Raw genomic sequence first — 72,089 nt, 5'->3', positions numbered from 1 at the left:
AAAATTCGACAAATAATTACCGTGGCTATCCGTACTTTCGCTAAGTAAACAATAAAATGGATTTAATTACAAACAGAAATTACAAAAAGGAATCTCGGCTATCATTCAGTAATACTTACTTAAAGTACGATATATCCTTGGTTTTATTACTCCGATTAGTACAACCATACGCTGAGCTTACGGCTGGCATTCTTGAAAGCGAGAATCTATCTTTTCACTTCTTAAAACTTAGGGAATTAAATTGGCAACCACGATCTCCCTGTCACCTCAACATATGCTCTCGCGCCAATTCGCTTTGTTTTGACAACCGTTAACATGGCTGCCCCTTATCAACTTGCTTCAAGCAGGGAGCGCTGATGTCAGGTATACAGCCCCTCTATGTTATTCTAGCTCGTTGGGTCTGATCAACGAGCTAGAAAGAGGACTATTTCTAGCTCGTTGGGTCTGATATATTGTAGTCGGTCTTGGTCTGATATATTGTAGTCGGTCTTGATCAGACCTTAATGCTACTATCGATTGGGAGGAATATGGCGCCTTCGTGGGCAAGCGTTTGAGACATGTGGTTGGTACATATCTGTGTTTACATTCTGTTAAAGAGTGTTATCTTGATCCAGTTATTGAAGTATAAATTAATCTATAAGGGTTTATTAGTACGTTGTATTGTTAGGAGTGTATATGATGGTATTTTTAGTGTACAGTAAAAGACCAAACTGTCGTATGTGTGTAATCATAATTTGTGGTTAGGGAAATCTCTTTCCAACCGAAAATGGTGAGCCTATCCGTTTTTGTTTTCTTATTCAGTCTGTGTAATTTCATGAAATTTGACGATAAATATTAGTTTTGTTTGTAGAATATAAGTGTGTGCGTTTATTCATATGGGTCAGTGGTCACTTAGAATCTGTAATTATGCGCAGTCATGTGAGAATGTGTTTGGTTTGATCGTGTTGTGAACCGTATTTAAATCGAACTATGGCAATGCCTCTCATACAACCATTCTTTATTTTTCTAAGGAATAAAGCATTCAGAGAGAAGTGGACTAAGAACGTACATCGTGAATATTTTTACAAAGCAGTAGTGTGCATATGCCATCTGAGCGTATGTACGAGGTTAAGGAAGACTTTATTTATAATTCTAAATGATGGACCTATTCGTATTCCTCGAAAAGAATTCATTTAGATGATAACTGATACGGTGATGTTCCATCAGTGTCTTACGTGCTTCAAAGTGTTCCGTGATTTAGATGGAATTGTATTTTGCAAGAATCTTTGCTTCCCTGCAGAAACATTTGGCTGGATATTGGAGTATAAAAAACTTATAGTGTGACAGATGGAGCAATCTGTACACTTACACAGAAGAAATAGTGACTGTAGGGATTAGCTTCGTTCGTAACGCAGGGGTTTTATTGTACCAATACTTTCCGATTCATGCTGTGGATATTCGTTATCAAGTAGTCTACACCAAATTGATGCTCGTCCATGTAAGTTAGACATCATTGTTTAGAGTCAATATCTTTTATATTCATGTTCTTCAATGGGGAAAATCCTATTATATCTTTAGTGTCTGAACGTTTCATTACTAAGTTTACCATCATTGTTGGAAGCTGTGCTATACCATATGTCAAAATATGTTTTAAGATTTTCCAGTAAGGAAGGCTTAACATCACCAGGGGCCGTTCATTGTGCTGGCGTAATCATTTCGGTTGTACTTCCCTTTCAGTGAGTGCTGAACATTAGAAATTGTCCACCACTTCGAAATTAAGGCAACACGTTATGTTTCATAGTTCTCATGAAAGTGAAAAAATTGAGGATTATCGCTCCTTAAATCATTTTTAAACATTCAAAATGATGTTATAAATGTCACTGTAACAGTTTTATAGTGTATTTCCATCTATCCACCGAAGTGAAATCTAAGAGAAAACGTTATTTGACTAAGTGAGATTTCTAAGTAATCAGCGTGTTGTTCTCTTTTGTTGTGGGGTTGTTAATCTATTCTAGCAGAATATATGTGATTCTCCTTAATTATATGTGGTGAGTAGTTATTGACGAAGCGTTTGCATAAGTGCAACAGTGATTTTCCCTACGATGTTACATTTATCATGTTAAAATACCACCACTGGCAAAATATGTACGTGATCTTTTCGTAATTTCTGGCGGATTGAACCAGATATTGTGTAGCTCTTTCAGTGGTATCAACACAAGTAACTTAATGTGACGCCGGGCTGAGTGGCTCAGACGGTTGAAGCTCTGGCCTTCTGACCCCAAGTTGGCGGGATTGATTCCGGCTCGGTCCGGTAGTATTTGAAGGTGCTCAAATACGTCAGCCTCGTGTCGGTAGATTTACTGGCAGGTAAAAGAACTCCTGCGGGACTAAATTTCGGCATCTCCAAAAACCGTGAGTTGGTTTATCGTCGAAATAAAGTTATTGCATGCTACCCTAACCTTCATCAGTCGGCAGCTACTGCGCCCACGACGTCCACCATCTTGGTTTTGATATTACGGTCTGATATATTGTAGTCGGTCTTGTATTATGTAACGTTTTAATGTTTAAAGAAAGTACAGTTGAAGTACCGTGGTTCGACCATTGCGGGGGTGGTATACCGGCCCCCGTGTGGCTGCATAATCGCTTCTCCAGGATATCAAAATAACTCCTGAATTATGACATTGAACACATACGCGACACTTCCGCATTTAGCCTTGTTAAAATGGGAGACCAAGGTCTGTCTAGGGAGGTCAAGTCACGAATGCTTCTTATGGAGCCGCCATATTGGGTCTTTAAGCGAGCGTAACCAAAGGCAAGTGTATCCGAATTTAGAGGATTTCGGTGCCGTACATTGAAATAAAAACAAAATACCAACTATTTTTCATAAAGAATCTAACTGGGCATCTACTGTTCATGTATATATAACTGTATAACACTTAAATTATATTAATACATTCACAGCTATTTGAACAGGAAGATAATTAACAGATCCTGATTATTTTTTTATTTTATTTTCATGAGAAACAAGAATGAACAGAAAAGCTTATGTCCTACTCTTTTACTTCCTTACAACTTTGTCTTACTGTGTTTCTTATTAATATCAACTGTCAAATATGCAATCTTATTGACAGAAACATAGATAGCTGTACAGTACCTGTGTCATATTATGATTACCGATACATGAAATACTGAACTTGAAGTACTGTACTTAAAGTACTAAAAGACAGTTGTAATAAACTACCTTCAGCGTTTTCTTTATTAAGAAAGTAATTACCGATACTGCGTTTCTCAAAGGTTACCCCAGTATGTTGACAAAAACTGAATGCCTTTTGAGTTGAGGCGTTAAATTAGGTATGGTAACTGTTGTTATCCATTATTGTGGTATTTTTTGGGGTTCTAAGGCAAAAATACTCTGCACATGTGCAACAAGAGTGATGTTCTTAGCTATTCTTAACTAGTTTATTGATAACCCATGCAGCTATACAGTACCAAGTGGTGGTGGTGATTATTGTTTTAAGAGGAAGTACAACTGGGCAACCATCCTCTATAAACACTAATCAGAAGAAACAAATGGAAGGGGTCCAACACTTCGAAAAATGAAGCTATCGGCAAAAGAAAGATGAAGGCCACAAAGTGCGTGGAAATGAAAAACTTCCTAGGCCTCGAATGCGCTAATGCCGTCGCGGTCGGAAAAGAACAAGTATTAACCAAGGGAGGTCGGATGGGCTAGAATGGGTGAGAGCCTAACACAAGTAAGTGAAAGCAATGTAAAGACTCAGCCAAGGGCCTGGTACACACAACCCAAATTGATTTCCCCCTGTGGGTGGGGGCAATAGAACAACACCCACGGTATCCCCTGTCTGTCATAAGAGGTGACTGAAAGGGGCGTAGGTTGGCGATCACGGGGCTCTTAACTGAGTCCTAACATTCATGCATATAATAATAATAATAATAATAATAATAATAATAATAATAATAATAATAATAATAATAATAATAATAATAATAATAGAAATTCAGTCACTATTAAGTTGAGTTAACCTAGGTTAGGCTATTTTAGGGATTACATTAGGATATTATGTTAGGCTACGGTACGTTAAATTACAGTACTTGGTTAGAGGGAGTGTTGTGATCTTTAAGTATTTGTCCAGCCATATAATGTATTCTATAGAGCATTTAAGATGAATGAAGTATAGCTGTAAATAATAACTACAGTGCCATTTAAGACTGCTATTAACAATTATTTTTGTAATGATAGCAAGCTGGACACAAATTGTAGGTTTGAAGAGATAGGCCAGCGAAATTAACCAATTACGATTAAAATTCCTGACCACCGAGCTCGATAGCTGCAGTCGCTTAAGTGCGACCAGTATCCAGAAATCGGGAGATAGTGGGTTCGAGCCCCACTGTCAGTAACTCTGAAGATGGTTTTCCGTGGTTTCCCATTTTCACACTAGGCAAATGCCGGGGCTGTACCTTAATTAAGGCCACGGCCGCTTCCTTCCAATTCCTAGGCCTTTCCTATCCGATCGTCGCCGTAAGACATATCTGTGTCGGTGCGACGTAAAGAAAAAATTCCCGGCCTTGCCGGGAATCGAACCCGGGATCCCTCTGACCAAAGGCCAGCACGCTAACCATTTAGCCATGGGTCCGGACACATGAAAAGGAAATTTTTATAAACATCAATAGTACTATTACACATTTCCTGTTACTTTTCTTGTTTGTTTTGAAAGAAAATTCCCTTTCTTTAGGGAGGTTTCCTATCATATGTCAAAGAATTGGGTGGATTAGGGACGTTGAAAATTGTTGGGATGGAATTCCACTTGAGTAGTTTCCGTCCATCTGCCCTCTTTATTTCAAATTGCGATTCTTCAAAAGTATGCTAGAAGAAAATACATAATAAGACCTATAAATATAAAACATCGTTCATTTAAACATATTATTATTCAGGAATAATATGAGTGTCTAACTTCACTAATCGCGCACAAGACGGAATTATCTGTAGATTGCCATTTGTCACGCCTACAGTTTTGTACCCACTGAGCTCTCTTTTGCTTATCGCTTGGGAAGCGAAACACTCTAATTCCGTCAGTTGTTTTATTTTGACAATTTGGTGCGCACAGTATTCCATTTTCCTTCAAAATACAAGTAATAACTCACATCATTACATCGGCCACGCCACATAACGATATTTAAGACCCAATATGGCCGCCACCGCAAAGGATTGTGGTAGCGTGACCAGACCTCCCTAGACAGACCTTGTGGGAGACAAGTCACAAGTGGCGCTCCTAGTGGCTTGACATGAAAATTCGCGCTAAATTCAAATATCAATGGAAATGTATATGCTGAAATGGATAAAGAAATTACGTCCTGAAAGAAAGTGTTACTAAGATATTAACTTCAAAGTTGCTAAAGCAATTCTGCATAAATGAATGAAGAATTATTTAACAGGTTATTATTTAAAGACTGAAATTAGACCTACTGTATGATCAAGATGTGAAATGGACTGCTGTGAAAGGGCTTGATCTTTCATTTATGCATTATTTATTTAGCTTTAGAATTCCTGCCTGATCGTTCACGGCTAGATTTTACTTTTTTCTCATTTAAAAGCATTGTATCATCATATTAAAACACTTGTTAACAAAAATATCGGCACATTCCTTACACACATGGTTCAATTAATTTACATGTAAGAGCTGGACAATTTTCCTTTTAACTTGAAGCCTATTAACAGAAAGACAATCTATAAATTTAGCCTAAAAATATTCAAACTTTCCCAATAAGCAATACTTGCCATAATGCCATTACATTAGGTTAAAGCAAATTTACATCATCATATTGTTTCAACAAAATATGTACTTTTCTTAAATTACCCATGTTTTCTTCAGTGTTGACAACGCATTACGGCATTCCAAATGGGGTAACTTGGAACACAACCAGCCACACTCATATGCATATGTATTTTCCTGAATTAAATCAAACCCACAGATCACACCTACAACAGCACATCGGTATTTTAAGCCAATTAAAATGTGGGTCGCGCAGATCAGAAGTTTAGGAAGTAGGCCTACTATAAAAATCTCTTTGTAACTGGAAGAATATATATGCAAGCACAATATTTACTTACATTTTCTTGTTACGAGGGAACGGAAGAAAGACCGCGAATCCTTCTGCACTTCATAGTTATTGCAGCCAAACACAGCACATATCTTTCCACGCATATTGAGAGGAGATATAAAGGAATGACACACGCTAATATTTACTTACCGGTATATGTCAACTTAATGCAAACGCATAAATAAATAACGCCAAAAACTTCACACACAAATACACGTGTTCTTATGACAGAATCAGCAGTTCTCAGCTCAATCCGCTGGGGAGAGCTCTAATAGCTATCTCTCGATATCTCGCAGAGTGTCGCGTATTGTCTCTACTGTATTTGCTAGCATAAGAGCTGTCCGATCAGCTGATGTCCGGCCTACTTCACTTCCTCACATGGATTTTAAAAAACAAACCCATTCTAGTCCGAGTAGTGTACTCATGCCATCTAGCGGCAAAAGTTGGCATAGTATAATCCTATTCCACGGCCGACTTGATCCCTCGCTGCGCTCCTTATACCGGCCTTGACAATCGCTTGTGAAGCCCAGCATAAAGCTCTAATTGGAAAGTTCACCGTAATGCCGCTGGAGCGCTGGCCTACTACCCACTGACAGGAAGCTGTATACCGCAAATTGCCGCATTTCCAGTTTTATTTATATGGTTTTGCTGTCGTAAATGTTGGCAATGTGTTCGCAGTGAGGTGCTTGTGGGCTTGATATTGAGATCTGATAGATATACGCTAGTGAGTTTATTTTTTTATTGTATAGTGTGGTAATTAAATTTTTAAAATTGTGTTTACAAATCTTGGAATTTCTGACCTTCTTGTGCACCTTTTCGTATGGTACTTCAGGCAGAAATGTTATGGAAACAATAACAAAGTGACTTCTCGCTGTAACTTCGTCCTGAACAAGGATTTTGATTTATGCGCTAATTCACTTTTTAATGGTGTGGTGATTTGCTTTTCTTTAACTGTGTTAGGAAATATTCGAACAGGAAGAAAAGAGCAAAGGGACACCATCATTTCACGAATTCTCTGTAGACCAGGACAAAACTACGGAATGGCTAAAAGCAGACAGCACTCTCATCTTATTTTTCCGTTTCTATTTCGGGTATTTACCTTCGTTCGTTCTTTCTTTCTTTCTTTATTACTCTGTTTACTCTTCGGATTGGCTTTTATCTCGGACTCATTGAGGGATCCCACCTCTGCCACCTCAAGGGTAGTGTCCTGGAGAGTGAGACTGCGGATCGGTGTATAAAACTGGGAAGGATGACCAGTACCTCTCCCAGGCGGCCGCAACTTCTATACTGAACAGGGGCCTTGTGTTGGGGACGGGAAGATTGGAAGGCATAGACAAGGAAGAGTGAACGAAGCTGCCGTGGCCTTAAGTTTTTTTACCATCCCGGCATTTGCTTGGAGAAGTGGGAAACTATAGAAACTGAGGTGGGAATCGATACCCCCCCTCTAAACAGTTGACCTCCCAAGGCTGAGTGGACCCCGTTCCAGCCTTCGTACCACTTTTGAAATTTCGCGGCAGGGCCAGTAATCGAAACGGGCCTCCGTGAGTGGCAGCTAATCCCGCTAATCAGGTATATTTACCGATGAATTTTCTTTCATAAAATAATCCTTTAGGCGGTGTCGTATTTGCCATATGACAGCAACACAACATATTTTTATCCAAGATAATCTGAACTTTAACATTGACAAGTAAGAATCACTACTGCTATGACGGTAAGGCCAACGTATGAAGTGTTGTTACCTGAGCAATGGGGCCGATGACCTAGATGTTAGGTCCCTTTAGACAACACGCATCACCATCGAGCAGAGAACAGTTTACAATTTATTTACACAAAATACTTTTCTCTCAGTGAATTTTTATTTAAATTCTTCTTCTTCTTTTTTCGCAATTTTTTTCGTCGCACCGACAACGACTTATGGCGCCGGTGGAATAGGAAAGGGCTAGCAGTGGGAAGGAACCGGCCGTGGCCTTAATTAAGGTACAGTCTGATGTGAAAATGGGAAACCACGGAAAACCATCTCCAGGGCTGCCGACAGTGGGGTTCGAACCCACTATCTCCCGGATGCAAGCTCACAGCTGCACGCCGCGTGTCCAACTTTTTCCACCCTACTGCATTTCAAGTAAAAATTATTGTCTGAATTTAACACGGTCAACTTGCCCGGTATTTAATATTCTAGTGAAAGGTATGAATGAAATGTAATCTGAAACTATACAGGGTGTTAGGTGTATACGTGCAGATATTAAGCTAGTCGGCTAAGAAAAGTACATCTCATAATATATGCTATGTACTTTTTACCTTGTCCTATTAGTTTGCCCATAACTGAGCCAAATATTTCAGGACCTAATGTGTTTTGAACGGCCGTAGCAGGATACGCCGGTGATGTCATTCTGTCCACGCGTAGCGGAAGTACAGTAGCCGAGTATAGGGCTTGTTGAACCTGTTTCTTATCGCAGGCCAACACATGTTGTTGTGCACTTCCCCTGAAGGCTTGGCAAGTAGAAGAGGATGACTCACGTGCCAGGTCACTTGCTGTACTCGAAAACCGGTGTAGGGTACTCTGTGTGAAAAGTACACAGAATCCTTACAGTGACGTCGAAGATCCGTACAAGCACATACGTGCGAATCAAGTGTTGTGTATTTGTGTGCGATTTTTAAGACGTCAATGGCATTACTCAGTGATCCAAGCGGACAAAATGAAAGGAAATGGTTAATAAGTAAATGAAATATGGGCGCAACATTTCTGTGCTGTTATTGCGACAGTCTACGATCAATTTCTGGCAATAGATAATGCGGGTTGTCTATGATTATTCATAAACTTTTTAGGTCATTGAAAGGACGGTGGACACTGAAAGAAAAGGCTATAAGTATTCAGTGAAATTTTTATTAATGAGACAAATTTCAAAAACCGTAGTTGCATCATCGTGAACATTGCTCGAAGGAAAAAGACCTACTGTGGAATTGCCGCCGGGCATTTCTAATAGAAGGCTTATTCTTCTTTTTCCTAATCTGTTTACCTTCCAGGGTTGGTTTTTCATGGGACTCAGCAAGGGATCCTACCTCTACCGCCTCAAGGGTAGTGTCCTGGAGCGTGAGACATTGGATTGGGGATACAACTGGGGAGAATGACCAGTACCTCACCCAGGCGGCCTCACCTGCTATGCTGAACAGGGGCCTTGCGGGGGTATGGGAAGATTAGAAAGGATAGACAAGGAAGAGGGAAGGAAGCGGCCGTGGCCTTAAGTTAGATACCATCCCGGCATTTGCCTGGAGAAGGGGGGAACTACGGGAAACAACTTTCAAGATGGCTGAGGTGGGAATCGGACCACCTCTACTCATTTGACCTCCCGAGGCTAAGTGGACCCCGTTCCAGTCCTCGTACCACTTTTCAAATTTCTTGTCAGAGCTGGAAATCGAACCCGAGCTTCGGGGGTGGCAGCTAATCACACTAACCACTGCACCACAGAGGCGGACGGAAGGCTTATTACTGAACAGTAAGTACCGATAGGTAAAATGATGACTGTAATGGACCCGTTTAATTAGAACTTCGGTAAAAATAATATTACTACTACTACTACTACTACTACTACTACTACTACTACTAATAATAATAATAATATCTTTACGTTACGTTTCACGGTTTTTGGAGACGCTGAAATGCCAGAATTTTTTGATCGCAGTATTTTTTAATGCAAATAAATCTACAGACACGAGACTGACGTATTTGAGCACCTTCAAATACCACCGGACTGAGCCAAGACCAAGCCTCCCAAGTTGGGTTCAGAAGGCCAGCACTTTACGCAGTGCTGCACCAATCATCTTGCCGGGCTGAGTGGCTCAGACGGTTGAGGCACTGGCCTTCTGAGTCCAGTCTTGACAAGGTGCTCAAATACGTCAGCCTTGTGTCAGTAGATTTACTGGTACGTGAAGAACTCCTATGGTACTAAATTCCTGCAAATCCGTGTCTCCGAAAACCGTGAAAAGTAGTTAGTGGGACGTAAAGCCAATGACATTATTATTATCATCTTACCTGCACAGTTCATAGGGGTATCTTACCTGGAGTTCCTCATAGGTACGTTATTAGAGCTTTCAGAGGACGCTCCGTTTCGACTACGCCGAAACATGTGGTTTTTACACGATGGTCCACCACCTGATATAAGCCGCTTACTGCGTGATCATTTGGATCAGTCCTTTGGTCTATGGCGAATAGGACGACATGGACCCATCAATTGGCCCGCCAGATCTCCAATGGATATTACGGAAGACTGGATTCGGAGAAGTGATTTTCTTTTGTTAGTTGCTTTACGTCGCACCAACACAGAGAGGTCTTATGGCGACAATCGGACAAGGAAGGCCTAGGAATGGTAAGAAAGTGGTCGTGGCCTTAATTAAGGTTCAACCCCCGCAATGCCTGGTGTGAACTTGTGAAACCACGGAAAACCATCTTCAGGGCTGCCGACATTGGGGTTCGAAGCCCCAATCTCCCGGATGCGAGCTCACAGCTGTGCGCTCCTAACCGCATGGCCAACTCGCCGGGTACGGAGAAGTGAAGCCTGCAGAGTAGTCCAGGGAGGTCACTTGAACAATTGCTACGTGTTTCACATTGGTATGTCAGATGTTACACCATTTCTGCAGCGTATTGAGTTGGGAGTTCAGTTCTCAATCGATGTAGTATTTTGAGTCTCGATAGTTCGATATTCTCATAAATCCGAGCAGAAAAATTGAAGTACCGGTAACAAAATTTATAAATCTAGAGTTTCAGTTCGCGATTGCCTTGTACGTGGCGCAAGCTGAACACAACACACGGAAGACGTGCTTGTTAAAACGCTAGATATTGACCTTGAACACAGCATGGCAGTCCTTCATTCTACACTGTACTGGTTTGGGTACATTGCGTGTGTATGTTTGATGTTTATACACAAAACCTGTTTGTCACACTTTGTCCTCTAGTGCTAACCACAATAAGAAGATACACCTGACTCATCGCAAAGAGACCTGGTTCTGGACTTACGCATACTATCCTGTAGTAAACTACTGCGAGCGATGTAGGCACGGGTGAAGTACATTTCATCTTGTTTCCTCCTACACCACGCATATTTTACTATTTTCTTCCCTGCCTTTCAGCTCCTAATGACTTGTTGATAATAATACCGGTAATGTTATTTGCTTTACGTCCCACTAACTACTCTTACTGTTTTTGGAGGCGCTGAGGTGCTGTAATTTAGTCTCGCAGGAGTTCTTTTTACGCGCCAGTAAATCTACCGACACGAGGCTGACTTATTTGAGCATCTTCCAATACCATCGGACTGAGCCAAGATCGAGCCTGCCAAGTTGGGGTCAGAAGGCCAGCGCCTCAACCGTCTGAGCCACTCTGCCCGGCAGCAAAAATTATTATTATTATTATTATTATTATTATTATTATTATTACCGGGCGAGTTGGCCGTGCGGTTAGAGACGCATGGCTGAGAGCTTGCATACCGGAGATAATGGGTTCGAATCCCACTGTCGGCAGCCCAGAAGATGGTTTTCCGTGGTTTCCCATTTTCACACCAGGCAAATGCTAGGGCTGTACCTTAATTAAGGCCACGGCCGCCTCCTTCCAACTCCTAGGCCTTTGCTATCCCATCGTCCTATAAGACCTATCTGTATCGGTGCGTTGCACCGACACAGGTAGGTTGTATGGCGACAGATATAAGGACTAGGATCGGGAAGGAAGCAACCGTGGTCTTAATTAAGGTACAGCCCTAGCATTTGCCTGGTGTGAACATGAAAAACCACGGAAAATCATCTTTAAAGCTGCCGACAGAGGGATTCGAACCCAGTACATCCCGATTATTGGATACTGTTCGAACTTTAGCGACTGCTACTATCAAGCTCGGTGATGATTTACGAGTGGATTTCTGCCGCTGGTTAATTGATCAAGCACTCAGTCCAGAATTTCTGTCAAGTGTATTAGTGACACATGAGGCAATTTTTATAGAAGGAGTGTTTAATATTTAGTATACCAAGGCAACCTCTAGCACCGGCTCTCAATTAATATCTGGATGGATGCAGTGGGAAGTCTGTCTCTTTGACCAATCGTCTCTTTATTAGCGTTATTTTGCTTTACGTCCCACATACTATTTATACCGTTTTCTGAGACGCTGAGGTGACGAAATGTCATATCGCAGGAGTTCATTTACGTGCCAGTATTTCTACGACACGAGACTGACGTATGTGTGCCCCATCAAATATCATCAGACTGAACCAAGATTGAACCTGCCAAGTTGGAGGTCGGAAGATAAGGACCTCAACAGTCTCAGACACTCAGACCGGTACCAATCACCTTACTTGCATAAATTTGATCGGTGTAGCTTTCCTTATGGTGACGATGGGACGGGAAAGGGCTAGTATCGGAAAGGAAGCGATCGTGGCATTCATGACGTTACAGCCCCAGCATTTGCCTGGTGTGAACATGGAAAACCACGGTAAACCACCTTTAGGGCTGCTGACAGAGGGGTTGGAACCCACTATATCCCACTCATGAGCTGTGGAATATCCCCATTCAATAGTTTCCAGCACCGGTTCTAATTAATATCAGGATGGGTGTAGTTGGAGGTGGGTTACATCTTTTTAGTAATGTTATCTTGCTCCTGTACAGTAGATACAGTACGTTACTGGAGCTTTCAGAGGACGTGTCGCTTCGACTACGCCGAACCACGTGGATTTTACACGATGGTGCAGACATTTCCTCAACGGTAGACAGGACGATGTGGAACTATCAATTGGCCAGCCCTTATTCCAGTGGATTGTTATGCCTAGGGGGACATGAGAAACAAAGTATACCGAACGGAGGTAACCACTTCGGATGACCTCCGTGAACGTATGTTTAAGCACCAGAGGATATTCTGAACCACAGTGGTGTCTTGGCTCGAATGACAAGTTGCTTTACGTCGCACCGACACAGATAGGTATTATAGCGATGACGGGGCAGGTAAGGGTTAGGAGTGGGAAGGAAGCAACCATGGCCTTAATTAAGGTACAGCCCCAGCATTTGCCTCGTGTGAAAATGGGAAACCACGGAAAACCATCTTCAGGGCTACCGACAGTGGGGTACGAACCCACTATCTCCCGAATACTGGATACTGGTAGCACTTAAGCGACTGCGGCTATCGAGCTCGGTGTACCAGTAAATATACCGACACGAGGCTGGCGTATTTGAGCACCTTCAAATACCACTGCACGGGGCCAGGTTCGAACATGCGAAGTTGGAGTCAAAAGGCTGGCACCTCAACCGTTTTAGCCACTCAACCAGGCAGGAAGCACGAAATGTAGGTACGTTTAATTTACTTAGTTGTATAATATGTCCATTTTTCGTTTGAAACAAAACGTTCGATGTGCTTCGATAATTCAATTCTGATTCTACTCATATGGATATCCTATGCCATGCATTTGTTCGTTGCCGCAAGGAACTGTCTTCCTTCTTCTACCTTTACGCAATGCACAACGGGGATCGTACCGCATTTCACGTCCCGGCGTGCGTATCCCAACCAATAATTATATCACACGCTCGTACAGGTCGCGCACCGACACAGGTTTTCAGGTCATTTCCATACTCACTAGACCACAGGGCTGACGACCACAGATATCCCTATCCCCTAAAGGACGTAACAGCAAATGAACCAGTATTAACGCTGAGAATTCAATACATCTCCAGGGTTCGAAACCGATAACTAGTGTTGTCTGAAACCCCTAAGACGGAAACTAAATACTAACAACAACAAACCAGTCTGGCGATAATGTAACGTAACATGTTGTAGACTGGTAGCCTTCAGCTGTTACCGTAGGTCAGTTGCTCGTAAACATAAAACCAGTTTGGCAAGTATATTACGTAACATCTCGTGGCATTGATTAGGGAGCGCTCAGCTGTCACAGTAGCTGCTCTTAACATAAACAGAACAGAAACCAGTTTGGCAGGGATGGCGCGTGACTTGCCTGTTATCAAAGGAAAGCTATTCATTCGCTAGAACAAGGCATACTACCTATTCTAAAAACATCGTACCCCTTTGCTCTCGAAAATAACTTCCGAGGATTACTAAAAGTTTGATATATAGTGGTTCATCACATCGTTCTCTATTGCTACAATAAATATCTGCACGTATACACCTAACACCCTGTATATATTGAAATTAAAATTTAAACATGTTTGAGTCAAAATATTTATGTTATGCATACAACGAATATGGAAAAAGTAAGACGTTTATGTTTTGTCCAGCCCCCTTCCTGAGAGCAGCGCTTGAAGAATTTTAAAACTCTAGTTGAACAATGACTCTTAATCTCAATATTAACATCAGAAGATAAAAGTACTGTGGTAAGTTCTGCTATGTATCTAAATGCCATGATAATAAAACCGATTACTATTATTCCTCACAATTAAGGAACGTCAGTTGGACTACTCCATCCTCCGCAGGTTCATTTCACGACGTTATTTTGGCACATATCAATGAAATTAGCCTTTAGGATTAATCATTTAACAATATTAGTTAATGTAACATACTATTTTATTCCCTAAATTAGTATACATCGGCAATCAGAGTCAATATCAGAACGTCAGCTGGACTAAGTCATCTCCCCACAGTTTCATTTCACGACATCATTTTGGCAAATATCAACGAAAGTAACCCTTAAGATTAATCATTTTAACAGTATTAACCTATGTAACATTCTCCATAACTCTAAATTACGATAAATCGGCAATCAAAGTCAATATACACTGACTGACAGAGCAAATGCAACACTAAGGAGGAGTAGTTCGAAAGGGATGAAAGTTGGGGAAAAAACAGAGACGGCACGGACGAATAATTGATGTTTATTTCAAACCGATATGCAGGTTACAGAATGCGCACGGCATCGACTCAGTAGGATGTAGGACCACCGCGAGCGGCGATGCACGCAGAAACACGTCGAGGTACAGAGTCAATAAGAGTGCGGATGGTGTCCTGAGGGATGGTTCTCCATTCTCTGTCAACCATTTGCCACAGTTGGTCGTCCGTACGAGGCTGGGGCAGAGTTTGCAAACGGCGTCCAATGAGATCCCACACGTGTTCGATTGGTGAGAGATCCGGAGAGTACGATGGCCACGGAAGCATCTGTACACCTCGTAGAGCCTGTTGGGAGATGCGAGCAGTGTGTGGGCGGGCATTATCCTGCTGAAACAGAGCATTGGGCAGCCCCTGAAGGTACGGGAGTGCCACCGGCCGCAGCACATGCTGCACGTAGCGGTGGGCATTTAACGTGCCTTGAATACGCACTAGAGGTGACGTGGAACCATACGCAATAGCGCCCCAAACCATGATGCCGCGTTGTCTAGCGGTAGGGCGCTCCACAGTTACTGCCGGATTTGACCTTTCTCCACGCCGACGCCACACTCGTCTGCGGTGACTATCACTGACAGAACAGAAGCGTGACTCATCGGAGAACACGACGTTCCGCCATTCCCTCATCCAAGTCGCTCTAGCCCGGCACCATGCCAGGCGTGCACGTCTATGCTGTGGAGTCAATGGTAGTCTTCTGAGCGGACGCCGGGAGTGCAGGCCTCCTTCAACCAATCGACGGGAAATTGTTCTGGTCGATATTGGAACAGCCAGGGTGTCTTGCACATGCTGAAGAATGGCGGTTGACGTGGCGTGCGGGGCTGCCACCGCTTGGCGGCGGATGCGCCGATCCTCGCGTGCTGACGTCACTCGGACTGCGCCTGGACCCCTCGCACGTGCCACATGTCCCTGCGCCAACCATCTTCGCCACAGGCGCTGCACCGTGGACACATCCCTATGGGTATCGGCTGCGATTTGACGAAGCGACCAACCTGCCCTTCTCAGCCCGATCACCATACCCCTCGTAAAGTCGTCTGTCTGCTGGCAATGCCTCCGTTGACGGCGGCCTGGCATTCTTAGCTATACACGTGTCCTGTGGCACACGACAACACGTTCTACAATGACTGTCGGCTGAGAAATCACGGTACGAAGTGGGCCATTCGCCAACGCCGTGTCCCATTTATCGTTCGCTACCTGCGCAGCACAGCGGCGCATTTCACATCATGAGCATACCTCAGTGACGTCAGTCTACCCTGCAATTGGCATAAAGTTCTGACCACTCCTTCTTGGTGTTGCATTTGCTCTGTCAGTCAGTGTATTTTCCATAAATAGGTATGCATTTCTACCGCAAATAGGTCGGCCGCCAGCGCCACGTGTCGATCTGTGTAACGACTCCGATTACAGTGCGTGGACCCGATTGTCAAGGCCGGTAAGGAGCTAGCTAGAGCGACGCATCAAGCCGGCCGTGCCTATTGTATAAAAGCTCTATTCTATCCTCTTTGGACTAGGGCTCTCTAAAGACTTATAGAGCCTTACTATACGCGCACTTTATCTTGAGCCCGGATCTCCATAGTAACGAATGGGAACTAGGGCTCAAGAAAAAGTGTGCGTACTATACTTAGCACGGCAGTGTAAAAACTACTTTCGTTTGGCCATGCAGTCAACACGCAGCGCACCGTTACAGCCAATTCCAACATTCACCGGTAGATACCAGCACAATCATGTGTCCTCAGACGTGAGCAGCGTGCTCGTTGGACGCGTGAGCCTGTTATATTGATGTTCTCTGGTGAGCCTTCTCGATGAAGTTCTCTGCAAAGAGGATAGAATAGAATAGAGATGAAACTCAATGATAAATTTCGGTTCCAAGCCACTTGGCGCTAATAGTTTTAGTCTCTTTTCCGAGATAGCGCCACAATGTGCATTCTGGTGCAATACCTTAGTATTACTATCAACAGATAGCGCGGAGAATTAATATCCGGCGCAGTGACGCACATCCGGGTATGCTTACGGCTCTTCCCCCCCACTTTCCCTGCCCCTCGCCTCGACCCCCGCCAAACGGCGATAATTATGCAGTTCTACTACTTCCATGCCCAATACACTGTAATTCATATATTTTTATTTTCAAGTACTTACTATGTTGTAAATAATGATCTGATACCCCTAGTTTGTATGGCATACTATGTTATTGAGAACATAACCACACACCTCAAAGCAGCTTTAACTTCAAATGAATGATTGACACATTAACACAAAGCTGATATTATAACAAATAAGAAATCCCTTCGAAAGCAAGACAACAGAGCACACCATATGCAAGACAATGGGGTATCACATCAATATCCAAGTACCACATGAAAATAAAAATAACAGAATTAAATGCGCTGAGACAGGAAATATATAGAACTACATTAATAGAACCATTCAGCTTTCAGCCCCTGATGTGTACTCAAACAGGAAATACAGGATTTCAGGAGGACTGGCGAAGATATATTTCCAATAAACAAGCACAAGAAACTAAGATTCACATCACAAGCACATGAGCACTTGGAATTCAAACAACACAAATACTGTAGCATCATGGGAACTATCGATTAAAATCGATATAAGTTCGAACAAGGTTAATCGATTGGGTAAAGTCGAATTCGATGCAATTCAGCAATATTATCTCCACAATGCTTGACATTTTATGACTAATTAATTTGTGAGAAGTGCCCACTGATTGAGGTTAGACTTGAAATACTTGAAATACTTCACTTCGAGACAAACTGCCTTTAATTATTATCAACGCTCATTTCATGCTTATTTGCGTGCCATCTACAGAACCTGTGTATAACTATTTACACGTTATGAATGACATCCAGCGCCATCTAGAAAAAGAGACTGAAACTACCTGAAGCTAGCTACAGATTGGAACCAAAAGCCCTATTAGAGTTTCACCCCCCTGGTTCTCTGTATTAAAATAACGCTGATTTTATAGAAGCAGAAATTCCTCCACCATAAGCCGTATCTCAACAGTGCCATCTCTTCCAAACTTGTGACAAATTCTGAAAGAAAACACTGCAATACGAGAAACTTACACTTCGAAGTCGAGTTACTTAAAGTGAACAGTGTGAATGGATCCGTACACATTGCAAATTCCATTCTTCAATGCTGGATCTCATTCCTGTTAAAATCATTCATTGTGTTTGGTGTATATCAATCTTTTCATGATCTTGGTACATATCTCAGTACATGATGTTTCTCGCAAAGACTGATTATATTTAATATCTTCAAAGCCCTCTTAGGTGGTATACATTCCGTTCTCGATTTCTACCCTAACCAATATTTCACCTATTAAAAGTGCTTACCTTGAGGCTGGCGGTCAAGCTTCTAATTTTTGGATGCCGCAGTTATCATAACTGACGGCAAGAGAAGTAGTGAGATAAAATTAGGGTCAGTCGGTGACAGACGTATTCGGGATCGGGGGGTTGTTGTAAGTTGTTATATCTAGAGATAAGCTCAACTCATATTTCGCTATAACGGTGATAGGCGTATCTGTGACTTTTATCGGTGATTCTGTCACAGATAGCTGCTGAGCGATGATTATCGTCACGGTCACTCTTTGGTAACTATTTGATATGATGACTGTCAGGCAGTCCGCCTCTGTGGTGTAGTGGTTAGCGTGATTAGCTGCCACCCCCGGAGTCCGGGTTCAATTCCCGGCTCTGCCACGAAATTTGAAAAGTGGAACGGGGTCCACTCAGCCATCCTCGAAGTGGTTTTCCGTGGTTTCCCACTTCGCCTCCAGGCAAATGCCGGGATGGTACCTAAATTAAGGCCACTGCCCTTGAGGCGGTAGAGGTGGGATCCCTCGCTAGAGTTCGAGGGGCAAAACGACCCTGGAGGGTAAACAGATAGAGAAGAGAAGTCTGTCAGGCGGTAGGGATGGGCTTGAGCGCAGCAGGAGTATGGCCCGCCATCTAAATCAGTTACGTGGCAATCTTCTTTGCTCTTTGTGGTAATAACACAAGTTTATATCGAAATATATTGAATTATTAATGACTAATCCACTAGAATTACAAGAACATAATACTAGCCGTATGTGTCCAGTGATGCATTTTCGCAACATGCAATATCTACGGATTGTTCGATGTTATTTAAAACAATTCTGAAAGTTCAGTTATATCCTATCGGACTCAGGACTTCAGTTCTGTTCAAATTTTCTTCTTCTTCTTCTTATTATTATTACTATTCTCCCTCCTTTCCCTTTTCCTAATTAGCATATACGGCAGCAAAAGAATTATAAATTGAATGGATACACATTAAATATCGAAAGTCCCTTCATACTAATGGTGTATTGTATATCGGCCTAAACACGTCTTCGTGCATTAGAAATAGTATCATAGCACTATAATAAAACTGAAAAATATGTTATTCAAATTATACATCTAATGATCAGAAGAACCAGAATTGGAAGTAGCGACCAAATAACGACAAGAAAACCACAGAAATATTATCACTATGCAAAGCTCATCTTCAAGTAGAGCAGTCAGTTAAATTTGATAACAAAAATTTATTCTGGGCATATATGGGTTTAATACACTGATGTGTCCACTAGGACTTGTGGTACCTACGTCTGTACTTCTGTAGAATGATCGCTAATTACTCTACTACGATAATAATAATAATAATAATAATCGTATGGCCTCAGCTAACGTGTGCAGACATTTCAATTTGACGCCATCTGGCTGTCTGCTCGTCAATTTCGACGTTCCGTTTTACTCCAGGCCCACTAGATGGCAGACCGAGTAAACCGAAACTCTCTTAGGCGTCTATGGCTGAGATTTAATGAATTTTGTCGGGTAAACACCACATGTGTCACATCGTACGACATGGGGTGTCGAATGGACTTTTTTTCGCCCTTCAAAATTCCGACTACCTCTGCCGGGTTTGATCCCGCTATCTTGGGATCCGGAGGCCGACACTCTACCACTGATCCACAGAGGCAGCTTCTACTATGATGTACTGCCGGAAATGTGGCTCGAGTCACAACACACGTCCTACTTAGAGCTTATGCAAGCCTTTAGGTTTGTTCCAACAAGCAGTTTGCATACGGTTTGGTATCGATTCATGAACTGTAAGCGCATGCGCGAGCTATGTACTCGTTGGGAACCGTCGTTAAACAGCAGTCTGTTGGAACGGTCAAGAAAAACTACAATGCGCATGCGTTCACAATTGCGCAAGAGATTCCTGTTTGAGGATAAACAAACAGTTATTCTTGTTCATCTCTGCTAAACAACTTGTTAGGCCTGTCATCCGGCAGCCTCGGGTTCGATTCCTGGCCGGGTCAGGGTTTTTTAATTGTAATGACGTCCTTTGTGGCGTCCTTAATCTTCCTTTCCTCACACACAACATTCCACACTACCGCCATTCCAATTACACGCAGGTTCATACAATATGGTGCCAGTAGGAGCAAAAGATCCACATGGGTCGACCCCCGTGAACAAATAGCATTAACAAAAATACTCAGAAACACATACAAAATTTTTCGCCTGTGGTCACAAACAGCTTACATTCATTAATTATAAGTGGTTTACTATGAAGACATATGTTGATAAATAAAATATACCTGTATGGAATAGTGTCCTTTTCAATTTATTTTAAGAGTCGGGATCATTTGTAGGTTTATCAGTTTCAATATGACAGCCACCTATGGCACCTGGAAATCCACTTTCCCTGAAATGTTGCTCAATATTTACTTTCTCATTTTCTGTAGTCCAAGTGATCACTTGTGGAGATAAGTTGCTAATGAAGACAGTCAATCGTTTGACAATTCTATGTAGAGAGCTCAAAGAAATATCGAACCGATCTGCAACACCCTGGAAACTTGCAGTCTGATGCCCAATAAACCACATGAAAATTTAAACCTTTATTGGAAAAGCAACACTTAACGATTATTAAAATTATTATTACTGTCATTATTATTATTATTATTATTGCAGCAGTTGCAGACAAACCTGACTCAGTGCAGAAAGTTTTCCATATTGGCCAGACTGATGTTTGTACTGGTCACTTCCTTCATACCGTTCTGCAATATTTTCCATTATCTCCCTACTGACGCGAAAATGCTCCTTGAACGTTTCATTGTCATAGCGAGGTACTGTTTCTTCTATAAGCGGAGAGCGAGAGAGAAAGAGAATTTTGGTTACTAAATTATGAGTTACTCGTACGTGTAGTGAAAATAAATATCATTTAAACATAATTGCACACAAGTAAAACAAATTTATAATAACTTGCCTAAATAATCCTCATTTTTCGCTTTTGGGATATTGTAATATATCCCTAGATCATCTTCACTGGAGTTAGAGTTATAAGATCATCATCAGAATTTATTTATTTTATTTATTTGTTATAGAATGTCCCAGTGATCTAGTGGCTTAAGGAACCGGCTACAAAATTGTCATGCATCATTCTCGTTTTTATCTCGTGCCTCTTACTTTATTAGTGTGTAGTCAAATATGACTTTTTAACTGTATAACTTTTACTTATAATTGTATAACGCCGTACTTATATTTAATTGTACGTTGTAATGTGTCGTCTGCTTGCGCCAGATGATACCGATCAGCTGTTCATGTTTCACCAAGTGACAGCTATGGACCACAATGCACAGCTCACACTTATTTTGGTGTACTGCACATGTCATTGACGAACAGTACTTGTTCTGGAGCACGAAGTGCTTTGCCAGTCCGCAAAATGGTTGAGGAACGGTCCATAGTCTGTTGGAACAACTGACTCCGAGTCCGCGCTTGAATTCGAAGTTTGTTGGAACGCTCTTTCCATACTGCGCACGTGTCAGCCAGTTTGCAAACTGTTCCCGTTCTTGTTGGAACAAACCTTTTGTCATGAGGGAATTCTGTGCTGCTCGATCTTGCTCGATCGAGTGGCACATTCCTATCAGGCAGTATTTTTTCGGAACATTCAGGACATCAGAAGTGTGAAAAATATGTTCTCCTTTATAAATTATAATTTAAAAAGTTTTAATAATGCATAGGGAAAAGTTTGTTAACATGATGTGTAATAAATTTACAAACGGAATGTAATTATCCGTGGCATGTCTCCGGGATGCTAATTGCTTACAGTACTTACAAAGGGCACTAGGAAAGTTTTGCAATACGCAAAAACGGTTGGCTGGACACCCCTGTTATGGTGAGGGATGAAAACCGGTCTAGAAGACAGCAAGGCGCGACCATCACACCAGTTGTTACCAAGCAGTGGAAATGAAAGCAAGTTAACATGTCAGTGTGGTCTAAAGGTAAATATCGCGCAATTATCTGCTACAATTTAGCTCGTGGATTAACTGTAGACCAGTGCCTGGAGGGAATGACTCCTGTGTTGGGGAAAGACTGTCCAAATTGGACAACAATTTTCCGCTGGTACAAAGAGTTCCAGAGGAGAAATTTTGGGGTTGAAGACTATCCTCAATCTGGGCGACCGTCTGATACAGTGACTGAGGAAAACATTGAAGCTGTGAGGAAAATGTTGCAGCAAGAGAGGCGGTTGACATATCGGCAGGTAGAAGAGAACTTCCACATCCCTGCACCAGCTATTCATTCAACTCTACAGGACCATATCCATGTTAGAAAGGTTTGTTCCCTTTGGGTGCCCCATTCACTTTCAGAGGAACAAAGGGCACATCGAGTGAAATGGTGCTGAAAATTGCTAAAACAGTTTGAAAATGGGACTTCGCGTAACGTCAATAGCATCGTTACAGGTGACGAAACTTGGCTTTATTATTACGGTGTCCCAACAAAATCCCAGAACAAGGTGTGGATGTTTGAAGATGAGGGTACTCCTGTGGCTGTGCAAAAGTCAACGTCAGTGAAGAAAAGGATGATTGCAGCATTCTTCACTAAACGGGGCATCTTGACTTGGGTTGTGCTAGAAACACAAAGGACATACTGCGAAGTGGTTCAGTGAGACTTGTCTGCCTCAGATCATACAGGCTTTCAAGCAGCTCCGTCCAAGGTCACGGCTCAACACTTGGCTCTTGCATCACGACAATGCCCCAGCACATTGTGCTAATGTAACAATGGATTTTCTTGCCTGATCAGGGTTGAGTGTGCTTGATCACCCTCCATACAGTTCTGATCTTGCCCCATGTGACTTTGCACTCTTCCCAGAAGTGAAGATGAAGCTGATATATTGAGTGTGGTGGAAATTACTTTGAAAAAGTCTAAAGCGTTCACTCACATTGCAAAACTTTCCTAGTGGCCTTAGTAATTTTATTCTTAAACCTACATTTACAAACTTTTATGGTAAGCCAACAACATTTACAGGTACTCTCTCTTTGCTTGTTAACTGTGCATTTCCAATACAGGGCCTACTTTATGGGAGACTACTGGCAAAAATGAGTGCAATTCAGTCACGAATGGGTTGCTATATTTCTAGAAAATAGATCTCAGAGAATTAGAGTAGGCGAAGCTTTATCTGACCCTGTAATAATTAAGAGGGGAATTCCTCAAGGCAGTATTATTGGACCTTTGTTTTTCTTATATATACAAATGATATGAGTAAACAAGTGGAATCAGGGGTAAGGCTTTTTGCGGATGATGTTATTCTCTATAGAGCAATAAACAAGTTCTCTATAGAACAATAAACAAGTTACAAGATTGTGAGCAACTGCAAAATGACCTCGATAATGTTATTAGATGGACAGTAGGTAATGGTATGTTGATAAACGGGGCTGAAAGTCAGGTTGTGAGTTCCACAAATAGGAAAAGTCCTCTGAGTTTTAATTACTGCGTTGATGGGGTGAAAGTTCCTTTTGGGGATCATTGTAAGTATCTAGGTGTTAATATAAGGAAAGATCTTCATTGGGGTAATCACATAAATGGGATTGTAAATAAAGGGTACAGATCTCTGACATGGTTATGAGGGTGTTTAGGGGTTGTAGTAAGGATGTAAAGGAGAGGGCATATAAGTCTCTGGTAAGACCCCAACTAGAGTATGGTTCCAGTGTATGGGACCCTCACCAGGATTACTTGATTCATGAACTGGAAAAAAAATCCAAAGAAAAGCCGCTTGATTTGTTCTGGGTGATTTCCGACAAAAGAGTAGCGTTACAAAAATGTTGCAAAGTTTGGGCTGGGAAAAACTGGGAGAAAGGAGGCAAGCTGCTCGACTGAGTGGTATGTTAGGCATAGATATCAAGGATAATTAAATAAAAAACCACCTATTCAATACTTTCCACGTTTAATGTGGTTATTATCTACATGATTTTATGTAGACTCATTTGGTCAGGTACATGTTTCACCCATTATTTTGGGCATCTTCAGCCTGTAAACAACCTTTAGGTCAAGGTTTGGGACCTTTTTAACTAATATAAACATACTAATATATACACTATATACAATATATACAAACATAAGTCAATACAGTAAAGTTTTTTGGTCCTAATCTATTTAATATGGAAAATGTCCAAAACTAAAATGGATCTTCTTTTCGGTGAAGAGGATTGCAAATCGGGGTTTATGTGACCCCTATATCATATTAAGTACTTGACGTATCGTGTCTGGTGACAGGATGTGTCGTCAACAATAAGAGGAGATTTGAACTGATTGTAGGTTGGTCAAGATTGAAAATATAAATTTAAATTGAATGTGTTTTAACTTGGCAGTTCTGGTTAACTTAAAATGTTCAAAACTAAAAATAAAATGAAACGGATCTTCTTTTTTCTTCTTGACTTTACAGTTAAGAGGTGTTAATTTAATACATTTTATCACAACGCGTGCTCAAAAAAAAATTTTTAATTCAAAATTATTTTCTACTTCATTACAGATATTCTTAAGATCCCTCCCAAAGACCAAGCAACACATCAACGGGAACAATTTTCACACAAGACTGTATCAAGTGTTTAGGATGTCTCTTCCCAATTAAGCAGCAGCCTAAAACTATGAAACAGCTAAATATTGTACTCTTGTCAATTCCTTGACGTTACATGAGACCCAAAGTCAAGACGCTAACAGTTTCATTCACAACGTTTTTGACCAGTCTACCTACAACAATCGACTTTTGAATCTCCACTTGTACACGACAACACATTTAAATATTAGTTACGTCAAGAACATGAAAATGAAAATCGTGGGTCAAACAAGCTCCAGTTTTAATATCACCCCTTCTCAAGAAGAAAAAAGAAGATCCGTTTCATTTTATTTTTAGTTTTGAACATTTTAAGTTAACCAGAACTGCCAAGTTAAAACACATTCAATTTAAATTTATATTTTCAATCTTGACCAACCTACAATCAGTTCAAATCTCCTCTTATTGTTGACGACACATCCTGTCACCAGACACGATACGTCAAGTACTTAATATGATATAGGGGTCACATAAACCCCGATTTGCAATCCTCTTCACCGAAAAGAAGATCCATTTTAGTTTTGGACATTTTCCATATTAAATAGATTAGGACCAAAAAACTTTACTGTATTGACTTATGTTTGTATATATTGTATATAATGTATATGTTGTATATAGTGTATATATTAGTATGTTTATATTAGTTAAAAAGGTCCCAAACCTTGACCTAAAGGTTGTTTACAGGCTGAAGATGCCCAAAATAATGGGTGAAACATGTACCTGACCAAATGAGTCTACATAAAATCATGTAGATAATAACCACATTAAACGTGGAAAGTATTGAATAGGTGGTTTTTTATTTAATTATCCTTGATATCTATGCCTAACGTCATCTTCAATACGGAACAATAATGAGAGTTGTTACTTGAGTGGTATGTTCCGAGCTGTCAGCGGAGAAATGGCGTGAAATAACATTAGTAGAAGTATAAGTTTGGAACAAATATACATTTATAGGAAGGGGAATTAGGGATTGGAATATCTTACAAAGGGAAATGTTCAATAAATTTCCAATGTCATTGAAATCATAGGGAATCTGCCACCTGGGTGACTGCCCTAAATGCAGATCAGTATTGATTGATATTGACATTTATCACAGAAGTTAAGAGTAGTAAACATAATGACATGCCCATCACTCTAAAAAGCAATCCTAACATCAATATAAAATGAAAATTTACTGTACTTTCCATATATATTTATGGATCGTAAAAAACAAATTAAAAATATGTACCGTACCTATTAAGTTATAACATTGTACAATTTTAGTAATTACTGGTAATTAGACTTCGCCCTTACAACCTGGAAGAAATATTTCTGCCAATTTTACTCTTTCTTCCATTTATTTCTGCAAAATAGGGTTTATATGAATGAAAATAAATGTGCTTTATAATGTAGCATCTAACTAAAAAGATGACATGGAGCATAAATGCACAAAAATGTCCGACTCGTTGGCTGAATGGTCAGCGTCCTGGCCTTCGGTTCAGAGGGTCCCAGGTTCGATTCCCGGCCGGGTCGGGGATTTTAACCTTCATTGGTTAATTCCAATGGTCCGGGGGCTGGGTGTTTGTGCTGTCCCCAACATTCCTGCAATTTACACACCACACATAACACGATCCTCCCCCACAATAACACGCAGTTACCTATACATGGCAGATGCCGCCCACCCTCATCGGAGGGTCTGCCTTACAAGGGCTGCACTCGGTTAGAAATAGCCACACGAAATTCTTTTAATGCACAAAATTAAAGTTGCACTTGGAAGTTGATACTTTATCCTTGTAAAATCAGAAAATACCATTACACATTAAGACACGTTCTTCATGAACTGAATTTCAAGTATAAGAAACAAATAATCAAGATCACTTAAATAGCTCTTTGAGAAAAATAACACATACTATGAGAGGTTGTGTTCATAATTGAAAAGTGTATCAAGAATAATGCATATAGTACATGTCCGTATTTACAAATGTACACAAAACGTAGGAAGAACACTAGCATGTTTCATTACTCTTCTTCAAGACTTACAGAGCATTTTAGGTTTATACTGGAATCAGACAGTTGTGAAGACCTCAAGTGTGACAGATGGACAAAGTTTGACACTTTGGTAAGTCATATCACAAGTTATTCTAATAATAATAATAATAATAATAATAATATTTGTTTTACGTCCCACTAACTACTTTTTAAGGTCTTCGGAGACGCCGAGGTGCCGGAATTTAGTCCCATAGGAGTTCTTTAACGTGCCAGTAAATCTACCGACACGGGGCTGTCATATTTGAGCACCTTCAAATACCACCAGACTGAGCCAGGATCGAACCTGCCAAGTTGGGGTTAGAAGGCCAGCGCCTTAACCGTCTGAGCCACTCAGCCCGGCACAAGTTATTCTGATGATAATATTGGCCTCATTGATAAACTTTCTTCTTTGATGAAGCTTGTGAAAAATGCACTTGTGACTGAGTAAAGAGAGAACTAGTAAAATAAAATATGTCTTGGAACAGTTAGAGCTCTCTATAGTCAATCAAATAAGATAATCCCCAGAACTACTGATATGGGCTGCGACGTTCTCTTATTTGTACCCTGGTACATACAATTTTTTGCGTAAAACAAATGTAATGACATTGCCTCATCATGTATATTTAAGACTTTTTAAAATCAAAAATATGCCCCAGCTGCACAGGTAGCTATTTTGAGAGAGAGAGAGAGAGAGAGAGAAAAAAAACCTTTTAAAAGAGAATTAAAAGGTTGTGTCAGTAATGCTTGACGAGGTTCATGTAAACCCAAAAATTTCATATAAAGCTGGTAAATTAGTAGGAATGGCTGAAAATAGTTCAGAATATGATGCAGCATCTATCGTACAAGTATTTATGGCTTCATTATTGCATTCTGGTAATAAAGATGTAATTGGTCCTTTTCCGGTGAAGAATATAAACTCTGAAACACTGCATGATCTCACACAAGGTTTTAGAAGTCATGGTTGAATTATGTTTTGATGTTGACTGCTTGATTGCTGACAACCATCGCACCAACAGAAAAGTGTCTGAGCTTTTATGTGGTAGTTTATTTATTTATTATTATTATTTATTTGGCGTATGATGAATAATGACAACCTATAAACTATTTACTCAACTAGTGAAAGACGAGTATAAAGTAAATACAAATTATCATATCTATACAGTCAAAGAAAGCAATTTACAAAGTTTGAAAGAACAAGAACATGGCCTGATCCCATTCCCATAACATCATCATCCTTGGAGATTTCAACAGCCACCATACATCTTGGGGCTATATGCAAGACGATGAAAATGGAAGTAAGGTCTCGGAATGGGCTGTAGTAAACAACCTTGCACTGATATATGACCCCAAAGATAAGGGAACGTTTCACTATGGCCGTTGGAAATGTGACTACACACCAGACCTTTGCTTTGTTTCGCATTGTTTAATGTCACCATCTTCCCGTGTTAGGAGACAAGTGCTCAATAACTTCCGCCTGTGGGTGGGGGCAGTAGAATAACACCCATGGTATCCTCTTCCTGTCGTAAGAGGCGACTAAAAGAGGCCCCAGGGGCTCTGAACTTTGGAGCGTGGGTTGGCGACCATGGGGCCCTCAGCTGAGTCCTGGCATTGCTTCCACTTACTTGCGCCAGGCTCCTCACTTTCATCTATCCTATCCGACCTCTCTTGGTCAACTCTTGTTCTTTTCCGACCCCGACGCTATTAGGTTTTCGAGGGCTAGGGAGTCTTTCATTTTCACGCCCTTCGTGGCCCTTATCTTCCTTTGGCCGATACCTTCATTTTTTGAAGTGTCGGATCCCTTCCATGTTTACTCTCTGATTAGTGTTATATAGAGAATGGTTGCCTAGTTGTACTTCCTCTTAAAACAATAATCACCACCACCACCACTGCTCAGTAACTTCCTGCATAGCCAGCATAGACCCATGATCTACCAAATAGGAATTCAGATCTCAGTTATACAATCTACACCCAGACCTCGCTGGAACTTTCAGAAAGCAGACTGGGTTGCTTATGCCAAGTCTACTGATACCAACATCAGATGGATTAAACCTGTCCCAGAGAACTACATGAGGTTTGTTGGCTTAATAAAATCAGCAGCAAAAGCATGTATTGCTAGAGGATTCCGTACAGACTATATACCGGGATGGACTGAAGAGTCCAGCAGACTGCAGTAAGGAATTCAAAGAAAATAGCAGTCACGAGAAAGCAACAGATTTACTACAATCACTTGATCTTGCTAGAAAAGAGAAGTGGGTAAAGACTGTAAAAAGACATGAATTTCACCCATTCTAGCAGAAAAGCATGGTCACTTATTCGGAAATTAGATTCCACATCCATACCACCAAAGCAACATTTCCCAATCAAGGTAGAAGCAATAGCAAATCACCTCGTTTCCACCTCTAAAACAACAAGGAACAAACTGACCACAAAATGGGTTATGTGGTAGTAATAACTTGAAACGCTGTATTCATGTAAGTCCCCGTTTCTTCTTTTTTACATTGTACATATTCTCAAGTGCATTAGAAATAATTGGTTGAACAGATCAGATGAAACCTTCATTATACCGAACGTTGATGAGACATTTGCCGTTTTAAGTGAAGTGGACATGTTGATGTTGGTACAGAATCAGTCTGTAAATTTACAACTACTGAGGCAAAAATTTCAGACCTCTAAAGAGTTGTTTCACTCACAGAAGAGATTGTTGTTAAAAATGGCTCCAAATTTATCTAGAAAGGCTCTGTATCCAACACTAAATTCACATCAGGCCCCTAAACTATGTAATTCGAAATTGGTACTGTAATATGGTTACTGCAGAGCAGCTAACGAATAAAGCCAATGCAGATGACAATTAACGACAATGAGCGACTGTCTCGTATCCTTCATTGTCGCACATGCCCTATTTCAGTTTTTCAGGAATTAAAGCTTATATTGCTGCCTCTTTGTTACAATTTTTCTTATCGCACTGTCAATGAGGCTTATTATTGTCGTGAGGTAAACGTACGGTACGGTGTTATCTTTGTTCAAGTTTGGTAGAGTCTACATTCATTTATAGTGGAATCGCAAGCAGAGTGGCAAACTTACCCCAATTTCCTGCCTGTTGACCGTGCATAACTCTTCAATTTCAAAGATCTTGCTGCGTCCGCATTTTATTACTGTATTCTTTTCATGATTATAGACACTGCCTGTGAAGTGTATCCACTTGTCTAATGGAATTCGCTACAATCGCACATCCTTTCTGCTGATAGGTGGCGATTGACAATAGATTTGTTGCTTCAGTTAATCGTTCCGTACTTATGAAAAAAAGTAATCAAAATAATGGATAGGTGTGTTCTAAACATTCAGGAAGAGTGGGTCAGTCTATTTTAAGACTTGTGAACGCTGGACTTTTTTGTTATTACATAGCCCTAAGTCTCTGTACTGTATACAGAATTTTTTCAGCTTCCTTTAAATCTTGTTTTATTCTACACTGAAAAAAATTGGGCATTATTATCTTTCTTACAATTTCTGCTCTATTTGTCTTGAGGATCGGAGCTGTCCGGGTTTAGGTCACGAATACAATATTAACTTACATATTTTCAATATTTTCTTGTTACGCAGAAATTAGTTTCATTCGAAGTTACGTAATTCGAAGTCCGAATTTTTTGGTCCCAATCATTTCGGGACTTTTTTTATTGTATATGGAAATATACTCGTCCCCTTACATGCTATAATAGACTCTCAACCTAATTTTGATATCTTGGAGTTATCCACATTAGCTGGACCATCTGGTGGTCAATCTGTGGTCTGATCAGCTGTTTCACCTAAACAATAAGTTGGCCAATAAAGAGCTCATGAGCTGCTTTGAAGGAAGGCTACTCAGACATAACACAAACCTGAAATACACAGGGGTCACTCTTGATAGAAAGCTGTTATAAACATCTATTAAGAACAGCTGCCAAAATCAAAACTTGAAATAACATTCTCCAAAATCTCTGTGGCACGCACATCATAGGGATCCTCTTGTTCGATACTGCGTACTTCAGCTCTGGGGTTGGTTTACCCTGTTGCGGAATATTGCTCTCCAGTTTGGAGAATAGTACTCGCACAGCTCAACTATGCCATGCATCTTGCAACTGGCACAATCAGACCTACGCCTACTTTCTGGCTACCCATACCTTGCCACATACCACCTTCTTCCTATGCGGCGGGAAAGAGCACTTGTATGCCAATACAACAAATTACAGAAAAAATCATCACCTAGCTGTTCACAAAGACATCCCAACCATCAGTAAAAGAAGGGTTCGCTCTCGTCACCCACCCATGGACACTGCTATTTAAGGTAATGGAAATTGTGAGAGAACGGTCTAGCAGATTTCAATGAGTGACCCCTCATTTTGAAACATACAATCTGAAGGTTGTTAGAATAAGACTGCTGATTTTTCTACATAATTTTCTTCAAGCAGTTTCATGTACCAATTTGCAAAGCCTTCTGCTACGTACTGTGAGGAAGTTGGTATCATTGCTACTAGTGCTACAGCGGGAGAATCGCCAATGCCATGTAGTAGCAAATTAGCGTTATGACGGTAGCATGAAGTTAAAACGAGCTTTGCTGCAACAAACTTATGGAGTTACCTTCATTACCTAAAATTGAATAGAAAAATAGCAGTCCCTTGTCTACTAAGGGACGTCTCCATAGACACGGCTGATCCTACAGATAAGTCTTCTGAGAATAATTGAGCCACAGCTTTTACATTAACTAGGTCGTAAAAACTGACAGCAATTTTTCCCAGGTACCTTAGAACCATATATATATAATTTTTTTTTTTTGGTAGAACTTGATGTACAAGCCACTAACAATCCCTTACTTCTTTTCACTGAGGAGGGAACTGGAGACAAGATTCAAAACAAGACACGTTTAAAGTGAGACAGTTTTATGGCTAGGCACAACACAATACATAGAATGGAGCTATAATACAAAAGAATGCTGATGAGTTACTAGGGACCTCCGTCTTCATATCGCCACAGTGGCGAGCAGAACCGTTATGTCGTCCGGCTTGCCACCTGCAAGAGAAAACAACAAATAGGTCAAGTCAGGTTTTCTTCAAATTTTATAAAAATTCCAAAGTTTAAATAGTACCATAGGAGGAATAACGTAATAGGCAGCAAACTCAGTTATAAAACATTTTAGTGGAGAACAAAGAAAAGGAGTAAATGAAAGGAACAAAGAAGAGACAAGTCATGTTCTATACAGAGAGAACATGAATAGGAGCACATTTTATGATAAATGCTGTCAGTGCAGGCAAAAGGAGCAACAGAAAGAAGAGGCAACGATGAACATGAAAAAACAAAATGACCCAGACTTCTTCATATACAGTACCTTAACCCTTAGCAGACAAATTTTCTCTTGTGTAGTCCTGCATTAGTCGTATTTTTTTCTTCAAAAACGCTGTAGGGCCTATATTTACAATGAAGGTATAATGAGGATACAAAGTCTGACTAACAATATTATGAATTATTTATCAATATAAATACACTATAAGCAATAATCATGTTTCCTTTTTTTTGCTATTTGTTTTACGTTGCACCGACACAGACAGGTCTTATAACGACGATGGGACAGGAAAGGCCTAGGAATGGGAAGGAAGCGGCCGTGGCCCCAGCATTTGCCTGGTGTGAAAATGGGAAACCACGGAAAACCATCTTCAGGGCTGCCGACAGTGGGGTTCGAACCCACTATCTCCCAGATGCGAGCTCACAGCTGCGTGCTCCTAACCGCACGGCCAACTTGCCCGGTCCACGTTTCTTGGTGCAGTTGTAAAAATACACTGTTTCTCTTCTTCCACCCTTTTTCTGCCTGTAACTGCACACAGCACTAACTTTGGAATTTCCCTTGGTGTTTGAATATATGAAGTGAGGCTTCCCATTCAGCCGTTCTTCTTCATTACTGGTTGATGGTCGTCCTCTCTTGTTGACGTTTTGGTTACGGACATCACCAACCAACTCTCATACCAGTTCTTTCCTGTATTGCCTTTGCCTCAGTGGCTTCTGCTGCAGTGATTTCCTCTCCATGTTGAATAACAAGAAGCTCTTCACCACACAGACATCCAGCAACCAGAAGAAAAGTTTTTGCCACCATTTGTAAGATTTCCTCCTAAAATTATATATCTTGACATATAGTGGTTGGATATGTCCACTCCTCCCATATGGTCAATGTAATCACAGATCATTACAGAATAGGATCAACATCCTTCCTACTTTTAGGTGTGTATTGCTGCATGCTGATGTTGTGCCATGTACTCAACAGTGACACAGTCCTCCTCCTTCCTCAATGCCACAACATCATGCTGCTTCATCTTCTTCAAAACGGTTGATTGCATTTGAGTTGGCAATCCTTTCCTGTTTGTTTTCATTGTTCCCGTTATGTGGAACCCCAAGTTCAACAGTTCCTCTGCCAGATCACATCTGGTATAGAATCTATCGGTATAGATGTGGAAGCCAGCAGTACCATTGGTATTCTGAAGCATCAGCTGGCATAACTGAAGAACAATTCTTGTTGTAAACGGATGACTCGGATGTGCTGTCGCATTTGTTGTGGGAGCACCATAGTATGGCATGAATAAGCATACAAATGCTGTTTTTGAATCTGCTGCTACAAATATGTGCAGTCCCCACTTTGTCTGTTGCTGGGGATTGTAACACTTGAAAATGATGTGTCCTTTGAAGCCCACCGTACTTTCATCTATAGAAATATTACACCCTGTAACATAATACTCTCTAAATTTCCCTTCCAAATAGTCCACTGCATTATGTATTTGTCGCCCCTGGTTCTAGCAGCAGCAGGACTATACAGATTTCACCGAGAGAACCAGTCGTGATGTAAACATCAGCGCGTGCTTGGGCTAACGTTTATTGGTTAGTGCTGCCGCGGGACACCTACGCGGAGACATGAAACTAGTTCGTTAGCCACATCATGGCTAATGCGATCCTAGATGCAAAATGTCCGAAATATAACTCCTTAAATAATTTAAGTGAGAGAAATATACAAAAAAACTATTTGTATTCAATGTTATTTAAAATAAACAAGCATTTCAAATTGAAGAGCACGAGGGACGCATTCGCTCATGCTTGACCCGCCATTTTGTTAAGCTGTGAGCTTGGGAAGCAAGCAGTACAGTGCGTGAGTGAGCGACACATTACTGTCTTGTTCTTGTGCAATGTGGATCACCGAGTTGAGTTCGTTAAGCATCACAAAGTGAAATCTTTGAAAAGTGGCGAGAAGGCAATTGCATTGAATGTGTTTCATAAATTTTGTAAGAAATACCCGACTTTAACTTTAAAGGATTTGCGAAGCTAAAATCAGATTTCACTTGTGTTTCGGAGTGGAGCATTAATACCGCCCGCAGCGAAAGACTGCACCAAGGATGGGTAAGAACACCTGGGAAATCGAAGAAGCGCTTACTTGGAAGGCGTTCGTCCTTTATCATATTCTGATTAGGTAAAGTATCGGTACTGTACATTTTATTGTTTTAATATTGCCTCTTCTAAGTTCCTCGCTAGAATTTTACTTGATTAGAATATTAAATGTGTGAAGTTTTACTTACATGCGCTGTTATGATTGATTTATTACGTATTTACGTTTCGTCCATAAATTCAAATCTATCTTTCTTTTCTGATATGTTAAATATCTAGATGCCATTTATCATTCATTATTGTTTATTTTTCACGGACAGTGAGTATAATTTGTGCCGTAATCCGCAACAAAACTGCCTGTCAACTACTGTACATGTTGACGTCAGTGGTATCCGACAACAATCTATGTAGAGCTAATCCTGATGTAAGAGCCGCAGTCAAGCGAAGTAACGACAGTTTCAAGACTGCCCACGTGGTTCCTGCCATGTGTCCGGGAGTAGTCCAGCGATTCTCCAATCAGCGTTTAGACCGCGGATGGATACATACGGATACACATTTTTCTTTGTTTACATCAGGTTCGGTTCTCTCAGTGACGGGAGAATAGGAGGGCACACGTGAAACATCCAAAAAACGGTTAGAAAACAGTCTCTGGAAAATACATCTTTGAAAAAATGAGCATTTGGCTACCCAATCTTCAGCAAAATAATCCTTTATATCTGGTTTTGGATTCATGCCCACATTGAGTACTACACCGAGAAAAGCCCTCATTTCTGTGACTGTCACATCAGTCTAATTAGCCCAGATGCTCCTCTCCTTCAATGGTGTATTCATTTGTATTTTTTTCTCTTGCATAGCAGTTAGTCTCATCAACAATTTGTTGTACCAATTCTTCCGTAAAAAATTCAATGGGAGTAGATGGTCTCTTGCCTGCGGGAGGTACGAAACCACTAATCAAAGTGTGTAGTTTCTTTACGAAGTTCAGATCAGCTGGGCGATAAACTCTCCAACTATTGTCTGGTTCACTACTATTTGTATCCCTTTCAACTGCTTCCATTTCACTAGAACTATCAACATCACACTCAGAAACATCGAACTCACTGTCCATAACTGAGAACTCGTCATCACTGCTGTCAATTTCATCTAAAAAACTAGCTCAGACGAAGGAGCACTACCCTGTCTGTGCACCGTCATTTTCACAGCTAACTAATGTAAAAAACAGTTTGTTCTTTATTTACCTGTAAAACTCGTAAAACAAAGTTTTAACGCATATAGAAGGCTGTGACATTCCCAAAGGTTCTATACAATAACTATAGATAGCAGCAGCATGCATAATTGCTTCACACATGTATATATTTACCGTGGAAACAGCTGGCGGGTATATCCCGACATACGTTCAGAACAGGAAACTAGGATGTCGAGAAATGCCCGACAGTCATCCGCTGAGGGTTAAAATATTTGCAAGACCCATAAAGCATTTCAAAGCACAAATTTGCACTTTGAAATGAATTAATTCATTAGGTTTTTAGACTACAGGTAAACAGTACACTTACTGCATTTTCCTGACAGATCTTCAGTCACCGGGTAAATTGGTCGTGCGGTTAGGGACGTACAGTTGTGAACTTGCATCCGGGAGATAGTGGGTTCAAATCCCGCTGTCGGCAGCCCTGAATATGGTTTTCCGTGGTTTTCCATTTTCACACCCCTTCCCAGTCCTAGCTCTTTCCTATCCCACTGTCGCCATAAGACCTATCTGTGTCAGTGCGACGTAAAGCAAAAAGACCTTGTCATCAAGTGGTGGAAAGTTTAGGATAAGAAAAAAGATGGATGGAACAGGCAAAGGGAAGGGACTAGGCTTATAGAGATGTAACAATGATAAAGTGGAAAAACAAAATGAGAATAGAAAACTAAGACTAATAATCTTTCAGGACTGGCTCTTTTAATGTGCGATGTTCGCCTTCCTGACAAAACTTATAAACAGAAATTAGTCTGTAAGAGCTTCAGCAGAAATCAATCTAGGATCGATGAGGAAAGAGATAATTTATGAAGCAAGCACTCTTGCAGTTTTATGACACAGTAACTTTTGCAATTGTCCACGCCCGACCATACTTACCAACAGTGTCAATGCCGTTCTGACGAGCACTTTCAGCAAACGGAGACATGAAGTTGCTATCGAAGGCAAGACTACGAGCCATTAGGGCAATGGAGTTTGCCACTCCCTGGATAATAACCGGGTCTCGCTCCCCTTGTACCTTGGCTAGCTCCGAGACGAGCAGCTGATCAGGCACGTTATCAAACACACCATCCGTCGCTAGAAGTATCACGTCGCCATCCTCTACAGGGAAGTTAGACGTGTCGGCAGACTCAGGTCTGTAACAAGTAACCAAAACAGATTTTAAAACTAGGAACACTTGACACACTATCATTACCTCCACTTGCTTTCCAAACTACTGCAAGGTAAGAGAGAAAATATAACAGGTCATCACATTAGCAAGCAATGAACCCATTCAAAACACAGGAACTAAGTTATAAAAACAATGAACGTAGAGTCACTTAAAAAAAAGTTTTTGTTTACAATTTGCTTTATTTTGCACCGACATAGATAGGTCTTACGGTGACAGTGGGATGGGAAAGAAGCGACCGTGACCTTAATTAAGGTACAGGGCCAATGACCTCAGATGTTAGGCCCCTTTAAACAATAAGCATCATCACCAGTTAAGGTACATCCCCAACATTTGCCTGGTGTAAAAATGGGAAACCACAGAAAACTATCTTCAGTGTGGCTGACAGTGGGGTTCAAACCCACTATCTCCTGGATGCAAGCTCACAGCTGTGCACCCTTAACCACATGGCCAACTCGCCTGGTTAAAGAATGAGTGCAGGGTATTATGCAAGTTCCTCGCAGGCATACTAGAACCTATAGATATCACGGTTGATTGTAATTTAAATTTTTTTTATTATTTAAATCTTTATTCAATTTTTTTTTTTTGCAATTTGCTTTACGTCGCATTGGCACAGATAGGTCTTATGGCGACGATGGGATGGGAAAGGCCTAAGAGTGGGAAGGAAGCGGCCATGGCCTTAATTAAGGTACAGCCCCACCATTTGCCTCGAGTGAAAACGGGAAACCACTGAAACCCATCTTTCAGGCTGCCCACAGTGGGGTTCGAACCCACTATCTTCCGAATGCAAGCTCACAGCTGCGTGACCCTAACCGCACGGTCACTTGCTCGGTTTATTTAAATCTCATTTTCAAGAATGCAGAAAGAGGAAGTAGTTTGAGTGGGATTTTCAAACTGGTGAGAAATTTATACTTTCTCAAAGGAATGTCAGCAGGTCATAAATGTGACCATGTAGGATATATTTTGAAGAACTAGCTAGATTACCAGTAAAACTGATGTTAGAGCTAGATTTAAAGTGTGTAAAATGGAAATTCAAGGGCTTATGGCTAGGCTGAAAACACACAGGAATAAATGTCAAAAATCCTGAAAATGGTGCTAAAGATTCCGCTGACCCTTCGTAGAAGACAGGTTAGAGATTTATCACAGCGTGGCTTGGAAAACGTTACAATGCAATACACAAGGCTGCAAAGTTACTAAGACTAGACCATTCTCTTTTCAAGAACAGGTTCGTGAGAAGATCATTGGTCTGGATTGGTTAGGTCTGGCTAGTGACAATACCACTGGGCTGGGGACAAGCAAGGGGGTCTGGGAGTGTAAGCCCTCAGGTTAGGATCGTAAAGTGACTAACAAGCCTCTAGCATCCCGTGGAGTCCTGCTAAAATGTGACAAAAAATAATGAAGTGAGAAAAATCTGTTATGGTGCACAACGTGAGGGAACACACGATGCAAGCTCTAACAAAAATAATACAGAGGGTTGTCCCAGTTAATACAGGACATGACTTCGAGCACATGTGCCGTTCCTGGAAGCGACTGCATGTCTTTTTTTGTTCTGTCTGGTCAGTGTGAATTAGAGAAATGGCGCGTATAGTCATATAATACCACTGTTGCCCCATGGCCTGCTGAATTGCAGATATATGGCAAGGCTACATTGTTGGACATTCTGAAGCTAATTTCTCATTATCGATGATTGTACAACAGTGTAAAATGAAAGGTCTCAACACTAGTAAGTCCTCTGAAAGCAATGTGATAAAACTACATCAGAATGGTTTCCCGCCAGAAACAACAACTTCGAAAAAACAGCCGCGGAAGAGAGTTTGACCATCCAGGACACTGGACATCGTTAACAAGGTAGAGGCTGCTAACTTGAAGGAAAATCCAACAACTCAAAGACACGTTGCCAGCCACACAAGCACATCTTAACGTACGGTCTACCATATAATTAAAGAATATCTGAACCTGGTGAAGCGGCATAAGGCACGTGGACAGGCTTTGAAAGCAAGGCACGTTAAAGAACGGTTCACTAATGCCAGAAAATTACACTAAAACTACCTAATAGGGGATAAATGGCAGTCGGTTGTTACCCTGGATGAAGCTTTGGTTTATTGGACGACACCAACAAGCCCTGGGTAATATACTATTGCCAAAAAGCCAAAAGGGGGATTCAAACTTCGTCAAGGAAAACAATGAAAAGTTTGCTAGGGGGGTTCATGGTAATGGCAGGATATTGTGCCCAGGGTAAACCCAGAATCCTCAAAGTGTCGTAAAGTGTGAAGCTCAATGCTACCTACTTCCAGAAGAAAGTCATGAAGCCCTATTCCGACAAAGATATCCCTCAGCTGTATCATGAGGATGCTTGAAATAATCTGGATCCACATGGATAAAGCATCCAGTCATACTAGCAGATCATCAGTCGCCTAGTACGAGAGAAAATAAGCAGATACAGGTGTCCATGTCATACCACTTAGAGACATCCCTCCCCAAATCCCCAGATGCCTCACCGATAGATTTCTGTGCCTTTAGTCTCCCGAAAAGAGGGCTTTCTTCTAGACGTCTTGCCACAGTCGAGGGTCTTTGGAAAGTGTGCAAGGAGGTATGGAACAATATTCCTCTTCTTGTACTCCGCTGAAGTCTTCTACAGTGGAAAATGAGGTGTATAGTAATAGTCTGTGCCCGTGGCTATCACATCAAGCACAACCGGGCCTGGAGGAAAGGAGTCACTTAGGACAAAAGGTACGTCAAAATCGTCCAAACTTAACTGGGGCAACCTTCCGTATATGTAGCAAGGAAGATTTTAAATATAAAACACTAAATTAAGGATAAGAAAAAATGCCATCAAAAATATTAATAGGACAAACAGCACTGAAGAAGAAGAAGTTAACATAGTGACACAGATTTTTTTAAACTTTTAAACTGTTTTCCATGTTATTTTAAACAACTTGTCCATTGTTTTTAGACAAATGATCTTTTAGTTGATGTCCCATACAGAGGGACAAAACGTGTACTAATTAAGTGTTGTTCTAATTATGTGTTTGTTCTTAAGATACACAAAACAATAATTACTGAAAAGGTTGGAGTCTTATCGGACCCTCGAAGTGGCTGATAATTTATGATTCGGGTAACTGCGATTTATGCTGCCGACAGTGCTACCTGGAAGTGGTCAAACTGAAATATCTGTTTATACGGAGGGCAAGTTACGTGCTACTTTACCCATAGGTGGTAGAACCAGCCCTCAGTCAAGCGGTTAGTCGCCTTATTCAGAGGTGGAAGCACACAAGCCAAAGTACCAGGTACCGTACCTCCCCAGGGTAAATATCTCCCACTGACCTGCAATCTAGTTTACCAGATGACTGAACCAGCCCTAAGTGGTACGAAGGTCGATCAAATATAAACAGGATTTTTGTTCCTGAACATCAACAGTTGGTAGGACTGGCCCTGCGCTTCTGCTATGCCTAGGCGGAACCGTTAGGAGTGGGGAGAGCATGCTGTTAGATATTTCTTGCCATTTCGTCAGTAATGCTCATGATGCGCAACGCACAATTATACAATTTCTTGCTCGTGAAGGAGTCACAGCGGTGGAAATTTGCCAAATATTGAGTGCACAGTTTGGTGATAAAACATTGTCAAGGACACGTGTGTTTGCCTGGCATCAATTTTTTAGACATTACAATCACCAGGACTTTAAACAATTTCGATTTCCAAATTCACAGAAAACCTTCATTCACTCCCGCAACCATAAAACAAAATTCTCTTCACCCACAATCGCACAAACAAGCCTCATTTTACAGTTTAGTGTACAGAGCGTTAAAAATTCCCATGTCAACCGTCAATTTAAAAAAGAAATAAATACCATAAAAGAAATAGCTGTTTTCAATGGATACAATCCCTCAATCATACAGAAAATCTATATATATTGTACCAGGAAAGCCTAGGTCCTGGTCCATATCAATCGAAAGAAACGTTATTCCAGCATAAAAGATCCGACCGACGTACGAACATCTATGTAAAGAATGTTCCAGTATGTGCCAGACCCCACGAGTGCACTAGGCGGAGTCAAGTGACGTCACCTGTCGCTCGAAGCTCACCTCCCCTAGAGATATTTCTCGAAAAGAATTTTCTTTTGCCAGCTTTTCAACGCCTTAACCAATTTCAACGGGACAAACGCTGAATCGTAGCGGACGTCATAAAAGTTAATCCCTGTGAATTTCGAATTAATTCATCCCATGGTTGTTGAGTTATAATAATTTAAAGTCTAAAGAAATTACGCACTCACGGTCACATGGCCAAGAGATGCTACCCCTCCCACCGCTGGTATCTATATATGTCAAGGCTAGCCAGCAAGCAGGCCAGTACAAGGACGAGTATACAGATGTGTGTGAGTGAGACAGAGGAGAGACCGACCCGCGTACAGTATGTTCGCGCAGTCACGGTGAAAGTACTTGCCGTCGCATTTCCGGAACACGAAGTTATATCGCCGACAGAATTATAAAAGACGTCGCACTGTATTTAGTACATCGCGTCGCGACTACAGTCTAATTCTGAAGACATTTAATAATATAATACGAGTGAACTTATTGAAGTGCAAATATCAAATATTTAACGTTCACAGAATATGTCATTACGTGTAGACTTAGGTTACTTCAAATGATATTGAACTTCTACAGAAACTAATGTGTAGAATCACCAGAACTCATTTCTTTTCGAGTATTGAACTGTATTTCTTTATTTACGCCACATCAGTATACGACTTACAGTAGTAATTTGAGTGAAAACTAAGAACTTTTTCTGAGGTAATATGACGTTATAATAACAAGATAAGCAGAAAATAATCCTTAGTGACTTAATGACTGTGTTCAAAGACTGTGATTATCGACTATGATTTGCCTTTTCAAGTGTGAACTGTGTAATTATGAACGTTTCAGTAACGACTTTAAATAGTATTTCATACAGGAAGGACTGTGATTCTTCATACGCCATAAATAGTGTTCAACAGTAAATGGCAGTGTCAGTGATAACTACTCGCACTAAGTGAATTTTTCGTGTGCGAAAAATCACCCTAACAAGCTGCAATTCTACATGATCCAGTTCCAGCCGTCATCACCTCATCGGGAACGTCAACATGGTATGTTAAGGGAACATCGCCGATCCTGATTCTCCACGGAACATTCCAGATGTCCATTCTTCGACATTTTGTAGCAACATTTCTTTACGTAAGTGAGTAGTAACAAACTGACTAAAATTTTTTTCATTAATTTTGAACAGTGGAAACTTCAGTGCCGCGTGTGAACAAATATTTCAGAGTACTCATAATTTCTCAGAAGTGATTTAATTTCAAATTTCAGTTTCATATCTCGTAGAAAGACTTTAGGCTTTTCAAGTGTGCTATATATCAAGGTTTACAAACTAAAAACTGAAAACTTTTAACAGAAATTTAATTTCTCATATCAACTTACAATTACAAGTGTGTGCTTAGGTTTAGAAAGACTTTAGGTGGAAATTCAATACCTCATATTCTCACATATGAAAGACTTTGGAATCTGTGATATTTATTCCATTTTCATGAACAGAATTCAGGAAGATTACGTTCAAACTTTTAATTTCAATGCCAGATTTGAGTCCAATAATCATATTGCAGGGTGAAGAATTAATAAATTGTTTTGAAAAAAATTTTTTAACCATCTATTATTCGCTCTGCGAGTCTATCCTACTCTGTATCGGCTCCAAAACCAAGTTCCACTCCCTGAGGTCCTACTCATGCCCTTTACCCAAAAACTTTTCCTGGTACAATATAAAATAAGAGTTTTGTCTGTACATTGCTCAGAATTTGAAAAAGATGGTATTTCTGTATCGTCCATGTCCACAGTAACAAGGAAATGCACTTTTTTCTTTTACGTAATTTCTGTCTGTCTGTATGTATGTATGCACACGCATCACGAGAAAACGGCTGAGAGAATTTAATGAAAATTGGAATGTAAAGTCGGGTGATGAAGCGCTACAATCTAGGCTATAAATTATTTTAATCACGCTGAGTGAAATGGTAGTTTAGGGGAAGGCCTGTAATTCTCAAATATTTATGTTATTAGTGGTCGTATCTTCACGAAAATTGGTATGCAAAGTCGGGGAATAGGTCGCTATAATCTAGCCTATCAATAATGTTATTCACACTGAGTGAAATGGTAGTTTAGGGGAAGGCCTGAAATGTAATCTATATATATATAAAATAAGAGTTTTGTCTGTACATTGCTCAGAATTTGAAAAAGATGGTATTTCTGTATTGTTCATGTCCACAGTAACAAATATTTATATTTTAAGTGGTCTTGTCAATAAATACTACATAACTAAAGTTACATAGAATTACATTTCCGATCATTTATGTCTTATACAATTTTACGGTACTGGCGATGATAACACTGATATTCATGAATTTCGATTTATGTTGCTAAGTCCACATCAACGCTGAGCCACGAGAAAATGGGTGAACAAAATTTAATCAAAATCGGTATTTAGAGTCGGGGAAGGCACTTAAATTTTAATTTTTAAATACCTTCGTTATTGCTCCTATAGAAAAGTACTACATAACAAAAGTTATAGAGAATACAATTTCCGATCATTTATGTTTTATTCAGTTTTACCGTACTGACTGCGATAAGAGTAGTATTTCAGAGTCGGAAGAAAACTAAATGCGAAGGCCTACAATACTGAAAGCACATAACATTGATCAACAATAACATTACATTGACCATTGTTTGTTGTGATGTTCTTTGCCTCTTATTGTGCCCTCAACTCCGATAGATGGGATTACTGTTGCGTACCGAGTATAACAGCCTAACTCAATATTGGCGGAAAAGAGCTGGAGAGTTAGAACACTTTTTTCTTTAGCATGCCATTCCTCTGGTTCATATATTGTCTGATACTGCTGGTACGTAACACACTGGTTCATCAGTATTCCAGCTATTCGTTCCCTACTCTGACGCCCTGTTTTGAATGAGCAGTGTGCAGATTTGGCAGAGGCTGACTTAGTAATAGTAGTATGACCTGGTCTAGAATTACAATTTAGGCCTATGCCAAATTATAGCACTACAATTCACTAAATAATTCAAAATTCAACCCTGAAAAGAGACGTTACTTAAGAAAAGCGTCTTCCTCTTCACTTTCATTAAATTGTACATTAATTTTGTTCCAAATTAGCAGTGAAGAGGGGTTTTCTCCCCTGGTTTGGAGGAAAAATTTGCCTCCAAGTCAGTTGGATTTTTCCACCACCAGTGTAGTGAAATGAGATTTTCCGACTGATCGGGTACTCCTAGGAAAGAGATTAGTGAAGGGCATAGATTTGTCCTCCTGGGACTCCCCGCTATTCGACTCCCCCCCCCCCAATCCCCAACGGAAAAAAAAAAAAAAAAAAACAAACCAAGTGTGTTCACGGATCAAGGCTGTGCGGCTTGGACATTCCGGCTCTGGAACTTTAGACCGTTAGATCGGCAGCATAGTACTGTTCGTTAAAAGTGAGAAAATGCGTGGTTTTTCATTTGATAGAGTATTTCATATTGCTTTTAATCGCGCCATTCCTACTGACGTCATTGTAATGACCTATGTTCATTTCACTTGGGAAAACCACTAAGGCAGTCTTTCTGAGAATGTAAAAAAAGCAGGTGGAGATTGAGTGCCTGCCATTATAATTAAACTCCCCATCCTGATTGTGACTTATACTGTAGTAGGCAAGCAACCGAACTCGATAGCTGCAGTCGCTTAAGTGCGACCAGTATCCAGTAATCGGGAGATAGTGGGTTCGTGCCCCACTGTCTGCAGCCCTGAAGATTGTTTTCCGCGGTTTCCCATTTTCACACCAGGCAAATGCCGGGGCTGTACCTTAAATAAGGCCACGGCCGCTTCCTTCCACTTCCTAGGCCTTTCCTATCCCATCGTCGCCATAAGACCTATCTGTGTCGGTGCGACGTACAACAAATAGCAAAAAAAGTAGGCAAGCAGACCTACCATCACAATGAAAATTCCCTAACCCAGTCTTCATATGAGAAAAGACGTTTGGTGACTTCCCCGTCACGTTTCTAGGGTAACGTTGCTATGCAATTTAATACAATCTTGCTCACAAGGTGTACATTACTTAACATAGAATTCTGTATACAATATAGAATTCCGTAGCGAAGCACGGGTACATCAGCTAGTAATCAATACAGTGAAATTGAAATTGGCCACGAACCTCTCCCCAATAAAAATAAATAGGCCTAAACACGCATCTCTCACCTACATTAACCCCATCATACATTAAATCGCTACCCCTTTTAAAAAACATGATATTAAGATAGCCTAAGACCCATAATTCTAATCAAAAGCTATTCTTCAACCACAATAGGATAAACTCTGACAACATTAAATTTTCGGGCTCTGGCATTTATAGACTGAAATGTGCTGAGTGTAACAGTTCATATATCGGTCAAACTGGTAGAAACTTTGCAACTAGATATGCAGAACTTTTCAATGCCCAAAAGCACAATAAACACTCAGCCATGAGCATCCATATGAAAGACACCGGACATAATTTTACCACAATCGAACAGGATCTCCAAATTTTAAAAAGACTAGATAAAGGCAGACTCATGACCGAGTTCGAAAATGTATACATTTTTTTTGGACCAAAAATATAAGAATAAAAATTTAAATTATACAATAGACAACCAGAGCCCTCTTTACGAACAATTAATATTTTCGCTCAATAGTTTAAATCTGAAAGACAAAAGACTTGTTAACGTCCTCAAAACAAGCTCTCCAAGCACCCCCACTAAGCCGTTCAACTCATCGCGCCCCTATTCTCCCTCCAATACACACAACTTTTCCCCAAGCGCCAATCACATGTCCACAGACCCGCCTTCTCAAATCCACTCCCCTCCTCTAAGACGTCACACGTACAACACGAGGAGCAGGATATCAGCGACAGCCAGTGCTCCACAAACCTCCTAGTAATTAGGTAACAGCTCAACAGCTTTTAAGGTAAGCTTCAACTTTTCACATTTTCATTTCTCAATGATTTCCCCCCTCTTTTCAGTCATTTCACTTAACTAATTGAAGACAATCCTCCATTTCTGATTCCCTCATACGTAAGACAGCTCAAACACCGATTGCACTGCACAACGTTTTCGACCGTTGCCCATTCAACCAACAACTGACTTTTCCACACTTCAACAACAAAAATATACGCAGACCTCTAGTCAACTAGGAAGAATCTAATGACATTTTAATTGTCTTCATTTGAAGCCATTGTTTTAATTCTGTCTTAGTACAGCCTCATTTTATAATCAATAAAAACTGCAGTTCACTTGCACTATGCATTCCATCCATACAGAGAGTGAGGTGACTACCTCATGAATCCTTGGGCGAATTATTTTGGTTGGAGCCAAAATCACGAATAGACAAATTTGGAATGTTTCTCCTCATCAATTTTAACAATTATAAATAAGTGTACAGTAATTGCAAATTGTATTTTATTTTCGAACATTTGTATATACTACGTAAAACTACCTTCGAACTCAACATCAAATAGACTTTAATTACCTTCATTGTTATACTATACATGTGATGGCCTCGTTTTAATATTAAGAACCACTAACGTATTTTACTATGTGTAACTAGTCAATTTGTTATTTCGTCTAAGATAAGACATTGTAAATGTTTTTTAATTTACTCTCTCTCGCATATTATGTTCATAAGTCCCAACCAGATGTCCGGTGTAATTTTGAGGTGCTTTGATATGACTGATGATGCCCCACATAGGGGGCGAAACATGTCGCCATTTTAACGATGTTAAAAATGTTAACATCCTGTAATGTATTGAATAGGTTGGAGTCCAATAAATTTTTATTATTATTAAGGGCATAATTATGAAGGGTAATTCGTACTTATTACTATTGAATCATAATAGTTGGCATCTCTGACAAGCAATTGTATACCTGTAAAAACTTGATCGTTAGTTGCCTTTTTATCTTTTATCTTTTTATCTTTTGAAGTTGCACGTAAACAGTCTGTTGTTAATCTACTGTCTGTTCATTACTCAGAATTTAAAAAGAGTGCTATTTCTGTATCGCAGGTGTCCACAGAATCAATCAATGGAATACACGTTTTCATCTCCATCTGTCTGTATATACAGGTATCACGAGGAAATAGCTGAAAAGAAATGTTATGAAAATCGGCATTTAAAGTCGGGGAATGAGGCACTACAATCTAGGCTACAAATACCGTAATTTTATTCACGTTGAGTGAAATGGTACAGTAGTTTAGGGGAAGGCCTAAAATTTACTTCTCATATATTTATGTTGTTAGTGTTCCTATCGATAAATACTACATAACTAAAGTTATGCAGAATTAAATTTCCAAACATTTATGCCTTATACATTTTTACCGTATCGGTTATGATGAAAGAGATATTCATGAATTTTTATTTTTGTTGCTAAGGCCATATAAAAGTTGAACTAGAAGAAAATGGGTGTGCAGATTTTAATGAAAATCGGTATGTTAAGTCTGGGAATAAGGCACTACAGTCTAGGCTATAAATAATTTTTATTCAGAGTGGATGAAATGGTAGTTTAGGGGAAGGTGCCTAAATTTTAATTTTAAAAATTCCTATATTATTGCTACTACTGAAAAGTAGGCTATTATGTAACAAAAATGATAGAGAATACAAGTTCCATTTATTTATGTCTTATACAGTTTTACCAGTGATAATAGAATTCACGAATTTAGACTTTTGTTGTTTAGTCCACATCAAACTGAGATTGCTAGAAAGGAAATATTGTTTAAATGTATTAACCAGCGATGGTTTTTGTCATTTCCTAAGTTGTAAAACCGCATACTTATCGGTCCATACCGACAAGGAAAATTGTGAACATGATTGTAAAAAAGAAAAATCATAAAGGAACAATCGCTTGAAGAGTAAGACAAGAGGGAGTCGTGAAAGAAGGAAGGAAGATGCTCTAACATCCCAAAGCCGGATAAAACTAAATGTGAAGGCTACCATATCGAAAGCTCACAAAATTGATCGACAATAACATTACTTTGACCATTGTTATACACGATTTGTCTCTGCTGCTGCTACACATCTCCGACAGATGAGATTACTGCTGCGTCCCGAGTAATACAGCTTGCCTGAATATTGGCAGAAAGTAGCTGGAGAGTTAGATAACTTTGAACATTCTATATGACTGTCCTGTCGACTACAACTAGTTTCCTAATAAAGTACAGGATTTTTTTTTGTTAGTGGTTTAATGTCGCACTAACACCTCGAAGGTTTTCGGCGACAGAGGGATGGCAAAGGGCTAGGATTGGGAAGGCAATGGCCATGGCCTTAATTAATGAACAGCCACAGCATTTGCCTGGTGTGAGTACAGGAAACTGTAATCAGCTGTGTGATCAAGAATTCAAGTACAAGCAGTTTAGAAGTTTATAGGAATACAGGGAAACATCAAACTGCATACAAGAACATTACAAGCACACTCACCTATCACTTAAGACAAGGCCACTGTGGCCCGGAGGAGGAAGTGACAGCTGGAACGGCGTGTTGAAGTAGTGTTGCTGCTCCTCTGACCGATGGACAACTTCACCATGGCGAACGATGAGGAACCCGCTGTCACCAATATTGGCAGTGTACACAACGTTGGTTTCACGATTCAGCACAATGACGCAGGCTGTGCTGCTACCTGCCACCAGAAACAAATTTCATTCAAACCTTGGCTTTAATTCTTAGGGGACTGAAGGGATTTCAATATATAATGCAAGACATTTGTTTTCTAAACGCAGTTTGGTTTTATTGAGGATTCAAATACACTGTTATTTGCCAATCTTTTTGCTACAATACCCTACTTTTCAACATCATCTCTGTTCAATGCTACGGTCTTACGCCACCATAATGTGAGGGCCTGCATGCCACCACTCGACTGGTCGATGTCGGAGTAAACAACGTGCTGCATCGATAACTTCGCCATAATCCATGTAGTGCATCCTTCATTGGGCCGAACAGATGGAAGTCAGAAGGTGCGAGATCCAGGCTGTAGGGTGGATGAGGAAGAACAGTCCACTGAAATTTTGTAAGCTCCTTTTGGGTGCGCAGATTTCTGTGAGGTCTTGCCTTGTCATGGTGAGAAGTTCGTTTGTATTTTTGTGGCTATGAACACGCTAAAGTCGTTTCTTGAATTTCCTTAGAGTAGCACAATACACTTCAGAGTGATCGTATCACCAGGAGGGAGGACATCGAACAGAATAACCCCTTCAGAGTCCCAGAAGACCATAGCCATAACTTTACCAGCTGAGGGTACGGTTAAACTTTTTCTCTGTGGGAGAGTTGGTGTGGCGCCACTCCATGGATTGCCGTGGAGATCAGACAGGTTTGCTCAACGTTGTGATGATGAAACACGCATCGCCCAAGGACTCACCGGGCTTGTGTCCACTGTTTGGTCTCCGTACACATTCTGCAAGCGCCTATAAATATCTGTGACGCCATAGTTTTCCGCCGAAAGAAACTTAATAGCTGCTCTCTGTTTGGTACGCTCCTCTGTTACAGCCAATCTGAAGGCTAGTTAGGGCACTGCCACCTATTGGAAATTAAGGAAACTCTACAAGACGAAGCGAGAATATTCAAAGATGTCTCAAACAAAATTCCAATTTTTAAGAACCGAAGTGGGCCTAAAAATAAAATGTGTTGCATTATATACTGAATGCCCCTCGTATATATAAATATGGTAATATTACTCATGCCAACTCCTGTGTCCCCTCATTAAGATTCTGGAACAGTCATTCCTAACAACATAGGCTAAATTAACTAAACAAAAAAAAAAAACACATGACATGAAGTCATGATATAAAGAAAAGTAGGAACATGAATAGGGCACAATGACAAACTTTAAAACACAAAAGGAAATCCAGCCTCAATGAGTATAAACCTGGCATTACTCACTAGGTCTTCATGAATGCAGTTACTTGCTAGATCTTCATGAATGCCATTACTCGCTAGTGAGCGCAGCGCACACCTTTATGTTTAAAGTCGTTTCTTGAATTTCCTTAGAGTAGCATAATACACTTCGGAGTTAATCGTTATCACCACGAGGGAGGACATTGAACAGAATAACCCCTTCCGAGTCCCAGAAGACCATAGCCATAACTTTACCAGCGTGAGTTTGAACCCCACCGTCACTTGTCCTCAGAATGGTTTTCTATTTACACTTCCAAGCAAATGCTGGGACAGCCAATTCTTTCCACCTCCTTACCCAATTTCATTCACCATCATTCATGTCACACTCATTAGCTCCTCAACTGATGTTGGCATCAGGAAGGACGTCCAGCCGTAAAACAAGTGATGTAAATTCATCTTGCCCCATCCCTGAACCCTTATCGAGAATTGGGACTAAGGGGTAGACACACAATTTATTTAGAAACACAACTGCTTAAATTTAAACAAATAGTTATTCATTTAGGAACACTGTTTGCAAATTTTGTTTGCAGTTTTGAAAATTTGAGTGGGACCATGGAGGCCCCAGTTGGTGATTCTATTCTTTCCTAAAAATGAATGGAATACAGCCTTCGACCAACGAAAGTGCGTCTTCTTCCTCAGAACTTCTAGACACATTGTTTCAGATTTATGATCACTTTCATAAGCCTTATCTGTTTCATTACCATTGCTTTCGGTGTTCAAGTCCACTTTCTCCACCGCATCACCCAATCACGAAAGTGGATACCATTATAACTTGTATAAATTCACTAAAAACAGACACACTTCACATTAAACACAAGACCAGGACAAACCTTGACTTATTACAATGCGTGACATAAGAGTACTGTAGCACTGTTACTCGCTACTGAGTGCACCCCTCATTAAACAGGCACGGTTGCATCTAATAACGGATTGAGGGTCTTGGTTTTCAAAGAAAATGGAAATGACTGACACATCCCCGCCCTAACGATCTGTTTGAAAGGTGCAGCAAATTTAAATACAGTACTTGTAACATTCCAACAAAAAGCAATATAATGCGGAGGTGAGCGCCGCGCTCATTATATAACTGCAGGTTAAAGCCGATTCTTCTGGTGAAGCTAGGAAGCAGAAATGAGCTTGTCAGTGGCTGAAAGAAATGGATGCAGAGGAACTGGGACTGATAGAAGAGAGGGCATTTATTTGAAGACTCTCCTTGCCCTTGCATATTTTCATATCTGTCTCTGTCACCTCTTACTGCAGAAGTGCCAACCTTTGAAGTGACTTTTCGGTAATCCCCTGCTGCTCCCGTCAGAAAATTTTCCAAGTCAAATCCAAAGCATGTTCCTTACTTCTCCATAATGACACCACCTTTGTCCTTCCTGACAGCAATCTATTCTGAAGTATATTACACAATAACATTTGCACATCACCAGTTAGTTCTGTCATAAAACCTTGTAGCTTGTTTTGCATTCAGCAGCTGCTTTCACTGAGTGTTTTCTTCAAGCATCCTTCCACCTCTGATGACATTTTTGCCTTCCAGTGTAGATATGCTTAATGTGGGCCTGAAGTCCTGTTTTTTTTTAAAACTATTAACACCAAAAACTCTTTCTATGTGAGATTTTTTTTACAATTTGCTTTTACGTCGCACCGACACAGATTGGTCTTATGGCGACAATAGGATAGGAAAAGGCTAGGAGTGGGAAGGAAGTGGCCGTGGCCTTAATGAACTCCACTGACTGCCAAACTCAACCCAGGTTGTCTTCACAAAATGCTTCCAGAGAACGAAATGTCTTAGGTTGTGTTGGCCGATGGGTTGAAATATTTTTCAACAAATGGCACTCGCTGGCTAATTGCTGTTCACGGGCTGTTATTTATTCTTTGGGGAATCGATTCATGTCTCATTCTTTGTGATACATTCAGAATATCGCAAGTACTTTATGTATGAATTCAAGTTGTCACGCAGTATGCTACAATGGTGGCTTTCAGTGTGAAAGGTATGACAGAAAGTGATATTTTAGATGAAATTTAAGTTGATAGTGATTCAGAACAAGAAGAATTAGCAAGCGATACTGGGTTGACTGATCAAGATGTGTTAAGTGTTGTACGGAACAACAGCAGTGACGATATCAAAATAGCCCCATGCTCCACACATGTACCAGCTGCAATGCAAGAATGTGACTGGTTAGATCTTGACGGTAGGCCTAACTACATACAATTTGCAGGCAATAGTGGAATAAAATACCCATTTTCAAACACATCTCCATGCATGGAGTATTTGAAGGCTTTCATTACAGATGACTTTATTTCGATGCTTTGTGTGCAAACAAAATTGTATATTTTAGGGGCAATAATTTACCTGCAATACTGAAAAATGGTTCACCTAGGGAGTTGAATGGCCATTTAAATGCCTGGCAGTCAATGTGCTAAGGTACAGCCTCAGCCTTTGCCTGGCGTGAAAATGGGAAACCACGGAAAACCATCTTCAGGGCTGCCGACAGTAGGGTTCGAACCCACTATCTCCCGAATGCAAGCTCACATCTGCGCAACCTTAACCACACGGCCACTTGCTTGGTGTGGGAGAGTTACTGTCAGGTACAATTAATACTGCGATAATACAACACTACATTTTATAATGGAGAAGAGCAGAGTAGAGCTCCTTGATTCACAATGCTTATGGATAACGGAAGGCAGTGATAACCGAAATACCATTGCTAACTCGCAAGCATTGAAACAAGGAGGCTTGAGCACTAATGTTCGAAACAATTCATTTTTCCTTCTTTTCCTACACCAAGCTCGATACCTTCAGTCGATCAAGTGCGGCCAGTATCCAGTATTTGGAAGATGGCAACGTAAAGCGATTTGTGAAATTTTCCCTACAAATTATTATTTCTTTTCATGACAATATCACTTTTCTGTAATAATTTCCCCTTTAATCATAAATCCGTAATAGTTGGCACTTCTGTTTCTGTAACTCCCTCTGCTGATGCTCACGTTCATTCACTATGTGTGTTCAATACTTCTATGGTATAACATGCTTTGTCATTTCTTCCTATCCATCACTTAGATTGACCCACTGACATCCTTTTCTATTTCTTGTGTTCCTGATCAGCTACTACCTACATTCATCTTCTTTTAAAAATCTCTTTTTACTTTTCTTGCCCTATCCAGCCCTTCTTATTTTATACTTTCCAAATCAAGACTGACAATCTGTCAGGTGGCCGTTCAATGAGTGTTGATACCCACCCCCTTGATGAAACTGAGAAGAAACGAGCTTGTCAGGGGCTAAGGAGAAATGGATGTAGAAGACTAAGGACTGATGAGGAGCAGGCCTATCTATGTGAAGATTGTCCCCGACTTTCTGTGATTTCTTGTTTGTCCATGACTCCTCTTTCCATCCTGACCTATCATTGTGTTTAACCTATCAGCAGTACGAACAGAAATGCACAGTGTGACGACTTCTACGGGTTGATATGTTCCTACAATATGCGGCGCTGGTGTAGATAGTGATGAGCACTGAACACGTGATTCTAAATGAGATCTGATGTGACTTAATTAGGAATTTATCGTTTAAATAAATGATTTTTTTTTTTTTGCTAAGGGCTTTACGTCGCAGCGACACAGATAGGTCTTATGGCGACGATGGGATAGGAAAGGCCTAGGAGTTGGAAGGAAGCGGCCGTGGCCTTAATTAAGGTACAGCATTCGCCTGGTGTGAAAATGGGAAACCACGGAAAACCATCTTCAGGGCTGCCGATAGTGGGATTCGAACCTACTATCTCCCGGATGCAAGCTCACAGCCGCGCGCCTCTACGCGCACGGCCAACTTGCCCGGTAATAAATGATTTAAAACCGTGTGTTCATGATTGTGATGTTTTAGGAACCTGTGTTGAAAGTAATATGTGAAAAATATGTACGAAATATTTTGCATTTAGTAATGATTTAAAGATACTACTTCTGAAATTGGTTCGTCAGTATCTTAAAGAATATCTCAAACATGTCTGTGTCTATGGAGTTACGTGATCTTTCAATAATTCACCACGAAATCAAACTCAGCTGCAATTATCAATTATAACTTTTAAAAACACATGTTCAACTGTTAGTGTACATGCTACGTAATATAAACATATTGAAACTCTGCAGGCACCCACATGATTGTTACGTACCGGTATGTCATACATATGTAATTCCTACATAACTCCTTCATTTATATGTTAACATGTTCAGCTTAATGAATCTTATCACCACTTCACCCCATCAGTCAGTTAAATGGACACTTTGGAAATTTTCTGGGAATGTTTTGCAGTTGTACAAACTTACATTTCTTTTATTCGGAAATAAAATCGGCATCGTATGTAATGGAAAATTAATTTTGGCACCAAGTCCTGAGCACGTTCAGTACAGCATCCAAGTCCATGAGAAACAGAAATTGGACGTAAACTATCCAGGCATTCTTGTAATATTTCGCCCATAATGCTTCTTGTACACTAAGATTTCTCACAACTTCCTCTGCATGAGAAAACATCAATAATAATTAATTTGATGGGTAAATGAGATAGCTGAATAAGTTACAATATTCTTGTAGACTTGTTAGGGCTGAAAACAGACTGCCTTTTGTCTCCTCCGTATTGTTTTGCGGAGACCCGATACATGCTGTACAGTCTGTCACTATGCTTGCATGTTTAACAATATACCCACAGAAGTGGGCTGAACAAAGGTAAGCTTGCTGTAAATTTCTTCCTGAGCTCTACTTATGATTTTGGCTTCTCTTTGACAATAGCTTTTGCCATTACTCTAATCTGACTGAAAAATTATGCTAAAGGTACTTCAACTTCAGACTGGCAGTTACCTCCCTTAGGTAGAGCACTGCTTAGCAGGGCATACACCGATTGTAATGTGCAGATGCAAGAAGTCCACTGTAAGAAGGGTGATCATCACAGCTTATGGAGCGTAGGATACCGAAGTGCCTTTACAAGGGGTCTTGGTTGTATTTGCTTGTAAGCACATAAGAAAAACCATGGCTCCACAAATATTGTGTAAATTCTATTGTGCTTTTAAGTGTCACACGCATGGATTCAAGAGTTCTCTCAGAGGTGAATTATTGTTTGGTGCTTTTAAGATCTCTCTCATTTCACACAAATGATAAAATTTCTGACAATCAGGAAATAATGCTTCATTAGGAGTTTTGGCATTCAATGCATCAAAAACAACACTGAGGTCCCTCGTTAAAATTTCTGTGGCTTCACTTCCTTCAAAACCATTGGTGTGACTGCCTCTAAAAAAATGAACTGCATTTGCCATTGCCCTGCGGAATAATGAACGCCAAATGAGCATTCATTTTCTAAAAACTGTTAGGATTGATATGCGATGAGATTATTTTTGGACATATCTGGAATCCTGCAGAATCCTGGAGGGTATCTATCATTTTCATAAAATAGCCTGTAGTAGTTGGTGCCGATATTGTGGGCTTTATAGAGTTATCACTGGTACTGTTAGATCTACTCCCACACAGTGGCTACCAGTCCCAGCTAACATAGCTCCGCAAGATCTAAGGAGAAAGCAGCTAAGGTCAGCTTGCTCAAGATCACCTCTCATAAGAACTCTCCGTTGTATGATGTCCCGCAAGATCCACCAATAACACGTTTGAAATCACGCAAGCCACCCTGGGTTGATTTAGAAGGTATCAATTCTTTCGACATGACCTCCAAGCAGCAACAACGTTGGAACGAACATCCACCCAACAATGCTCACCTGGTTGAAGATCCTACAAAGAAGGCAGAGGGATTCCAACTACCACACCAAACCTAATCGAAGCTGAACCACATTAGAACGGATCAAGGGAGGTGTGGTCACGCCTTAAAGAAATGGGGTTTCCATACATCTGCTGCCTGTGACTGTGGAGTGGAGGACCAAACCATACAACACATTGTTCAGGAGTGCCCACTTCGTGCATATGACGGTGGTCTGAAGACTCTACACCAAGTGACACCATGTGCTCTGGAATGGTTGTCAAATTTGGATATTTTCATTTGATTATTTGTAAACTTTTGTGTACTTGTACAACCATACAAGATATATATATAAGCAGAATTTTCTTTGGCAAGAAAATAGTTTGTAATGCATTTCAGGATATGAACTGCATCTGAAAATGTCCAAACCTTTCTGGAGGAGCTCACCGGATTGGGAATGCTACACGTAAGTTATTTAGTTTACCAATGATATCAAGATTTTGCCAAGCTTTCTTGTTTGTCTGACTTCACAATCACACAAAAATCCAACAATGTGAATTCCAGCATTTTCTAGTTGAATAATAACTCGGATTATTATTTTTGACAGTATGTCACCAAGTGTGGAATTCCAACTTGAATATATTGCAATATGTTGTACCCAGTACTTTAAGAGTGGTACAAATATAAACACTACGGCATGATTTGCAATATTTACTTGTTGATCTTCTGGTGTGAGATCATCAAAGTCCACATATCCATCTATTTTTAAAGAAATGCCATTAAACTGTATTTCTTCTTTTAGTTTTACTTTCTCAAGTATTAACATTCCTAACCTGTTGTTGTCATCATCATCATCATCATAAGTGTTAAAGGCTTGAGAAACTGCACTGACTGAATGATTGTACCATATGAACACTTCAGGCCTTTCAACAGACTGCGAAGATTCGATAGTGACGGCAGTGGCAGAAGGTCATGCTGTCTACAATACCTGTAACCTTTCGGAGACTTAATTTTCAATAGGAGTGCTTCCAGTAGAAGTTCCTGATGATAATGCATGCCCTTTGAACTTATGGTATTGCTCTTTTTCAATATGGTAACAACTCTGTTTCCTACTTAGTCTTCCATAAGAGGTATTTACCTCTTTTTTAGGTGATTTAATTTCTTGAAGCTTCCATTCTAGTTCTGCATTTTTTCTTTTCTTCTTTTAATCTTCTGCTAAAAAAAAAAGTAACCTTCCTCTGGAGATGCTCAATTATCTTTTTTAAGATGAATTCCCTCTGATTATCAGCACTAACCTGTGACTTATCACCAGCACTAGAGCATACAGAGCTAATACAAGGGGAGTCTAGTATGGAATAATCTCCACGAACCTGCTACGCAGGCGTAGCAGGGGGAGAGGTGATACTCCCACGTGGCGCGTCCCAGGTGGCAGATAGGGGGGTCCTAACCGGCTTGCCGGCGGACTTGAGGGAAATAAAATACCTCTCGCGGACCAAACACCCCCCCCCTGTGGGTGGGGGAGGCAGACGAAGTGCGGTCAGGCTTTTAAGGTACCTGTGATTAGTAGCACTATATGAGCGACACCAGGGTTCTGGCTTTCCTATGATTAGTACCCACTACATAAGGAACACCACGGGATAGTACGAGTCCCTGTGGTTAGTACACGTATGTAATGGAAACCATAGGTTTGCGTTGCCTGTAAATGGCGCCGCTATGTGTGAAACACCATAGGTCTGTATTACCTGTGCGAATTTCATTACCTGTGAGTAGTACCATAATGTGTGGAATACCGCGAGTCTACGATACTGTTGATTAGTAATACCAATATAATGGTCTGTTATTGGACATTATAAATTTTCCAGCTAACTCATTCTTGGTTGCCTGCGTTTCGCCCTCGTGTGCTAAGTTAGGCTCGTCAGTTGGGACTTAGCACACCACCCAAGACACAAGGCTAGTGCATACCGTGGAGGCCACTGCATAGGCTATTTGAAGCCACCAGCAGTGCCAATGCACTATGAGAGCTATGTCTCATTTCCAAAAATAGATGCCTGCCTGGCCATCAAATGATGTAGATGTTGATTCTCATGTGCTTAGCACACGAGGGCAAAACGCAGGCAACCAAGAATGAGTTAGCTGGAAAATTTATAATGTCCAATAACGGACCATTATATTGGTATTATAAATTTACTCATTCAGGACAAATATTTTAGGTTCCCTATGAGAATCAACATCTACATCATTTGATGGCCAGGCAGGCATCTATTTTTGGAAATGAGACATAGCTCTCATAGTGCATTGGCACTGCTGGTGGCTTCAAATAGCCTATGCAGTGGCCTCCATGGTATGCACTAGCCTTGCGTCTTGGGTGTGTGCGAAGTCCCAACTGACGAGCCTAACTTAGCACATGAGGGCGAAACGCAGGCAACCAAGAATGAGTTCGCTGAAAAATTTATAATGTCCAATAACGGACCATTATATTGGTATTATAAATTTACTCATTCAGGACAAATATTTTAGGTTCCCTATAAGAATCAACATCTACATCAACTGTTGATTAGTACCGCACCATGTCAAATACCATGGTTCTACTTTCCAAGCGATAGGTACCATTATGAGAGTGCGATGACCTGTATTTTGGACCCCTTTAGCTTGCAAGCATCATCGATTTAGTATTGAGCTATTGAAGCAGCCCCTTGGTCAGTATTACTATTGTGTTCCGTCAGTTTCTGAGACTGAGGCATTGCGGGTCGTCTCCACTGGTTGTTTTAACTTCATATCCATCCGTTCATTTTTAGTCCTCACGTCTTGAATTCTGGTCAGTGGAGGATTTTGTATTTTTATTTTGTCATTGCATTTCGTCTCACTTCGTACCATCAGGGGCCGATGACCTCGATGTTAGGTCCCTTAAAACAACAAGCATCATCATCATGGAATAATCTTGAGTGGAGAGAACATCTAATCTGGTAGACCTCCTTTGGTAGATCTCCTTACTGTGATGTTTCATGATAAATATTTTGGAAGATTAAAAGAAATATGTGGGACTGCTGTGGGATCCAGTTTGCATCTCTGTCTTGGAATTTCCACTTTTTCACCATTAATAATGAAATGGTCAAATTTTTGGATAAGTTCGGACACAAAATGCAGATCACAGATATGACTTTAATCACTTAAAGGCAAATCTTGACGTGGGATAGCCTTCGACCAATTCGAGTGAAAAAGAAAAGCTGTTTTTCATTGAAATGTTTATTGTAACCCGACTTGCAACCCGGGACATAGCAAGTAGTAGGCATATTCATATGCGGTAGTAAATTGAAACATATGCTAAAGTATACATCCTACCTCTCAAATGTTTAATCTTTTTCGCTTTTCAGTTCACAAAAAGTTAACACTTATAAAACTGGAGAATGTATACAATTACCAAAAAAGATCATGCACACTTCAACATTAATCCAACAAAAAGCGTGCGTACCTGGTCTTTTTATCGACAGCAGCACTGCAGGTGGCAGAGAACATGTACACTGTGTCTGTTAACATGTGATTCAGACGGAGTTGTCACACTATTCATTTCTATTTGTCCTGCTATCAACATCCCTTCTCATGTTCCTATCCCTTTATATACGGTACCGTATTTACGCGAATAATACCCGCACATTTTTAAAAAAAAATCTGGGGCACGAAATTGGGGTGCGGCTTTTATTTCGCGTCAATGTTGGCATTTTTTTTCAAAATCAACCTTCCTAAATTTAGGGTGCGGGATTATTCAGTGGCGGGTATTATTCGCGTAAATACGGTGGCGTGATTATTAACGTAAATACCCATATTTACACGAATAATACCCGCACACTTAAAAAAAATTTGAGACACAAAATTGGGATGCGATTTTTTGAGTCAAAGTTGGCATTTCTTTTTATCAAAATAGCCGACCTAAAGTTAGTGTGCAGGGATTATTCGGTGGTGGAGATTATTCGCGTAAATTCGGTATATCACTTGGTTCAACACCTCTTTCTTTTTTTCCATTACTTATAAAAACACAATAACTTGTCCCCTAATACTCATCCATAAATTGCCAAGACTGAATTCAGGAGATAGCGGGTATTATTCGCGTAAATACGGTGGCGTGATTATTAGCGTAAATACCCATATTTACACGAATAATACCCGCACATAGCTGAACTTGGAAACTTCAATTTTACATCCTTGTAATTTAATGATGTCATACACAACTCTCCAAACTGCTTAAGACTGGCAAATGGTATGACCTAAAAACTATCCATTTTGCATTTAAGGGAACTGCCTTGTCCCAAACAAGATTCCAGATTTGATAGAAAAAGATGGATCCTTTGCACACAATTTTATACTTATAGTTTAACACTTCTCATAGTATATTTACCTAGGATGGGCTGTTTGTTCTCCAGCAATTCACGATAGGAGCGCGCTAGAAGCCCTGCTGGTTCCGTTACTACGAAACGTCCACTACTAACAAGACGTTCACAGGTACGCATCAGGAATGCCGAGAACTCTCCAGGGTCAATACCATAGTGTCTCCATCCTCCTACGCCATCTGCCACACCTGAAAAAGATCATCAGTCACATAAAGTACAGAACCTAAATAAAAACAGTGTCCTTAACTCAACATCACAATTTACACTGGTAAATCTAGAAACTTCAACACATGTTTATGTTAAAAGCACTGGGGAATCTAAGAAATGCTTTATGGTCCTATATTCAATGCGAGGAAAATCCAGGTTTTTACCTCCCCGCTGTAGAATGGATGGGCTAACACAGTGCATGGAAGTAGCTAACAAATTCATGGACTGAATGTCCTCTGGGATAATGGGCTCTTCTCTCAAAGACCAATAACCTCTAAAGAAGATGGGAGAGCAAGTAGTACACAGGGAACCCTTGAGGTTGGAAACAGGCTCAAAAGGCAGAAAGAGCCAAGTGAATGGCCGATAACATGAGGATACAGAAGGCTGCACCCAGCTGCAGTGTGATACTGGTAGAAAGTTCAATGACTTCAATGTTCACTTTAACTGTATTCTGAAGTAATTCCTCCAATTGGATCTCATGGGGTGGAAAAATCTTTAACGGCTTCCTCTCTATGAAAGCACATCCACGTATTGGTATGGGATATGATCACATTCCACTTATTGCATCAATCACAACAAAGCTCAAAAGAGTGGTAAAACAGTGTGATGGTAGTAGTACCAGACCTGTAGCTTAGATCCTTTCCAACAGAACAAAGATGGCCTAGGCCACCATAGCTCAATTGGTAGAGCAACCGACGCGAAATCGGGAGGTTGTGGGTTCGGATCCCACTGGTGTCTGGTTGGCCATTTTTGTTCTGTACTTAACATCTCTTCAATACATACTAAATGTACGTAACATGAACTAATAGTTTGAAAGTCGGTTTCGATTACAATGCAGTCGTGAAAAATTCAATATTCATGCAACCATCCTCTATAATGGTGGGAGAAACAGAGATACAGAGATTCAAAAGAGTTTTATGCTCTCAAAGTACACACAATATTCTCCTGAAACACAATGCACTCTGAACTGAAATGCACATATGTGACAGAAGCCTTAATCCTTATCGATGATTACAAAGAAGTTCCCACATGCTTAAAATGATGACATGAGGCAGGTATAGAGAGGGCAACATCTGTAAAATGTCATACAAAAGTTATTTGTAAACGCAGAACTCAACCCATGCAAGGATGTGTTATTTGATACAATGTAATCTGTATTGCATGACATTCTGTGTAGAAATTCCAGTAGCATCCTTATAAGGTAAAATAAATATGTAAATTCAATGGTTCTTGGTATTTGAAACCGAGGGATTTCAAAAGCATGTACGTCAGTCTTGCCTAAGCCACGGACGAAGGAGGTCGCAGTGAGCTGTGGGTCCCGGGAGGGGAGTGGAGTTCGAGAGTGTGGAGTGTTGGAAGGTCGCCGAGAAGTAGGCCGACAATGATTGGTATAGAACAGTACAGAGTGACGATAGGAAGATGGCAGAGGAAAATGAAGAAAGAAGAAAAGAAGCCAGGTGGGTGTGAAATGGATATGGAGAGGAAAGGAGAACTATTGTTATCGGCAGCAGTGATTATAATTTTACTATGTATTGGGGGGGGTCGAGTTGAACCCAGGCCCGTCATCTAGTAGAAATGAGGAAAGGGAAAATATGGACGCTATCAAAAGAGCTGTAAGAGAGGTGTTGACAGAAGTTTGCCCTTTCGGGCAAATAAAAGAGATGATTGAAGAACAAACCAGTAAGATTGAAAAAATGGAAGTATGGATAAGAGAAAAAACGGACGACATGGCTGCACAGGCGAGAAATAACACAGAGGAAGTGGTAACATTAAGGGAAAAAGTAGGACGACTTGAAGAGGAGAATTGCAAGCTGAAAGCAGAAGTGGAAGCAAATACTTTATACAGAAGGAAGAAGTGCTTGTTTATTTATGGAGTGCCTGAGGAGTCGAGAGAAGGCAAAGTACTTACGACTTATAAAGTAGTGGATCTAATACAGGGAAAAATGAAAATAAACTTTAGTGAAGTAGATATTGATGATGTGCAGAGAGTGGGGAGAACTAGAGGCAACAGGCCTATAAAGTTACAATTGTTTTCAACGTTGATGGCGGATGTTGTGTTAACAAATGCGGGAAACGTACAGAGGGAGAAAATATGGATAAAGAGAGACGTGGGAAGTGATGCGATCAAAAACGAGAGGATACTCAGAAAACACAGTGAAGTATGTTATTTGTTATTTGATACAATGTAATCTGTATTGCATGACATTCTGTGTAGAAATTCCAGTAGCATCCTTATAAGGTAAAATAAATATGTAAATTCAATGGTTCTTGGTATTTGAAACCGAGGGATTTCAAAAGCATGTACGTCAGTCTTGCCTAAGCCACGGACGAAGGGGCTGAAGGCAACTATTAGAGGTCAAAATCTAGTGGTGTCAGACAGAAGCTGGAAGAGGATCTGGTCTGTGGATAGATTGATGGATTTAGAATTGAAGTTAAAACAAGATGAGGAAAAGGAGAGTAGTGCAATAAACTGTAGGCAAATGAGGCGAAATACAAATAACAGAGTGCTGAGGATGGACGTAGGGATGAAGTCAAAGCAGGCCGAAGAAAAAGAGAGTAGTGCAGCGATTAGTGGAGATGATAGGCAAAATACCAGAAGTATCAGTGTACGGTGTGAAGAGAGGCAGGGAGAAGTGCCAAGTGCTAAAGTGACCAATAACAGTGTTCGGTGTAAAGAAGTGCTGGTAGAGAGGCGAAGTGAGAAAGAACAAATGGGTGATGGGGGCAAGGAGAGTGAGCAACAAGAAGCTGAGAGAGCCGAGTGTAGTGGTGTAGTAAGGCAAGATCAGGGTAAAAAAGTAAGGCCAGAGTTAACCCGTGAGATTTTTGAACAGAATCAGAGTTTTAGCGGAGGGAGAAATAGAAACTTAATGGACATGTGGAGAGTTGCGAGAAGTAATGAGGGTATTGTAACAAGAAGCAAAAAACAATAATATAGCGAGTAAGTAAGTAATTAAGGGCATGATTGTAGAAGAGGTACGAGATGGAGGTGGCGTTAGTTGAAAGTTATGATGGTATTTATTTGTGGAGGCTGAAATGTTGTGATGGAGAAGTGGTATATAAGTTATATGTTATAGGGTTGAAATGTGGTGTGGGAGAAGTGGTGGTATAAGATGGTGGATGGCATAGGTGAGTGTATTTGTAGAAGAAGTAGAGGTGGTATACGACGTGGGGTTGGTGTTGTATTGCTGACATGTGGTGTTGGAAGTATTGAAGGCTTAGTATTTATGATTAGGTGATGTATGGTTTGGTATTGAGATGGTTTATTTATTGCTGAAATGTGGTGTTGGAAGTATTGAAGGCTTAGTATTTATGATTAGGTGATGTATGGTTTGGTATTGAGATGGTTTATTTACGGCTAATTTCGTGGGATTTGGGAGGTGGTATTATTGTATTTGTGTCTGGTATGAGAGGTGTTGGTATATGCGTGATTGGTATTTGTTATTCATTGCCGAAATTTTTGGGAGATGGAGAGGTAAATTTTATTATAGAGTGTTATGGCGGAATAAAATGAAAGGAAGCAAAGTTAACGTGGATTGGTAAAAGCTGTGGTATGAAGATTGAAAGCAATGTTAGTGTTGTATTGGTGTCTGGTATAAATGCTGAGTGGTGTTGTTTGCAGTATTGATTAGGTGTAGGTCAGTAACAATAAAGTGACGAAAGCGCAGAACGAAATAAGGACACTTGAGGGGCATGCTTGAATATTGAGTAAGAGACTGCTACAGCAAATGACTGTTACGAATAATACTCTGATATATAGATTATTATTATTATTATTACTATTACTTTCATTATTATTATTACTATGATTCTCTTTTTTTAGTTCTACTCTATTGATTCTGGGGGGGTTAATTCTACGGAATGATGGGCATGGCACGAGGCTCTGAGGATGACTGCTGTGGTGGCTCTACTTTAGGGGTTTCACGTTTCCAGAGTGTCCAAACGAGCCTTATGACATGCCCAGGGGATACGATAATTTTTTCTTCTTCTTCTTTTTTTTTGGTGATCTGAGTGGTTTATTATTATTATTATTATTATTATTATTATTATTAGGGTATTTATTTGTGGAGGCTGAAATGTTGTGATGATGGGGTATTCATTGTTAAAATGTGGTGAGAGTAGAAGTATGTCTTAACTAGATTGTAATTAGAGAAGTTGGCATAGCGGTCTATGTGTATGTGTGAGAGTAAGCAAAATCTGAAAGATGGCTGGTTTGGTATGCAATCGTGTAATGTTGCTGTTGTAGCTTATTTTGGAGTAGGTCAGGGAACAATAAAGGTGATGAAAATGCTGAAGCATGAAGGTTTGCGTGATGAGTGGGTACGTGTGAATGATAACAAGCAGAGAGTTGCAACACCAGCAATAGAATGTAAATATAGGCCCGGCTGAGGAGGTCTGGTCTATAACTGTAGCGTTAGGTCTTTTTGTTTTATTGTTCATTTTATTTTGTATATGGTGGAGAGGGGTGGCTTAGGTTGGACTACGTTTATTAATTAATTTCATTAGTTATTGATGTTTTAAGTGTGAATTTAGAATTAGACAGGGGAGTAGCTGGACGTGGCATGAAGAGACGGAAGATGACTACCGTGGTGACCTAACTTTTGAGGTCACGTTTCCGGAGTATCTGACAGGCTTCATGGCATGGCCAAGGTGTACAGTAGCAGTATTTAGTATTTATTTATTTATTATTATTGTGAACATTTACTCGGGGCTGAACGCCTGTTTTGTTCATTAATAAACAACAACAAAAGCATGTACGTTGAAGATACGGAGCCTTTAGCCTATACTTAATTTTCTCCTTCATTAAGTACTCCAGTTTCTTAGCCGTTGGAAATCCTCCATTATCATAAAAGTCAAATCTTGTTCAGCGAAAGAACAGCGCGCACGCACACACTCTCTCACTCATTCTCTCTCTGCTCCCAACTAGCAAAAAATATGTCCTCATGCAATTCTGTGTTTGAAAGCTTCCTTAAAAAGCCATACAAACTGCAAATTACATTTCTCACCGGACTCTGTAAAACTTTACGTATAATACCACTACCGAGTGCTTGATTGCTACTTGGCTTGCCAGGAGAGATTATGAATACAAAACTTCATGTCACAGCACATTTTAAACATCCATCATACTAGTCTGATACCGCAACAACTTAATGTCTCCCTAGCATGTATCTCACCAAAAGACATTCCACTGCAAGCCTAAATATTTCAGCACATTCTTAGTTTTCCTCACTCACATGGGAGAAACAGAAAACACCCAGACGTATAATCACAAGGACTTGGGTGGACAGTTTCAGAATTTGTAGCACTGTCACATAGCATCACCAAAACAACTTAATATGTATTGATTTTCGCGTGCAGAAAAATCAAGATATTGAACCCAACAAGGAGCAAGTTCATTTATTTATCTAGGCAACAGTGCGCTATTCCACTGGCTTCTCAATTATACAGGATGGATGTTTCCACCTAATGAATACTGTATAAAAAATTATAAATATATGTATTTATGTTTTAAAAAATACATGACAGGACGTTTCGATCTGTAGGCCTACTGATTAGGTGGAAACATCCAACCTCTATAACTGAGAACTAAAATTATCAATAAGGGAAAATGAAATGAAATTAATATCATATGAAATGCCATTGTCAGGTGGGTATGCTAATTTGGCCCAGACTCCTCATGCTCATAGTTTTTCTTTGTTTAGTGTAGAAGTATTCTTATATAGAAGAATTAAAGCAGAGAAAGTGTAAATATAATATTTGTGACCATTTTCTATGTTGTTATTGGCCGGCTTGCGTCAGCTGTCATTAAGACAAGCTGGCTGTTGTCTCCGATAGAGCTCACACGATATGTTCATGCTATTCTGCTGCCTTAGTAGAAAATCAGAAAACTGTGCTATTTCAAATTATAATGGCATTTACCTGTAACCGTACTTTTGACACATTTTAGCAAGACTCCAGGAATGCCAGAGGCCTGTTGGATATTTTACCGCCATAAAATTTGTTGAATTTATGTAGGAGGAACGTGGCAAATTAATTTGTAACTAAGGTTACTGCTCAACTTGTGAAAATTTAGATTTTATAATTCCACCTTTACAATACTGTAATTGTCTTTATTACAAAGACTACATTAAATTAGACTCGTGAAACATGTTTCGTCCTCTTATAGGACATCTTCAGTCACAAATACAAATACATAACATTAAAAATAAGGCGAGGACACATTAAAATAAGTGAATGCAAAGTCTTTGTATCCTGTGACGCGGCGTGATAGCGTCTTGTCAATCTTCAATGTTAAAATGGTGCAGTGTGAACATGATATGAAGCATGAAGTCCAATTAAAATCATATGTTAAAACTGTTGTTCAAAACAACGAATTGTCAATTATAAAACACCGTAAGTGGCTATGCAAATAAAATTATGTGCATATTGTACATAAAAGACTTTGACAATACGGGCTCTAATATGAAATTTATAACGTGCAATGTAAGGTTACTGCTTACGAGAATGATCATGTGAATGTATAGACCGCAAAACTTTTAGTGATACTACTATTTACGGGGATGAGGAGCTACCCCAGTTCCTGTAATACTGGCAACTGAATGGAAATTAAATCTGAAATGAATCGATAGTACGATCGATCAATATGGATTTTCTAAACCGTCGTTTCCGTGTAGGAGGTTTAGGTTGTTCCTGTGATGAACTTGATTTTCCTCACTCATGTTCAAGCTTAACCTATATTTTGACATACCTTGCTATTATTACTTTACTTCTCGCAGCCCAGTACTCGCTACATTCAGCTGTGCGCGGAATGACTGTCGTTTGTTTACACGCTCGCGGCCTTCTCGGGAAGGATGTTGCGAAGCTATGCTCCGAGCTGCCAACCTCTGTACTGAGGAACTAATGAGTGAGGTGCTTCAATAGCTGGTGGTGGTGATCACACGAGTGGTCTGGACTGGTTCTTGCCATGCGGACGGTTAGGATAGAATCTGGACAAGATGATTGGTCTGGACGGTTAGGATTCTTGCCGTGGACAAGACCATTGGTCTGGACGGTTAGAAGCCGCGAAGCGGCCTTACGCCCCTACTTTCGTGTGGAAACAAGACTGGTCTGGACGGTTAGGATTCTTGCTGTGGGCAAGACGATTGGTCTGGACATTTAGGATTCTTGCCGTGTACAAGACCATTGGTCTGGACAGTTAGGATTCTTGCCGTGGACAAGACCATTGGTCTGGGCAATTAGAAGCCGCGAAGTGGCGTTAGGCACCTAGTTTCGTGAAGAAACACGATTGGTCTGGACAGTTAGGATTCTTGCCGTGGACAAGACCATTGGCCTGGACAGTCAGAATTCTTGCCGTGGATAAGACCAGCGGACGGGGGACAAGACCACTGGTCTGGACTGTTTAGGAGGGGTATTCCGTAGTGGGATATCAGCACATTCTATGTTCGAAAATCACTGACTGATGTTGGAAAATGGCTGCATGCGGTGGATGCGTTATTAATATAAGAGGTTTCATATGTGATTTTGAGGCGAAGGTGAATGATTTGGTTGAGTTGTATGTAAGTCACGGCTTACTTACTAATCACCGAGTGTGTGAAAAGTGTGGTCGTAAAGTGAAATTGACTGTGAGTGTGAACGGCACATGTATAATTTTTTCGTGTCGTCGTCGACTGGAAGGGGGTGTGAGGTGCGAATGGTTCGTGAGTGCACGGAAAAACACTTTCTTCGAAGGCTCTAATTTGAAGCGCTTTGAAATAGGATATTTCATCGTCCTGTGGTGCATTCAACATAAACCTCTGGGTCCTATTGTGAAGCTCAAGTTGGGTTTTTCTGGCAAAACAACGGTAGACTGGTCCAGCTTCTGTTGAGAGGTGTGTGTGGAATGGGTGGTGGCTAATTTTTTAAAAAATTGGTGGGCCTGGTATTATTGTGGAAATCGATGAAAGTAAATTTGGTAAAAGGAAATATAATACGGGGAGGCCTGTAGAAGGACAGTGGTGTTTTGGAGGCGTGGAGAGGGAGAACAATAGAAACTTTTTTTGTTGTACCTGTGGAGAGAAGGGACAAAGTGACTTTGCTCGAAGTCATAAAGGACTGGATACTGCCTGAAAGCATCATAATATCAGATTGCTGGAAGGCATATGATTGCTTAGAGCACGAGGGATTCGTGCATCTCCGTGTCAATCATTCTGTTGAGTTTGTTGACACAGTCAAGAGTCGTCACGTACATAGGGGGAACAGGAGGGCGATGCCCAACAATCGCCCTGCCGTGCATATGCAGAATACTGAAAATCGGTGGAGTCATTTTAAGCACGGCAGCTATTCCGTTCCGGGGTTCGGCAGGAGGAAACAGCATTTTGTGGGCTATCTTGCTGAATCCCTGTTCAAGAGCACCTCCCCCCTAGAACAGAGAGTGCACGAATTCTTCAAAGCTGCCACAGCCCTGCATCCGCCTCTACATTAACGTAAGTATTAAATTAAATTACTGCTGTTGTGTATTTCACATTGTTTCCTTTACATGGTGTTTTTTCTTTGTGCTTTTATTCTGCCGGGGTTGGTAACACAATGTACCTATCAGCATTGATGGCAATGACATCACACTCCATTCGCGTTCACCAATGAGAATGCGAGTAGTAATGCTAGCCATGGCCGATGGCGGCTGCTCCTCTTATTAGGTTAAAAAAGTAAATGTACTTCTGGGGGCAGGATGGTGGGTTCCTAGACATCGCAATGAACACATCTCTCCTCTACAAGGTATTCCAAGTAAGATTTGCATTATTTTAGCTTCGTTATAATTAGAGCACGGATTTCCATGCAAATGCATGTTTTTCAATAACCTAGCTACATTTCTCAAACTTTGCAAATATTCGTTTTACGACTTAGCATGCCAAATAACCGTCCTTTTTCCGTGCATGTTTGCATGTTTTGGCCATTTTAGGAGAAAATTCATGCATAATGCATATTTGGAAGATTTTGGATTTAATAACGAATATTTGGACGTTTAATATTGCATAATATGACTTTTATTCTGATATTGACGCATATAAATTGTTAACATGCATGATAGTGCCATTTCTGAACGTTAGTGTGCAGAATTGGGGACAATTTTTCCACGTTATAGGCTATAGTATGTTTATTACTGAGAGACGGAGAGAATGTATTCTTGGCATCCTATGTGACAATCCAAGTTAGTAGCCTACATACGGTACAAGTCCTATAATCCAATTAACCAAACACTTTGTTATCTGTTGCTTGAGTAAATAATGACGTATTTCGGAAGTCCCCACGTCGATATCTAATTCTTAGGAATAAGGTGTCCCAGTTTTACAGTTGTACATTCCTATGAATTGAACCGTAAATTGTGCATTAATCATTGACGGCTCATTTTTCGTCTGTTAGAAGAACAAAAGAAAACTTGCATCGCACTTCTGTGGCGCTGCGTTACTGGGATAGCAGCTTACAAACTCTGGTTTTTCATTGAACCCTCTACCGTTGTTATCCTAGAATGTCCTACCCGGAACTCTCACTCGTCCGCCACACGTCTTTGTTATCGCAGCAGGCAAGCATTACCAGTTATTGAGGACATTCAAATGTGTCTGCAATCATCGCATGGAGAAGTAGCTGCCGCAGCTAGGGATAAGTTGAACAAATTAATCAGTTCAAATCCTGATTTTGAATTCGTCAAGCTTATAGAAGACGTATTGTGGTGAAAATGCAAAAGATGTACGATTTGACCTCATTTTGTCCAAATGTCTTCATTGAAGTATGCATCTATCACTTCCTGTGATGTAAAAAGATCATTTTCTGTGCTTAAGAATGTGCTGACAGAAACGGATGGGCTTAAATCAAGGCAATTTGGAGAAATTAGGGTAGTTTCTGTACAATGTTTCAAAATGAACTGAATTCTGACGGTGCATATTTTCCAGTTTATTGTGCATGTTTTGCCATATGATAGTGCATGAATGCATGCATTTTTTGAGATTTGATAGTGCATGGAAATCCGGGCTCTAGTTATAATGTTATGAACTCTGGGCTGCAGAAGGAAAAATTTTGCCGGAAACACGATTGGTCTGGACTGGTTCTTGCCATGTGGACGGTTAGGATAAGACCTGGACAAGACCATTGGTCTGGACTGGTTCTTGCCGTGCAGACGGTTAGGATACGATCTAGACAAGACCACTGGTCCGGACGGTTAATGCCGCATTGTTATTTTACATGGTGGGGTTTTTTGTTTGTGCTTTTATTCAGCCAGGGTTGGTAACGCAATGTATTTATTAGCATTGATGGCAATGATGTCGCATTCTGTTCACCATGACCAATGAGAATGCAAGAAGCTACTTTAGCCATGGATGATGCTGGCTACTGCTCTTTATTAGGTTATAAAAGTAAATATACTTCTTGGGGCGGGTTGGTGGGTTCCTAGACATGATAATGAACACATTTCTCCTCTAAAAGGAATACCAAGTAAGATTTGCATTATTTTCACTTCCTTATAATGTTATAAACGTTGGGCTGCGGGTTGTAAAGTTATACCGATTTTGCTGTGTAAAGAACAACAGTACTTAGTGTTGCAATTATATTGCCAGATGTCTCACGGCGATGCATAATGGTTTCATATTTTTTGTGTCAGAGGTTGCCAATACGAATCTCAAAGATAGCCGAGGTCCACCGATTCAGCACTAGGGAGCCGAAGTATCACTAAAAGTTTTGCGTACTATACCACTGATCTACTAAAGAGATGATCTTGCTGATGAATTAACCCAATTCATCAATATAAAGAATATTCCAGATGATTCAAAATTATGTCAGCCTTCTCTGATCACATATAGGCTGATAAAAAATCTGACCTTCCACTGAAGACTAGGAGGCAATAATGAATGAAAGTAGTTTGCAGTAAAAAGTAAAGTAAATCATGTCATTGTCCCAGGTGGTGTCGCTCTTTTCACTGTAATTCTGAGATGTTATATTTGTAACATTCAGGACATCGCATTCTAACCTCACTTATATTAGAAAGTCACGAAAGAAATGCTGTATATACTGGTAGGAATATTCCTCACTACAGAGCAACCAGGCAGAAGTCACGGTCACAAAAGAAATCTGTGTGTATAAATCGTTTTCTTCGGAGATTTGTTAATAAAAGTACTTAGCATGAAGTACACAGAACTGATGAACATACATGTGGCAAGCAAATTCAGTAGCAAAATACCAGATTCAACCCATTTTAAATAAAACTCTATGGCCAAAGAATAGATAATATACAAAACATTATATCTTATATGCATATAAATAACATGGTAAAGCGAATTTGCGGGGTCGGGCATTTCCTTGACCGACAAACGGATGCCATAATGGATCAATGTTCAATAGGACACTTTGAACTCACCAACAACATCGGCAGACTTATATTTCGCCGCAAACCACGCATCATCACCGAACTGTCCTTTCCTTAGTCTTGCGTGACTTAGTTCCTTAGGAAAACCACAAACAGCCGAAACTAAACGAGATTCATGTTTCCTGTTAACATTTGCTTCAGCACAGGACGTATAATTTGATAAACCGTTCCATAACGCACGCGAGAGGAGCCTTCCAGTCCAAACAATGGACTGCATTATAAATTTTTAACACCACTGTTAAATAAACTGCATTTTCACTTCACTTCAATCCGTAATCGTTACATCAAGAAAAAAATTTCAGAAAAGATCCACACTCCCACCCTAGTTATAAACGAACTCTTGACCGACGGCCATTACCAAAGAGACCAAACCAAAACATCAAAGAATATAAACAGATGACCGACTTCGCGAGTATTGCCAACATAAAAGTGGCATCCTTCCATTTTTATAAACATAAAGTTCAACACTTAAAAAAGAAAATACTTTTGTTCGAGAAAAAAATACTTTCGTAATCTTATCTTTGTAATTCATGACGACGTACGTACTAAACGGCCAATTTAAATGAAAAGAAAGCAAACTACTGTAAAATCGGGAAAGACAAGATTACTTCCTTTCTTAAACAATTATTTTAAGAACGATCATGAAACAACTGGTACCGGTAACTGCGTATTTACTATGTGGATTGGATACACGTAAAGAAGGGCCGAGTTAGTTTATTAATCGACGATGGAAACAAGTACGTTATTTAATTAATGACGAGGATTGAACTGATGTCTAGAGGAT

The 72,089-nt window shown here is 40.3% G+C and overlaps 1 protein-coding gene across 1 annotated transcript; it reads right to left on the bottom strand.

The window, feature by feature from the left end:
- Nucleotides 1–31,742: 31,742 nt before the first annotated feature.
- LOC136884930 (protein phosphatase PTC7 homolog) lies at nucleotides 31,743–71,671 on the bottom strand. The gene is made up of 5 exons (XM_067157252.2): nucleotides 71,297–71,671; nucleotides 59,718–59,897; nucleotides 48,138–48,336; nucleotides 36,349–36,605; nucleotides 31,743–31,889 (listed from the first exon to the last, which is right to left on the bottom strand). Exons 1-5 carry the CDS (start codon nucleotides 71,520–71,522, stop codon nucleotides 31,840–31,842), a joined length of 912 nt encoding a protein of 303 aa, XP_067013353.1. The 5' UTR covers nucleotides 71,523–71,671; the 3' UTR covers nucleotides 31,743–31,839.
- Between the last annotated feature and the right edge of the window lie 418 nt (nucleotides 71,672–72,089).

The sequence above is a fragment of the Anabrus simplex genome, chromosome 13, assembly GCF_040414725.1.
Source record: "Anabrus simplex isolate iqAnaSimp1 chromosome 13, ASM4041472v1, whole genome shotgun sequence".
Classification (NCBI taxonomy): Eukaryota; Metazoa; Arthropoda; class Insecta; order Orthoptera; family Tettigoniidae; genus Anabrus; species Anabrus simplex.
The sequence above is the reverse complement of the archived record's forward strand: the minus strand, read 5'-3'. Positions and strand labels throughout refer to the sequence as shown.

Coding starts and splice junctions, on each gene's coding strand:
- LOC136884930 (XM_067157252.2), bottom strand. CDS start 71,522: ATGCAGTCCATTGTTTGGACTGGAAGGCTCCTCTCGCGTGCGTTATGG. Junction 48,337..59,717: donor GAACAAACAGCCCATCCTAG/GTAAATATACTA, acceptor TTCTGGTGGCAG/GTAGCAGCACAGCCTGCGTC. Junction 36,606..48,137: donor GGCCTTGTCTTAAGTGATAG/GTGAGTGTGCTT, acceptor TACTTGTTACAG/ACCTGAGTCTGCCGACACGT.